Below are 72089 nucleotides of genomic sequence, written 5' to 3'. Positions count from 1 at the left end.
GGGAACCCTCTTGCACTGTTGGTGGGAATGCAAATTGGTGCAGCCGCTCTGGAAAGCAGTGTGGAGGTTCCTCAGAAAATTAAAAATAGACCTACCCTATGACCCAGCAATAGCACTGCTAGGAATTTATCCAAGGGATACAGGAGCACTGATGCATAGGGCCACTTGTACCCCAATGTTCATAGCAGCACTCTCAACAATAGCCAAATTATGGAAAGAGCCTAAATGTCCATCAACTGATGAATGGATAAAGAAATTGTGGTTTATATACACAATGGAATATTACGTGGCAATGAGAAAAAATGAAATATGGCCTTTCGTAGCAACGTGGATGGAACTGGAGAGTGTGATGCTAAGTGAAATAAGCCATACAGAGAAAGACAGATACCATATGGTCTCACTCTTATGTGGATCCTGAGAAACTTAACAGGAACCCATGGGGGAGGGGAAGGAAAAAAAAAAAAAAAGAGGTTAGAAAGGGAGAGAGCCAAAGCATAAGAGACTGTTAAAAACTGAGAACAAACTGAGGGTTGATGGGGGGTGGGAGGGAGGAGAGGGTGGGTGATGGGTATTGAGGAGGGCACCTTTTGGGATGAGCACTGGGTGTTGTATGGAAACCAATTTGTCAATAAATTTCAGAAAAAAAAAAAATAAAAATAAAAAAAATAAAAAAAATAAAAAATAAAAAAAAAATTAAAAAAAAAAAGAAAGAAACTGATGGTCTATAGTCCAGTATGGGATATGTATAAATACATATAAATAAAAATATACATAAGCATATATATGCAGGATCCTTTGTTAAAAAATTACTAATAAGACAATAGACCTTTAAGTGAAACATGTAGTCTTTCTAAGCATGGCCCTACTCAACTGCCCAGGTCATATATCCATGAAGTCTGCCCTGAATACAAAACAAACATTTGCTCATAATCCTGTATATTTTCATGGGTCAGATTAAAGTAATTATTTATCCAAATCTCATTTTCAATCTAGAACAACAGGGTGAGACAATACTTATTTCAGGGAGGAAGTCTCTGAGTGTTTATGACCAACAGCTAACAAGCTATAGCTAAGTAGTTTGGGCAGAAAAAAAAATAGTAAGAAATGTATTAGAAGAATTTCAGGCCTATTGGTATAAGTAGATCTCTTAAATAATATATAAGTAATAACATGAATTAAAATTAAATGTTACAAAATATTCTCTTAGCAAATTAATATATCAGAAGCTTTTTATCCCACAATAATTTTTTGAACACTATATTACCAATTTTGAATGGTCTTTTAGAGTCTTTTTTTAAAATGTTTTTATTTATTATTTTAGAGAGAGAGAGAGAGAGAGAGAGAGAGAGAGTGTGAGCAGGGGAGGGTCAGATAAAGAGGGAGACACAGAATCTGAAGCAGGCTCCAGCCTCTGAGCTGTCAGCAGAGCCCGATGCGGGGCTCGAATTCACAAACTATGAGATGGTGAACTGAGCTGAAGTCGGATGCTTAACCAACTGAGCCACCCAGGAGCCCCGTATAAATATATATTTTTAAAGATGCATATTTACATATGTAGATAGATAAACACATTACATACGTATGAATCCTTATGTACAGACAGAAGCATAGGCTGCAGGCTTCCAGAAACAGACTCCTGATGGCCAGAATGAATTCTTTTTTTTTTTAATTTGTTTTTTAATGTTTATTTATTTTTGAGACAGAGCACGTGAACAGGGGAGGGTCAGAGAGAAGGGAGACACAGAATCCGAAGCAGGCTCCGGGCTCTGAGCTGTCAGCACAGAGCCCAACAGGGGGCTCAAACTCACAAACTGCGAGATCATGACCTGAGCTGAAGTCAGATGCCTAACTGACTGAGCCACCCAGGTGTCACAATTTAGAGCCTTTTTACTTTTATTTATCTCATTCCAAAAATGTATTTATTTCTATAATATGTATTACTTAAAAAAAGAAATCAACAATTTAGGTCAGGTTTCAATCCCACATTTGACTTTGATCCTACAAAGACTTTGTACATTATTGAAGTCAGAGATGCTCTTTCTCACCCTTGAACTCCAAAAGTGCTTGCTGTCTTGCTACCCAACATATTCTTTCGCCTATAACAATTATTTTATTTTCTAGATTGTAAACTTCTGTGGCCACAAAACATGTCTTAAATGTCTTTATAAAAATCACAACACCTTCAAAAATGTCTTAAACATGGAAGGAGTTCAATATAGTAGCTCTATATGGCTCTATCTTAAGTAGATAAACGAAAGTGGTTTAAAATGCTGTGTACTACCTTCTATAAAGAAGATCAAGAAGGTCAAATATAATTGTCAGTATGTAGACAGTTTCTTGAGTATACTGCTGTGGTTAGGATATAATGAAAAGATTACTTTTTTCAAAAATATTGAGTTTAGTTTGGCTTTCTAGAAATGCCAAACTGCAAAAAATTAAAGTATTGCATTTCTCCCAATCTTTATATATATTCTTAAGTTTCCTTTTAAACTATTTCTGCAGAAGAAAACAACAATGTATTTTCTATAATTATAATAATTTATACCGAGAATTTGGTGAAGATAAAACCAACTCAAAAGTACCCATTTTTAATATTTACTTATATTTTTACATATATATCCTATTATTTAACGATATTGATGTTTTCCATTCAAATAAATGTCCAATGCACAAAAGCTTACTGAATACGTATTTTTGAAATTGATACAAGTTTATAGTTCTATGATTCTTTATTAATTTATTATTTCCATCTTTTCTTTGTTCTTTTCTTCCTTCTTCCCTGACTTCCTTTCTTCTTTTCAAATGTAATAATTTAATTTAAAAGCTATTAATCAAATTGGAACAAGGTAGACATCTAAAAAGGGAGAGAGCAGTAGCATAGGATGGAAGTCATACGAGAGGTGTTATTGGCAGCTTAGCATGAGATACCAGAGACTGAGAGAGGTTCAGATCACAACTGACTGGGGGTGAGAGTGTGGATAATAGAGTGGCAAGGATGCCAATGATAGCTTTGTTACATATAGCAAGGCTTGATCATATAAGCAAGTATATTGAGTCTCTCATTGCTGAAGAAAGAAGTTATAAATAAAAAAAAAGAGAGAGAACTATAAAATTTTATTGCTGGTATTGGACTAGAATTAGACACATTGTGAATTCATGGTCTTTGATGCATAAAGACAGAAGTAGTAATACAGCTATAGATTTGATATATTCATATTCATAGGTGTGTGTATATATTCATGTACTTCCCTAGTTCTAAGAAGTCTTGTTAGCTGCAACACTACAATAATAATGGGCACACCTCATGCCTATATCTTGGTTTCTAACTAGAGTAGTCCCCCTTATTGGCAGAGAATATATTTTTTAGACCCCAGTGGATGCCTGACACTGCAGATCATACTGAGCCCTATATAGTCTGTTTTTCTATACCTACGTATCCATGATAAAGTGTAATTATAAATTAGGGACAGGAAGAGATTAATAAATTATAAACAATAATAAAACATAACACTTAAAACAATATACTGTGTGAAAATGAGTAAAGGATACCTCATTTCAAATGGAGCCAAGAAACTATGAACAGAGAGTTTAATGTAGGTGCCACTCCTTGCAGCCTACGTAATCAGCAGGGAGAAGGAAAATAATAATTACTTTAACAAGAAAGGACCTTTTTCACATAGGAAGTTTATCCCTAGCTTTTAAGAAAAAGAAGGGAGATCCCTCCCTGCCCCAACAACAACATATTGACCACTGCTTGCAATCAATAGAAACCACCACAACTTTGAACTTGTTTTCTCCAGCGAAATTTTTCAACACAACCCTCCCCAGGGTGTTCCTAAAATCTTTAAAAGAAAATTTTTTTATTTAACATACAGTGTAATATTAATTTCAGGTGTACAATATAGTGATTCAACAGCCCAAGTGTCCATTGACTGATGAATGGATAAAGAAGATGTGGTATATATACACAGTGGAATATTACACAACCTAAAATCTAATAAAAGTTAATCTTCCCTTTGTCTCTTTGGACTTGCCTATTCTTCACCATAGCTTGCATGTGCCAAATTACAATTCCTCTGCTATTCCCAAACAAGCTTGTTTTGCTAGTAAAGTAACTGGCTATTTTATTTTTAAGGATGACACTGTAATAAAACTTACATGGTCTCTCTCTCTCTCTCCCTCTTTTTCTCCCTCTCTCAAAGTATCTTATTGTACTATACTCATCCTTCTTCTTGTGATGATGCGAGATAATAAAATGCCTAAGTGATGAGATGAAGTGAATTGAACGATGTAGGTATTGTGATGTAGCATTAGGTTACAACTGACCTTCTGACAATTTGTATATTTGTATGTTGAGGTATACTGATACCTCAGTAAATAGGAACTGTATATATTTAAGGTATACAACTTGATAATTTTAAATATATATATATATATAGTAAAATGATAACAGAAATTAAGCTAATTAACATATCCATAGTAGTAGATTATGTCATTAGAAACTGCATATATGTATGTATATATAATAACAGAAAATAATCTATAATCAAGACACTCTCTGCTATAAGCTACATCTGAAGGTAAGCTACATATGTGTTTCTGTGTATGTATGTGTTTTCTATAATACTCTTTGTAAAGTCAGTCTATAAACTTGCTTCAGTTGCACTAGGTGGACATCTCCATATCTCCACCATGCAATTCTTGATACATAAATATTGATTGAAGTTACAGCTTGTTCAGTCTCACATGGACACAGCAAAGTCTATTTTACAAGCTGATGATATCCTTTGCTAAAAAGTTCCCTACAATTATTTTAGCTACTATAAGAAGTTTCTAATCAAACCACCTTCCTCATATGTCAGGAGAATATTTTGAAGTGTCACTGACATTTGGAAATAATGAATAATGCATTATAACCAAAAATATTAAAAGCTCAATACAAAAAAAGGTTTTAGTCTTCTAATATTAGGGAGAATACATATTTTTCCTAATTTATCAAGAAAAGGCATTGGGTCAAGCGATTACAGTGAACATAAAACAATAATTGGTCTTACAAATTACAAACTATTATCAATAGCAATGTGCACATGGTTTTTATAGCGTGCATTTTCCAACTCCTGTGTAATTAGAACATGCCAGATTAAGACCTTCATAGCCTCTTACTTGAATCCTAATTGAAAGAAACAATCAAATCTTGTTTTTTTAGCCAGATCTGTCATTTGTGCTTCACATAAAAGAAGAGAGGGTGCTTAGAGGCCATCATCAAAATCACAACTGAGAATCCAGCACAGGAAGAGTCAATCAAAAGTATTCATCTCATTTACTGTAAAATATTTTACTCTTTAGAGCAATAATGATTGTAATATCTGAAGATTCATTGAAAAAAATAATTACCAAAAAAGGTAGTGAGAGTTCTGCTAAGTTTTATAAATATGGTGTGTTGTATTTTTATCTCTCTTCTTATCATACTATGTTTACATAACACTGAAGAGTCTAATAGTCCATAATACATTATTTTTTAATATGATAAAACTGTTCTCTCAAGACTGTAACCAGCCCTAAGAAACTATAATTTCCTTGAAACATCTTAGCTATTTTTCAGCTCAAGAGAATTAAAGAAGGTGATACTTCCCTGTGAAAAATGTTGCCCTTTAAAAATATTCCAATAGGGGCGTCTGGGTGGCTCAGTCAGTTATGTGGCCAACTCTTGATTTCAGCTCAAGTCATGATCTCACAGTTCAGGAGTTTGAGCCCTTCATCCGGCTCCTGTGCTGCTGACAGTGTGGAGTCAGCTTGGGGTTCAATCTCTCCCTCTCCCTCTGCCCCTCCACCACTCTCTCACAATAAGCTTTAAAAATATACATGCCAATAAATAAATAGATAGAAATATTCCAATCCTGTATATGAAAAAGCACAGCTTCTTTTGTACAGGATGCATCCTGGAGCCCTGTCTGCCCAGTTAGACTCATTTCTTTCCACTCATTGCTATACACTTCACACCACTGTTCCTCATCTCAGGCTTTTCTTTATCCAGATTCCTTTTTTTTGTCTTTCCTTAACCACCTCCTATTTATTTATACCCAACCTGCGAGTCCTTTGTGCTGTGAACCCTTCCCTCACCCCATCCCAGTGTTCCCACCTACAAGAGAGATTTGTTTCTGTATCTCCTCCCCACATTGCATCACACTGTCCCTCTCCACAAATGCAAATGGATTTCCCTCATTGAATTCATCATACCGAATTGAATTTATCTTGTTACTCTGTATTTCCCTTTAGTCTGTAAACTACTTGAAGTCAGGGCTTCTATACTGTTCATTTTTGCATCTCTCACACCATGAGCAGTAGAGTTTCTGTCGTTTAGTATGTTTTCTCTAAAAAAGTCCATTGAATTTAAATTACCTCAGGAAGATTGTTCATATGATAAATAAATGAGTTAGTTTGTAAACTATATCAAAGACCCATAAGCCAAATGTCGGTAAGATTATGTTTTAAAGTGTGACAAACAATATTTCTCTAAAAAGAGTATGCTGCTCTACATGAAATTTACAAAGGTATGAATCTTGGTAGTTGCTCTTTGAAGGACAGCTCCTATTCCATTGCAGTCTACATGGTTCAAATAGATCTGATCCAATCCTCTGGCTCAAGAGTTAGGTACAAGATCCAGGACTTTACAATCACAGTACTCTGTCCCCTCCTCCACCCCAGCCTCAATTACTCATTGATTCAGGAATGGGCAGTGACTCAAGGTTGTTCAATCAAACTCTCACTGAGATTTTAGCTGGTAATACAAGAAAAAAGGCTTTCTTTCAATAGTACTGCTAGCTGTAGGTTCTCTGGGGCTATAAGGATCATATAAACTCAGAGTTTTCAGGGACTGTTTCTGCTGCCACATACATACTGTAGACTGTAATTGGCCCAGAGGAAATCACAACCAAGGACAGAGACAGAATATTCTATATCACACAGCCCACACAACTCCCTGAATTTTGGTGATTAGACAAGAATAGGCATCTGTCCTAAAGACACTCAGCCTTGTGATGACCTAGGATGGAGAGGTTTTGGCCAAACAGCCTACCCAGTAATAGTCTCTTTTTAGGAATTTGAATTGCAAAATATACACAGATAAACGTAAATCACTACAGGAGTTAGGACTTCAAGAATGTACACATGGGTTCAGGAGACAAGAAGGGTTATGGAGAGGGCCAGGAGAGAAATTATGAATAAACAGAAGCTAAGCAGTAAATAGAAGCTACTCAGAGGAAAACATTAAGAGAAGCCATTTGCAGAGGAGAATAAAAGTGAGAAAAATCATAATTGCTAACAATTATAAAGTATTTAAATTACATCCCAGGCACTCTTCTAAGCATTGTAAGTGGCTTATCTCATTTAGTATGGCAGCCATATTGTAAACGTTCCTTCATACCGACTGCATTCATTGAGTTCCTACCATGTGCCAGGCACTAACAGGCACTAATCTGGGATTCAAGAGTATAGTTATTGAAGAAAAAAAAAAGTTATTTGAGAACTTGGCATTTATGCCACATCACTTAAATTCTAACACACTACCTGGAATAGTAAATTATTATGAATTATTGTGGACTACTGAATGAAGTCACAGGGAAGAAATAAATGGCTATTAAACATTTGACTATGCACCAGGAATCATGTTGATATCCTTGACTTAGCTTTTATCCTTTACACCATGCAGTTATTCTATGGGATAAGAATGAACTAAGACATGCAGGTTTTCTAATATGCCTTTTTATTCTAATTATGATTAGAACATAACTAGAATTCTCCCTCCCTTTTTTTTCTATTTTGATAAAACTGGCCCATGATAAATTGGGAGAAAAATGAAATGAGAGCTGAAAAGATTACTTCCACCATTGTACATTTTTAAGTAACTGAGATCTTTGAGGAAAGCCCTGGCATTGGCATCATTCATTAAAATTTTTCTTATTGTATAGTATATGGTAGAAAATAGCCAAGTGTTACTATTAGTTTTTAGATTTAGTGAGCTCTTTTTTTTTAATTTTTTTAATGTTTATTTTTGAGAGAGAAAGGGAGAGACAGAGTATGAGCAGGGGCGGAGGCAGGGCAGAGAGAGGGAGACACAGAACTCAGAGTGGACTCCAGGCTCTGCACTTGTCAGCACAGAGCCAGATGCAGGGCTTGAACCCAGGAACTGTGAGATCATGACCTGAGGTGAAGTTGGACGCTCAACAGACTGAGCCACCCAGCAGCCCCATATTTACTGAGCTCTTTAAACATACATTTCTTTCTCCAGAGTGTGAATATAATTTTACATCAGTAGAATCATAAAATTGATAGTTTTCTTTTAAGAAAAAATATTTAAATAACTTGCCAAAGAAATTAAAGATGGCAAGTGGTATACAAAAGTTCATAAGATTTAAAGGTAATATTAGAACAGTTTTTCATTTTGTCCAAATAATATCTTTTCCTCTGTATGCATTAACCATTCCTTCATCACGTTAATTTGTTTTTAACAACTTGTATGCACACTAGAAAGAAAAAAATGATGTTCACCAAACTTTCTATCAAAATAATTATTAAATTAGACATAGCATTTAAATTTTCACAGAACAAGACTACTGATTTTGCAAAAGAGTGTGAAATATGTATAGCTGTTTCTCTTGTACTCTGTTGGTGCTTTCTACATAGTTTTATTATATTCCATGGTTATGAAAAACTAGAAAAAATTAGCAACTATGGCAATTTAAGTCCATTTATTTTAATTCTGGGTCTATATTGTACAATTTGGGTTTCTTGCCATTGACTAGACATTTATTAAGATACAAAGGCATTCAGGAAAAACTGTAGGGTATCACTTTTGAAGGTACAATTTTCCTAAAACATATAAAGTATACTTTTCTTCTGAAGGAATTGTCTTTATCACTTTTTTCTGGAGATCATTTCCTTCTATGTTCTGAAATAGTTTCTAAAATTTAATATGCAAACATCATATGGAAAAATTATTTTTCCAGAATTATTTATTTATCAGTACTTCTTTAGGGTAAAAACTATTTCATAAAGAATTAATTTTTTTTTAATTTTTTTTTCAACGTTTATTTATTTTTGGGACAGAGAGAGATAGAGCATGAACGGGGGAGGGGCAGAGAGAGAGGGAGACACAGAATCAGAAACAGGCTCCAGGCTCTGAGCCATCAGCCCAGAGCCCGACGCGGGGCTCGAACTCCCGGACCGCGAGATCGTGACCTGGCTGAAGTCGGACGCTTAACCGACTGTGCCACCCAGGCGCCCCATAAAGAATTAATTTTGAATACTATTTTATTTCTAAACAATTGCATCAAATGGGACAGGGTAGATCCCAAGACCCACACCAGCTATCTAATTTTATCAATTTGCCTACTATTTGTTGATCTGCCTATTCAAATTTATTATTAATTTCCAGTATCAGCTTTCAAATATAAGTGAACACAGTCTCCAAGATGCCAGGCTCATTCAACCTTCATACAACTTCTCAGAATAGGCCTGCTTTTTGTGTAGCTAATGTCATATTAGCATTGAAAACCTGCTACTGTGTGAAGAGTAGAAGGGAATAATGGCTTTGAGGTAATTAATTTATTTTTTCCTATTCTTTTCTCAACAAAAAGCAGACTTTCACCTATAGTTGTTACCTCAAGGAAAGATCAGACATATTGTAAAGCACGAATAGTCCATGATCCCCTCTGTTGTGATCCAAATATCTAAACAAGCACCATCCAAAGCAATGTAATGCAAACTGTACATGTAATTTGAAAATGTATAGCAGCCACATTTAAACAACTACAAGCAAGTGGAATTAATTTTAATAAAGTATTTTATGTCATACAAATATATTTTGAAGGTACGATTTACAAATTAATGAGACAGTTTACATTTTTTAATATCAAGTCCTTGAAATCCAGTGTATATTTTACACTTAGAGCATATTTTAATTCATGTCAGCCACATTTCAAGACATCTATAGCCACACGTGGCTCCTTCTTTAGCGATGACAACAATGTAACAATTGTTGTATGGTCTATCCTATAAAGAATACCCTGATTTCAGAGCTGTTAAAATATGTTCTAAGAAAGTGAAATTTGGAGCTAATGGAAAAAGCTAGTCCATAATAGAGAGAGAGAGAGACACACACACACACACAAACATAAACACTCACACAACATATGTATGCTATATCATTAATGCAAAATTTATTTCTTCCTGTGGGTTCAAGTAAAAAATAAATAAATAAAGGCATCTCCTCTGACCCAAATTTCTCTTCCTTTAGAATGAGTTTTAACAAGTTGTTTCTTAGATATCCCCCATAAAATTTGGCACCTACAAATCTAGTCACACCTACACAGATAGCATGAGTGTGTAAATTTCAAAAAGAATATCTGTTCGAGCACCAAACTTTAATGCTATATGCATTTCCTAATTTGCCTTATCCATTTAACTTTGTTTTTCTACTTTCTCAAATGAGCATCCAAGTTAAGCACAGATAGGACATAAACTCTATTAAATAATTTGGAACATTGTAAAAATAAAATTGTTTCTCAGATTTTGTAAAAAAAAATCTGGTTAAAATATTGTATGCATGATTTAACCAAATATTTGGAATGCTGACCATTTCTTCTGAAAGTTTATTTTCTAAAAACTGTTTTGTGTATTTACCTTAAAATGATTACGAATAAATCATGATACATAAAAGGCATAGAAGAAATGATCTTGAAATAATATAGTCCTATAACTTCAATTGATAATGAAAAGTTGAGTTCAACCATGAGAAGTGCCTCACCAAGGACCACCACATTTATAAGTAGCTGTCATGACTAGAACACTGGGAACTTCTTAGTTTTATCCACTTAAGCTTCAAAATTCTGATACTTAAGTTAGAACAATTTCTTGTTTAGATTTTAGTTTTTAATATTGTTTTTAAAATAACAAAAATTTAAATAGCTAATCTATTATTTATACTAAACTACATAATAATCCTGTTTATTTTCTATGGTAATCTTCATATGGTTCGTTTTTGATATAATCATAAAATTAAAATGTTAATTAAAAGTTTCATATGATGCCTAATGCATCACAGTGTAAAGAAGAAATAAACTAAATTATTTACACATGAACTTTAGTCTCAAAATAGGATATGTGAGCTGGGAAATATCTGATTTATCTGCTCACTTCCTGACAGAACTTTCTTGTCTGAAATGTTACAGTGTGAAATTTTATATTTTTCATTAAAATGAGAATAAAACATCTTAATCTTCATATGTCTCTCACTTGCCATTTTATATTATTTTATATTTTAGTTTGAATAGAATTCCTATCATGATTTATTTGCTTTTTTCCCCTCTATTCCTGTTTTCACACATTGGGCTGAATTATTTCATTACAAAGTGCTGAATGGAATTATACAAATTTAGACATCTCAAAACATTTGCTACATGCAGCTGGACTTGGGTAGAACAGACTGGCTTTCCAGAACTCACACACACATGCACACATACAAACAGGTCACACTGAAATGAATGAAACTATTCATGAAAGTAGCGAGAGGGACGTGCGCAAACTTTGAAAGAACTGTTGTTCCATATATACATATTCTACCACATTTACCGTCTTTATTTGTGGAGAGCAAATGTTTCTGTCCTCAGGTTTACTCCATTTAGACTCTTATTCCTTATTCACCATTTCATATTCTTTTTTTTTCTGGGAAATGATAGTAGTTTGCATATTTAGCTTGTCCTTCACATGAAAATAAACAGCACAGTTAACACACTCCCAGTCAAGCTAAAAGCACCGATTGAGGGAGTTGAATTGACAGTTGAATTCATAAATTCATTTATTTGAATATATGTTTTTAAGACTTAAAATTGGACTGGGTTTTCTTTCTTGTAAGAATTCATTTCTTGTCAATATTTTGAGCTTTTGCCAAATGGGGAGGAATGTCACATGTCATAGTACATTAATTCCAGGAGATTCTAAAAACTTTTTCTTCTAAAAAACTGGAAAAATTCAGTTATCAAATGATTTAAAGACTTGAAGTAACATTTTTAAAAGGATTTCTTACTTAAATATATGTTGATGTTTCTCGAGTGGGTTTATAATAATTATTTTTTTAATGGAATGAGAATTTAGACGGGGGTCCGTTTCCTAAATTTAACTTTGTTTATCATTTTCTGTTTTTCTTTCCTCTTTTTGACCAACTGAATAATGAACCCTTCCTAAAGCAAGAAAATAATCCAGGTATGCTGGATTTAAAAATTTAGAGTTAATTACCTCCAGAGGGCCCATGGCTTTTCCCCACCTCACCACAGCAATTTTTTTTTAACCTTCCCAAAAATCCTGTATTAATGTCCAGCTATAATTGTTTCATCTACCAAATATTTATTGCTTATTATTATTGATCCTTGTGGATAGGTATCATATTTTTAACAAAGTTTATTTCAATAATTCAATTGATGAAAACATTTTTATTTACCAAATATTACTTTTTCTCAATATTTAGAACTGTGTCTTGAAATATAAAAAGTTTCTCTGTGAAGACAAGGGAAACATATGCAATGATACAAAGAAATAAAATATACTGGTTGTTTTATTTTTTTTTCAGATTTTTAAAGTTTACTTATTTTGAGAGAGAGAGAGAAAGAGAGAGAGAAAGCACGAGCAAGTGGGGGAGGGGCAGAGAGAGAAGGAGAGAGAGAATCCCAAGCAGGCTCCACCTGTCAGTGCAGAGCCTGACACAGGGCTCCAACTCACGAACCATGAGATGATGACCTGGGCTGAAATCAAGAGTTGGAGGCTTGACCAACTGAGCCACGCAGGTGCCCTGTACAGGGTGTTTTAAAACCATAAGTATTTTATATAATTAGTGTCCCTGGTGTATGTGAAAGTGGAATCTGGTTTCACAAACTATTTCCTTTCCCACACAGCTAAGAGACATTTTATCTCCTTTTTTTTCTGGAAGATAAATACAATACAATTAATTCTCCAGATAAGGCTTCTTATTGTAAGTAATTCATACTTACCCTAGATAATTTCTCTCTTCTTCTGGAACTCTACCTGCTCCTAATTTAGACCACCCGATATTGTGCCAGGCCATTGAGCCTTTACATTTTTTAAAGTCTATTCTTTCTGTTTTTATCAAGCTTTACTTTGGTCAGTTTCTACTGCATTCTCTTCAAAGTCACTGTTTTAGTTTAGTTTTTGTTTTTTGCTAAATTCAACAGGTGTTTAACCCATTCATGTTTTTAAATTTCAGATACTACTATTTTTCAGTTCCAGAATTTCCTTCTGTTTTTTTCCCATAAATTTCATTTCTTTACTGATATTCCTTATGTTTCCCCTCAGTATATCCATATTTCTTTTAAATCCATAAGCATATTTTAATAGCTGTTTTAAGGTCCTTCTCTGTTAATTCCAACATCTGTGTCATCACAATGTCTGGTACAGGATTCAGACAAACACATGGGACAGATTTTTGGAGGTTCTTCTTTTTGCAGGTCTCTCCTTTCAACCTCACAAATTCCAGCTGCTCAGAAGCTCTGTAATACAATCTGTGCCCCAGCAAGACCTCTGTGCTCTACATGGGCTCTACTTCTGTGTATTATAAATCTAAAAAACTGCTTCTAGACAGAAATCATATGTGCATAGCCTGTGTGGTTGCCCTTCCTCAACGGGATCGAAGTATTAGGGATCGAAGTTTGTTTTAGAATGTCTAAATAAGTAGTTGCTTAATATATATTGTCCAGTTTTTAGTTTATGGTTGGAGTCTAGTCCTGTACCAATTATTGTATCAGCTGAGAGTAGAAGTCCAATGAGTTTAATTTTGACAGTTATCACCAATTTACTTTCCCAAAGAACAAAGCAATTCAGATTCCATCAGCATGTAAGTACCAATTTTTCTAAAAATTATCCAGTTATAGGGGCGCCTGGGTGGCTCAGTCGGTTAAGCGTCCGACTTCACCCAGGTGACGATCTCCCCGTCTGTGAGTTCGAGCCCCGCGTCAGGCTCTGGGCTGATGGCTCAGAGCCTGGAGCCTGCTTCCGATTCTGTGTCTCCCTTTCTCTTTGCCCCTCCCCCATTCATGCTCTGTCTCTCTCTGTCTCAAGAATAAATAAACGATGGGGCGCCTGGGTGGCGCAGTCGGTTAAGCCTCCGACTTCAGCCAGGTCACGATCTCGCAGTCCGTGAGTTTGAGCCCCGCGTCAGGCTCTGGGCTGATGGCTCAGAGACTGGAGCCTGTTTCCCATTCTGTGTCTCCCTCTCTCTCTGCCCCTCCCCCGTTCATGCGCTCTCTCTCTCTCTCTGTGTCCCAAAAATTAAAAAATAAACGTTGAGGAAAAAAAATTTTTTAATAAATAAATAAATAAATAAGAATAAATAAACGTTAAAAATTTTTTTTTAATTATCCAGTTATAAAGATCACTTGTCCTTTTGATTTCAATGTTTACAAAATCAATACGCAAAAATATTGTGTTACTTTATTCTAATTTACACTTCCCTAACAACTGAAGCATGTTTTTGTTTGTTGGCCTTTTACTTTACTCTGTATAACGTATTCATATACTTGACCCATTTTCTACTGAGTTTATCTTTTTCTTATCCATTTATAAGATTCCAAATGCTAACAATTCATCCAATCTTATTTTGATTATTCCATTCTCTGCAAATTGTCAATATATATATTTGGTTTATAACACACAAATTTTGTTTAATTGTATTTATATGCATTTATTCACCAGATGAATTACAAATACCATACATTATAAAATTATGCATTACATTTAATTAATAAATATTAACCACTTAGCAATTTCTTCTGGTTTATATGCTACTCTTCTGCAAGTAAATGATAATGAGACCTTTTTGATGTCATTTTTTTTTAAATTTTTTTTTCAACGTTTATTTATTTTTGGGACAGAGAGAGACAGAGCATGAACGGGGGAGGGGCAGAGAAAGAGGGAGACACAGAATCGGAAACAGGCTCCAGGCTCTGAGCCATTAGCCCAGAGCCCCACGTGGGGCTTGAACTCAGGGACCGCGAGATGGTGACCTGGCTGAAGTCGGACGCTTAGCCGACTGCGCCACCCAGGCGCCCCTTGATATCATTTTTAAAAACTGCCACAGTAAATACCATTTGCTGTAGTGAAGTGATGATTTAGTATTAAGTCTACTACAGTTTCCAAAAGAATCTAATGACAGTCCCAAGAATTGGCTTAGACACTGGGAAAAACTGACTGTTCTATATAAACTACTGTATTTCTAGTAGGCAGTTTTAATAGCTTGTGATTCACTCAGCATAATATAACTGCAAGATTTCTTTCAAAAAATGTTTTTGGTTAAACTGGAATGTGAGAGAAGAGCCCAAATTAATTACTATAAAAGTTTGCCCAAATTCTGCCTTGTGATAGGTATGAGCTGAAGAGTAATGTCATGTTTCCATTATGTAGCTAAATATTTCTATTTTTAATATTTAACCTGATTTCAGAGTGATCTACAAAACCATTTACATCCAAAAGTTACTGAAGAGTAATGTTTCATATAAGACACATATCAAATCATTACTGTCAAGGTTTTGAAAATAATGAGCAGTTGAGATTTAAAAATATGAGTCCTCTTTAACAAAGATATTTGACAGATTGATGCAAGCTCAGATAGGTAAAATTATGATAAAATAATGTTAAAGGTAATCATATAATTCAATAAGTAAGTTAATTATAGAATCTCCAACCATATAGAAATATATGCCTGGAGAGACATATGTGAAAGCTAAGTATGGCATATCTGAAGCATTTTATTTCAAACAGACTATAGAAAAAATTGTCAATAATATATAGTCCTTCACAAAGGAAGCTTATAGCCTGATGAAAGAAACAGATGCATATATATCAGTAACAACAACATAATTATATTTTCCAAGAATACATCCATGCAGTTTCCATGTGTTGAGTAGTGTTTTGATTGGGTATAGAAATTTAATCAACTTCAGCACATTTGCTTGTAGTAACAAGTCTATGTGAAATTAATGTTTGATGTATAACCTCCCAAAAAGTCATGGCTCAAGGTATTCCAGGGAAGAAGAAAAATACAATGATAATATTACGTGAAACTTTTGAATACCTATTCTGTCTGCCATTTTTCCAACTGTACCATTATGCCAACAAAATTATTTTCATTAATTTATTTAATATTCACAAAAACTTTATAAGAAAATTAATTCTGAAATTGAGAAGAAAGCAGGGTTATGTTGATCTAGTGAATTATGCAAAATTGTCCAACTAATAACTGGTAAAACTGGGACTACACCTAAGACATGTCTGCCTCTAAGTTTGTTTACCCTGAAAGTAGAGCCTGAGAATAGGACATTCAAAGGAGAAGGAGAAATAAGGGAAGCAGGATCTGGGAGAGACAATAACAGCATCTACCAAAGTAACACAGACCCCCTTCCTTTCTGAGGGATCTGAGTCCCTGATTACTACACTCTTATCAGATCATGGTTGCTATATTCGTCTGTTAACAATTAAAAGTAGGAATAGATGCCAAGTGGATCTTGTGAGTTTCAAATGTATTCCTCTCTATCCCCATATTTTGTAGCAGCCCTACCTCCCTAGAATGATCAGTTTTAATTACTTCTAACAATAATAATTCCTTTTTGTTTCTTTTATTCTGCTGGCATCAGAAGATCAAAGTCAACAGTGGAAGTCATAGTTTTAAGTGCAGTGACACTCTGTGTCTCCTGGTAAAATGTCCCTCTTCTAGGAACTGAGCCTAAAACCATAAAGTTTATTATTACAGAGACGGGAGAAATGAATTGCCCCAAAATGCGTGACAATGGGATCCACTGGTTCAGATACATATTTTATTAAGCAGAGGTGTCAACAGTGTGGAGAGCTGAATCAACACTCATAGCACATTGAAGAAAGAGGCACTACCCTCAATAAAAAGATCTCAAAGGGCATTTTTAGCTCCACTACAGTCTTAGTTCTACTTATAATTTTAGCTTTATTTAACTCTTCTTTTAAATGGGAGTGAATTTTACCATCCCCCAAAACGGAAGACAGATAACTTGTCTCTTTAATTAGTAAGTCTTCAAAGTAAGAGAAGCTACGTCAAAGATCTTTTATTCACACCTGCATCTGCTTTAGATGATAAGATCTTGGATTAAATGACTGAACATCATAATTGGATGAGTCTTTGGGCATCTTGGGAGAGTTTATTTTGGTTCTGCATTGATTGTGAGTTATTGGGGCAAGAGGGTAAATTGTGAAAGACTATCACTTAGATGATCCTCAGTAAGTAAATAAATAGATAGATAGATAGATAGATAGATAGGTAAACCACGCCCCCTGACATTCATACCCTTATGAAGTCTCTTTCCTTTAAATCTGGACCTTTTGATTTTCAGTTGCTTTAACCAAAAGAATGTAGTGAAAATGACACTGTGCCAGTTTCAGGCCTAAACCCTAAGCACTGTAGGATCTGCTTTTGCACTTACCCTGAGGTTCTGCCACCCTTTTGGAGAGACACCGTGGATAATAGAAAGCCCATGTAGAAAGGGGAAGACCTTAAACCTACACAGAGATGAACCAACAGAGACCCTAGATCTAGTTGAACTTTCCCAATCAGCCCAATGTTTTCAAGCTTTCTTAACTGAAGTTAAGACCTATAACCAGAGAAGCCATCTTGGAACTTTTAACTTCAGCAATAGCATAGAACGAAGACAAGTTTTCTCTGCTGTGTCATGTCTCAATTCCTGACCCACAGAACTATACACAAATAAAATGGCTATTGTTTTAAGCCATTACATTTTGGGGCAGTTCGTTACACAGCAATAGATAACCAAGTAACTAGGAATTTTGCTCCTTTATGATGAGAATAAACCTGGTATGGTGTACTCAAGTACAATATAATAAAAGACTTCAATACTGAGTGCCTACACCATAGTATGTTGTCATATTGTTTTTCACACTAAACTTCAGGTGCTGCATTACAATTTCTGAGCCACTATTCTTTTTCTTTAACATATTTTTTTAAACAACTACAAAATTGATCAAATGCATAAGCGCATTGCATTTTATAACAGAAACATTGAGCTATAATGGATAGAAAGCTTATTTTTTAGAAATGTGTTTTCACTCAGGGATTGTAGATTTCATTTTGCAAAGCCTTGTGGGAATACTTCTTCCTGGTCTGCATTCCAGTAGCCTTTTTATTTCCTGTAGCTGTGTCAAGAGCAGTAATAGAAACTCAAAAGAATGAAACAGGTTACCTTATGATATGCATACCATATGGTTTCACAGTCTTATCCTTTCATTGGTTTAGAAATTAATGTATGTGATAACAGTAAATTGGCCAGCTAATTACTATCCCTTGTGTATAACTGTGTAACTTAATGGATATTAAATAATAAAAAAAAGTGACCTTTCTTCTCATATATTGTCTTTCAGGTTTTTCTGTTTGTGATATCTTAACTACATTTCTTAAAACCTTCTTTGTGGAAAGACATTAGCATTCCATCCCTAAGGTTGTAAGGAATAGCCTTAGCCAGGTCAAGAAACAGAAAGAAGGCCAAGAAAGCACTGGCAAAATAAATGAAGAGGAAAGTAGATTGAGTGTGAGGTAAAGAGAAGAATTAATGACAACTCCCAGATTGTTGGCTTAAACAACTGCTATTTACTCAAATGAGAAGAGCTGGGGGAAATGTATTATTGTCCAAAACATCTATATTAGTTGTGTTATTTACATATAACAGTTACATGAGGAACTGCTGTTCTACATGAAGTTGGAACACAAACAAGGAGCTCTACATTTAGCAAAGGAAATAATTACACCTCAATATAGAACTACCTAGAAAAATCCATGATAGAAATTAGCCAATGAGTTAGACATAGACTTGTCTATCCTCCTACTGCAGTTCTAAAAGAAAAAAACAAAAACAAAACAAAACAAAACCTTCTAGCACAAGGACACAGCAAGAGAGTCTAAAGTTACACTTACATTGAATAAATAGTAGAGCTTATTTTTGTGTACATATCTTTCTGTATATAAAAAAAAGCAAAGCCTTGTAAAAGTTTTTGTAGCAGAATAGAAAAGGAACATTATCCTAAACATTCCAAGTAAAGACATATTTCTGAAAATTGTAACCAATAGGATATAAAAATTATCCTAGAAGATATTTGGTCCATTTTAAGATATGCAAATACTATGCCTCTATGAAACAGATCCTATAATTGATAAGGGGAAATTAATTTTAACAAAGAATGAAAGTGGAATTAACAAAAAATAATGACAAGTTGAAAAGAAATTTTAAAATTAAATAGTTAAGATAAAATTCACATGGACACAAAAGAAACAGAATTGACACTAAAAAAAAAAAAACAAAACAAAACCCTGAATCACTGGTTTTCCAAATAGAATTTATAAAAGAATAAAATTATAAAAGAAAATTATATAATTATAATTATAATTATAAAATTATAAAAGAAAAGGTCCTATAGAAGACAGATTAGTTACCAAGCCTTAGAATTATGAGAATACCCTGGGCAAGAATTCTGAAAAACTGAGAGTAGGCAATAACTCAGTATTAAACAAGAAAAAACATTTCTGATTTTATTTGTGTCTTCACTCTTTTTTTCTTAGTTAATCTAACTAAAGGTTACAACTGATACCATAGAAATACAAAGGATCATAAGAAACTGCTATGAACAATTATATGTCAATAAATTGGATAACCTAAATGAAAGGGAAAAATTCCTAGAAACATATAATCTACTAATTCTGAACAATGAAGAAATAGAAAACTTGACCAATAACTAGTAATGAGATTGAATCAGTAATAAAAAATCTGCCCCCCCCACCCCACAAAAAACTCTCCCAAAAAAGAAAAGTCCAGGACCAGATGTCTTCACTGCAAACATCTACCAAACATCAAAAGACAAATTAATACTAATCCTTCTCAAACTCTTTCAAATAATTGAATAAGAGGAAACATTTCCAAACTTATTTTATGAGGCCAGCACTACCTTGATACCAAAGCCAAACAAGGACACTACCAGAAAAGAAAATTACAGGCCAATATTCTTGTTAAATATACATGCAAAAATACTCTACAAAATATTAGGAAACCTCATTCAACAGCACATTAAAAGGATTAAGTGATCCACGATCAAGTGGATGTATTCTTGGGATGCAAAAATGGTTCAAACATGCACAAATCAGTAAATGTGACACACTACATAACAAAATGAAGAATAAAAACCATATGACCATCTCAATAGATACAGAAAAAGCATTTGACAAAATTCAACATCCTTTCAGAATTAGAAAAATAACATCCCAATAAATTAGATACAAAAAAATATATACTTCAACCTAATAAAGGTCATATATGACAAACTCACAGCTAATATCATATTCAATGTTCCAAAGCTGAAAGCTTTTCCTATAAGATTAGTGTATACCTGTGCCACTTATAGTCAACATAATACTGTATAGATAGCCAGAGAAATTAAACAAAAATAAAAAAATAAAAGTTCTCAAATTTGAAATGAAGAAATAAAATTGTTTTCAGATAACATTATCTTATATACAGAAAACCTTAAAGACTATACCAAAAAACTGTTATAATAAACAAATTCATAAAGTTGCAGTATACAAAATCAACATACAACAATCAGTTGTGTTTCTATGTACTAACAATGAACTGCCTAAAAAAATAATCCCACTTAAAATAGCTCAAAAAGAATGAAATACTCAGAAATAAATTTAACCAAGGAAGTAAAAATCTATACGCTGAAAATTGTAAGACATTGATGAAAGAAACTGAAGAAGACAAAAATAAATGGAAATATAGCCCATGTTCATGGATTAGACAAATTAATATTATTAAAATGTCCATACTATCCAAAGTGATCTATAGGTTCAATGCAATCTCTATCAAAATTTCAATGGCATTTTTCATAGAAATGGAAAAAAAATACTAAAAATTGTATAGAACAACAAAAGACTCCAAATAACCAAAGCAATATGGAGCAAGAAGACCAAAGTCTGAGATATTACAATTTTGATTTCAAACTATATTTTTACAAAGCATTAGTAATCAAAACAGTGTGGTACTGGCATAAAAACAGACACACAGAAAATGGAACAAAATACAAAGCCAAGAAACAAACTCATATGTGTATATAATCAACTATTCATAAAAGGCATCAATAATACACAATGGAGAAAAACTGACTCTTGAATAAATGATGGTGGAAAGACTGAATATCCACATGCAAGAACAAAATTGGATCCTTTTCTTTAACTATATATGCAAATTAACTCAAAATGGATTAAAGACTTAAACATAAAATCTGAAACCATAAATCTTCTAGAAGAAAACATAGGGGGTAAGCCCTTTGACATCAGTCTTTTTTGATACGACACCAAAAGCACAGGTAACAAAAACAAAAATAAACCAGTAGGACTACATCAAACTACAAAGTTTCTGCAAAGCCAAGAAAGCCAACAACAAAATGAAAAGCCAACTAATGGAACAGGAGAAAATATTTGCAAACCATATATTCAATAAGGGTTTAATATCCAAAATATATAAAGAACTCCAATATATTAATAGCAAAAATACAAGTAACCCATTTAAAAAAATGGGCAAAGAACCTAATAACTATTTTCCCAAAGACATACAAATGGTCAACATGTTTGTAAAAAGATGTTCATCATCACTAATCATCAGGGAAATGAAAATTAAAAGCACAATCTGATATCAGATACCTCACACCTTTTAGAAGTCTATGATCAAAAAGACAAAAGATAATAAATGTCTGTAAGGTTCTGGTAAAAAAGGAATCGTGCGCACTGCAGGTGGAAATGTAAACTTTATAGTCACTATGAAAAACCGATGGAGATTAATCAAAAAATTAAAAATAGAACTACCATCTGATCCAGAAATCCCACTTCTCGTGTACACCCATAGGAAATGAAATTATCTCGAAGAGGTATCTACACTTTCACATTTATTCTAACATTATTCACTATATCATCATATTGAAACAAACAAAGTAACCATTGACAGATGAATGAAAAACAAAAATGTGATATGTCTATATCTGTATTTATCTATATTCATATCTACATCTATGTACATGGAATGTTATCCAGCCATAGAAAAGGAGGAGGTTCTGTCATATGTAACAACATAGATGAACTTGGAGGGCATTATGCTAAGTGAAATAAGCCAGACAGAGAAAGACAAATAGTGCATGGTATTACTTATATGTGGATTCTAAAAAAAAATGTTAAATTCATAGGAACAGTGAGTAAAAGAGCTGGTTGCCAGGGGTTGGGAGTTAAGAGGAAATGGAAATGGGAAATACTGGTCAAAGGGTACAAACTTTCAGTTATAGGATGAATAAGTTCTGGGGATCTAATGTACAGCATAGAACTACAGTAAATATTTCTATATTTTATACCTGAAATATGCTGAGAGTAGACCTGAGAGTTCTCAACAACAACAAAAAAGGTTAAAAAAATCTTTCTGAACTGAAATATCATTCAAGTCTATGAATAAAAGGACTAACTTCATGAACCCAAGAAAAGCAATGAAAAAATGACCCAAAATGAAGTATTAGCACTCAAGCAGAAACAAAAAGGTTACCCATGAAAGAACAAAAGTTGAACTGTCCTCAAATTTCTCTTATGCATAACTGAATGCCAGAGGACAACACAGAATTTTAATGGAAAAATTTTGTAAACTGAATATTCCACATCAACCAATTTATTGTTTTACTATGAAAGCAACAGAAGACATTCCTATGTTAAAAGAACTTGGAAAATATTGCAGCCAAGCCCTCTTCCTGAAAAAAAAAAAAGGAATGGATGATACAATTCAAGCGATAAAAGTACAAATAAAAATAAAAATACTGGTGATGAGCATTGACACTATTTAAAGACATTAGATTAACATAATTGAATACAAACCCAAATAACCTCAACAAAAATTTACTGAGAACCTACTATGTACAGAAACTCTCCTAAGTATAGGGGGGATAAGAATAAACAAGGTGGACTCTACCATGCTTTGCTGGTGCGACATCCTAAGGGATGAGAGAGACATTAAACACCCAGTGTCAGATAGTGATCAGCACTCTGAGAAAATAGAAGAAGGTCAGGATATAAGACATGGCTGCAATTTTTGATACATGGGCTCAAGAAAATCTTTCTAAGGAGCAGGAACCTGACTTAAATGAGAGAACAAGCCTTTAAAAATCTTAGGAAAGAGTTTTTGAAAAGTACCGAGCCCTGGAGTTAGGAGAGAGTTTGCTGTGTTCCAACAACAGCAGGGAGGCCACTGTGAGAGAAGTGCAGTGAGAGAGACTGTGATAGAAGTCTGTAGCAGTGGAATACTCAGGGATCACACAACACTGGGCAATTTGGTCATTTTGGACTTTGGATTTTATTCCAGGGCAGCTGGGAAACCAATGTAGAAACATACGTAGGAGAGTGACATGATCTAACTTAGCTTTGAAAAAGATAGAGAGTAGAATGGTGGTTGCCAGGGGGTATGGGAATTGGGGAGATGTTGGTCAAAGGATACAAACTTCCAGTTACAAGATGAGTAAGTTCTGGGGATCTAATGTACAGCATGGTGACAACAGTTAACAATACTGATTGTATTATATACTTGAAAGTAGCTAAGAGAGTAGATCTAAAATGTTCTCATCACCTAAAAGAAATGGTAATTATGTGAGGTAATGGAGATGTTAACTGACCCTCTTGTGGTAATCATTTGCCAATATATAAGCATATCAAATCTTCATGTGTGCACCTTAAAATTACACAACATTATATGTCAGTTATATCTCAATAAAGAAAAGGATCACTTTTCACTGCTGAAGATAATGGACTATAAAGTGTCAGAGACCAATGAGAAGGCCATTGACATAACTGTCTCAAGGTTCTCATTTTAATATAACACAGACTGAAGCACCTTGTAGGGAAGGTAAGACACAGGAATTTAAAATTCCATATTGCACCTGAGGAAGACTTAATTTAATGTATTTTGATAATTAGAGAAATATGTGTTCAAGTAGGCATTTGATAAGCTTGAAGATAAATCCTAGTTAAATTAAAACAGACTTCATAGCTTTCAAATAACTATTAAAGAGAAAAGTAAATAAAACATGAGTCCTATCTTCAAGTATCTACAGGGAGTAAGTCAATTGCAAAATGGTTTAAATCAAGCCACCATAGGCTAGTTAGGGAAGAGCACAGCTTATCTTGAACTGAGCAGTGCACTTGTCCCTCCTAAGCAGTAGAAATTACTCAGCTTTACGCCAGGTATTGCCAGATCTCACTATTTATGAAAAGGAGATGAAACTCTGAATTTTTAATGTAAAATTTCTAAATTCTTAAAGCATAACCTAAACCTGACCCCATCAACCTTCTCTAATTAATTTTAAAAAGGAATAGATTTGACTTATTGGCTGTCATATGGCAAAAGCAGTTATAGATAGTGAAATTCGAGAACACTAAGAACATTAAAAAGAAAAAAATCAGAATACATCAAATAAGGTTGTAGAAGTAAGCCTTAAGTCTTCTACTTAGCAGTCTTCTAATTTTAACATATACAAAGAATTAAATTCTCTATTTAAAAAAAACTCATATATTGAGGTTTTTAAAAATTTTGTCTTACACCCCGCTTACTTTTTAAAAATGAGGTAACTAAATACAAATAAATGATCACTACAAGATTCACTGAAAACCAATGCTAAAATGTTAAAAATAAAAATATGGATAAAATTAAATTCAGTGCTCACAGGGCCTTGAAATCCTACTACAAGGTGTACTTTTTTTTGTCAAGGTCAGTGAATATCAACAATAATTATTAATAAATCAACTAGCACCAGCAAAGAAAATAATCACAGATAATCAGCCAAACAAAAGACAAATTGGTGAACTAAGGACCACTATCAAGGAACGTTTTTCTGGTAGTCTTGACAATGTCTTTGTGCATGGAAAGAAAATTTGCAGTTAACTGAATTATTAATATAAAGTTCATTGAAGTTATAAATTCATAACTTTTTTCCTTCAGATATTTAAGGCTGTAATAGGTTAAATAACCACCCCTCCCCATCAAAAGATATCCACATCTTAATCTCCAAAAACTATGACTATTATGTTACATAGCAAATGGAACTTTGCAGATGTGATTAGATTGAGAATCTTCAAATGAAAAGAGAATCCTGTATTATCTGGTGGGCCCAATGTAATCACAGGATCCTTATAAGAGGGAGGCAGGAGTCAGAGAAGGAGATATGAGGACAGAAACAAGGATTGTAGTCAAAGAGGGAAGTTTGAAGATGCAGCTGCTGGTTTGAAGATAGAGCCATAGGGCAAGGAATGCAGGTGGTCTCTAGAAGCTAAAAACTCAGGGAAACGGATTATCCTTAGAGGTTCCAGAAAGAACACCACTTTGCTGACACCATGCTTTTACCTCAAATGCATTTTGGATTTCTGACTTTGAGAACAGAAAGATAATAAGTTAGTATTCTTTTAAGCCATCAGTGTGCAGTAATTTGTTACACTAGCAATAGAAAACTAATGCAAAGGCTAATTTAAAAACCGTATTAATCTGACAAGTTTTTTTCTTAAGTTTTTTTTTGGTTTTGGTTTTGGTTTTTTTTTTTTTTGAGAGAGAGACAGAGTGCAAGTGAGGGAGAGGCAGAGAGACAGGGAGACACAGAATCTGAAGCAGTTTTCAGGCTCTGAGCTGTCAGCACAGAGCCCGATGTGGGGCTCAAGCCCATGAACCACAAGACCGTGACCTGAGTCAAAGTCGGAGGCTCAACTGACTGAGCCAGCCAGGCGCCCCTAATATGAAAAGTTTTAAATATCACTTTCAAGAAAACATTTGATTAATCCAATGGAAACTTCTAAGTAAGCTATTTATAAAACTAGTTAATGAAACCACCATAAACAAGTGCAACCATATTTATAAATCCAAAGTATTCTATTAGCTATTCAAATTATTTAACAAATAAATACAATCTTGCTGGTAAAGATCAAAATATAATAAAATAAATTTAAAAGTATGGTTGATATTAAGCTTTCTCAAATATTACAATACTTTTTGAAACTTTGTCAAATTCTTTTATAATGCTAAATCCATAATCACACATCTAAAATCAAATACTTCATTACATATATTTAAAATAGACCCATTTGGCCAATCAGATATTCCAACTGCCAAGTTCTCTAAAGCATTACAAACACATGAAAATAGAAATCCTAAAGATTTTAATTACTTCATCCCCTATATACTTGTTTTTAATTTTCAGTGGTTACAGGTATTTATACATCAAAGAGTCAATTATTATTTTCTAAGAGATTTAGGGTTATAGTCCTAGCTGGGTAAAATGAAATTTTGGCCAAGAAAATTTGGTGAGAAAATGGGACTTAGTTCTTTTTTTTTTTAATGTTTATTTATTTTTGAAGGAGAGAGAGACAGAGCATGAGCGGGGGAAGAGCAGAGAGAGAGGGAAACACAGAATCTGAAGCAGGCTTCAGGCTCTGAGCTATCTGCACAGAGCCCGACTCGGGGCTTGAACTCACAAACTGTGAGATCATGACCCAAGCTGAAGTCGATGAAATCAGTCGCCCAACCAACTGAGCCACCCAGGTGCCCTGGGGATTTAATTCGTATTGATGAATTCCCCTGGCCTTTTTATAGCTAGTATTACAAGAACTTCATACTTTAGTGAGAGAAAGACTGATCTCACAGCTCACATCCCCTAGATTTAAGTTATAATTTAATCATTTCTTTTTTTTTAAAGAATGTTCTTTTTTTTTCCTTTTTACTGATTATTTTATTTATATTTTGAGAGAGAGAGAGAGAGCGTGAGCAAGTAAGGGAGGGGCAGAGAGAGAGGGAGACAGAGAATCCCAAGCAGGCTCTGCACTCAGTGCAGAGACGAACTGGGGCTCAAACCCATGAACCATGAAATCATGACCTGAGCTGAAATCAAGAGTCAGACATTTAACTGACTGGGCCACCCAGGCACCCCTAAAGTAATAATTTTATCTAATTTTAATCTTCAACCCTCAAGCCCCATCTCAAGGTCTTCATTGCTTGGCTGGATTTGTTACTTATTGCTTGGTTCTTGTCAAATTCCTTCCACCTGTCAGATCCAACATTTTCAGATATATTTAAATAACATTCAGGGTCGCCTGGGTGGCTCAACTGGTTAAGCATCTGACTTCAGCTCAGGTCATGATCTTGGGGTTTGTGGGTTCGAGCCCTTTGTCAGACTCTGTGCTGACAGCTCACAGCCTGGAGCCTGCTTCAGATTCTGTGTCTCCCTCTCTCTCTGCCCCTCCCCCACTCACACTCTTGTCTCTCTCTCTCTCTGTTTCAAAAATAAATAAATGTTTAAAAAACAATAAATAACATTCAATTGTATTCAGGCCCATTTCATGTCTATTTATGGCCCTAAGGTCATAGATTTTAAGGTCCTAGAAGTAATGCTGGAAAGGTCTCCTCTGATTCATTTTGGAAATTTTTTAATTTTGTTATCTTTTTTCATAGGCATAAAACCAATACCCACTTATCTGCCATAAAGTGGAAAAGAGCTCCTTAAGTAGAGTACCTGAATGTAGAGCTGAAAAGAATGACAATATAATCACTGAAAAGCAGATCAAGGGCATAACCAATGAGAGCCACTCAAGGTTGGGTATTTGCTTTCTGTCACCCATTCAACTTGGCAGCAAGTAGGCACACCAAGTTAACTCAAAATTGCTATGAGATTCAGTTCAAGGCAGTCAAGCAGCTTTACTGCTGACCCAAGAAATTAAGATAAGCATTCTAAAACCACTAAATAAGGGGCAGACTATCTGCCTAAGGAAATCAACACTGAGACTGAGCTACAGCCAATAAGAAGTAATAGGTTTAGCCATCAACCTACTTGAATTCTGAATTGTCATTATTTTTTTTTAATTTTTTTTTCAACGTTTTATTTTATTTTTGGGACAGAGAGAGACAGAGCATGAATGGGGGAGGGTCAGAGAGAGAGGGAGACACAGAATCGGAAACAGGCTCCAGGCTCCTAGCCATCAGCCCAGAGCCTGACGCGGGGCTCGAACTCACGGACAGAGAGATCGTCACCTGGCTGAAGTCGGACGCTTAACCGACTGCGCCACCCAGGCGCCCCTGAATTGTCATTATTAAGGTCACCCTACCTAAAGGTATTTGAACTAAAGTTGACTCTTCCCTGAGATGCCAAATCTGTTGGACCCTGTGTTGCATTTATCTTATTTTTTTCAGGTTAACAATTAAGCCTGTTGCTTTAAATTTAGAGACACTCACCTGAAAATGTGTTTGGAAATTAAATGTAAGCACATAGAGAAAAATGAAACTAAAAAACTGTTTAAAAATCAAACTAATTCTATTTCAAAACTTTTCAGACCAGGATATGTCTAGATAGAGTTAATTTATTAGCAGCTATTTTTATGAAATAACCCTACTTAAACTATTTAATGCTTTTTTTTTTTTTGGATTCCGCTAAATGAGATAGTAAGAGCACTACAGTTAATTTCTTCCTTATCTATGATAAGGATACAGATACTTCTGTCTTTATCCATATCTAACTACATGATACCTATTTAAGCAAATTCAAGCAAGAAAATCAGGACTAAAGAGATTAACATCTGATTTAATAGAAATCAAACCTAAAGCACTAAATAGAAAAATGTTTAATATTAATAAAAATTAGATATATATAAAAGCTATAAAAGTCTTGAATCCTCATGTTGTAAACACATAAAATATAGAATGAAAATTAACTTTTGCAGTAGATACTTTTTTAAATTCATTATCTGTCTTAAGCCAGTAATAATAATAAACTCATAGAAGATTTTTATTAATATGGTTAAAAAATGGATAGTCCTCACACTTCCTATCCTATCCTCTCCCCCAAAATCAAAAAGAAACTAAGAACTTTTCAAGTATTCATAGAACACATAAAAATTTATCACACAATATGCCACTGAAAAAACTTTTAAAAATTATAAAAGTGACATTATATAGTCTTCTTACACCTTAGGTAAAAACAAAACAAAACAAAACAAAACAAAGAAACCTAAGTAGCTAACAGAAAAAATTAAGAAGGCTCTAGAGATTAAAACTCACTCTTAAAAACTAAAGGAAAACAATACATAACTGCTTATTCCAATATCTATTAACAGGAAAATATTACCATATCAAAATCTGTGTTGCAAGGAAAGCTATACTCAGATGCAAAGAAATAGAATTAAATGAGCTAACTAGATACTCAACTCAGTCAGAAAAATCATTAAAGCATAAACTCCAAGGAAAGCAAGAATACCTGAAAAGAAGAATGAGAAAAAAGATTACACAAATTTTTAAATAAAAAGCAAAGCACAAATAAGAGCAATTTTTAAAATGGTATAGACACTCTGAAAGCATCTTGGTATTTTGCTTAAAAGTAACAGGAAAGTGAAAAGAATGATTATAACTAGGATCTGTGATGGTTTGGAGATGCACCATCCATATCCCCCTTCAAGGAAGGACTCTGCCTAGCTATTGAAAGCTATTGAAAGTCTGAAATTCCTCAGACTCCCCAAGGTCATGCCCTTCCTCCGAATCCAATGACCGATCAAGGCAAAAGTATAAATTCCCTATCCAACGTAGACTAACCTGAAGGACCATTTCATCTCAGGATCACTTTAGGTCAGCTGAGGCTCTCAGGCCAGTATCATAGCTTGGCATCTCCTGCCCAGGTCTGCCTTCTCCCCTTTCATTCCACAGCTATTGATCCCCAAAATCCCACTCCCTAATAAACATTTTGCACACTAACAACTATCTCCCAGAAAATCCAACCTGTTTCAGAATTCATAATATATTTGCATTAGCTTTTTAAACAAAGGAACATAATTGTTACTACTTTATGCTAATACATATGAAAATGCTGATTTTCAGGAAATATATAAATAATCAAATTGCTTCACATAGGAACAAAGAACTAATAAAGTTATGAAATCATTACCCATATAATCCCCAAGGCTTCCAGGACCAGTATTTCAGTGTATTTGGGGAAATATATAATTTGAAAATTACACAGCTCAATTTATGAAGCTAGTAACACATATAAATAACTACAAAAATATGGTAGAAAAAAAGAGACTGGGGCTTCCAACACAAATGCCTAATCAAGACCAGGAAGATACATAAATATCAGAATCAGACTAGTCATATTACAGTGGAACCGGTGAGCAACTAGAACATGTAAGCCCCACATAATAATAATGAAAATAATAGTAATGGTAATAGTAGGAAGAAAGAGGAGGAGAAATAACATTTATTGAGAGCTTACTATATGTGATACACTAAGCACTTCTAATAAATTAAGTAAAAAATGCTAATGATAATATTTTGAGGTACTATTACTTTTTTTTAAGTTTATTTATTTACTTTGAAGAAAGCAAGAGAGTGGGGGAAGGGCAGAGAGAGAGAATCTCAAGCAGGCTCCACACTGTCAGCACAGAGCCCACGTGGGGCTAGAACTCACGAACCATGAGATCATGACCTGAGTCAAAACTGAGAGCCAGACACTGAACCAACTGAGCCACCCAGGCGCCCCAGAGGTACTCTTACTTTCCTCTTTATTTTACAGATGGTAAGTGGAGAGAGGAAATTTAAATTACTTTTGTAAAATCATATAAACAGTGGTAATGTACTCAAACTTTGATCCCAGGCAGTCTGGCTCTAGAGCCTCCTGATCTTGTTTCTTAAACATCACTGAATAACTATTTCAATAAACATATACCATGCACTCATTCATACACACACACACACACACACACACACACACACACACACACACACCCTTTAAAGCAGATCTCCCTAACCATGCCCCCACTGAACAATCATACTTATGTATACAAAAATCTTAAAAATACAGGAACAATTTCAACCCCGTACAGTATTAACATAATTATCCTCCACTATATACAAAGATTTTTCCCCTGAGAATTAAGAGTTTTAAGTTTGTACTAATAATAGTAATAGTAAATCAGTTGATGTGATCATCAATAAGACAAATGAGAAAAACAGTGTTTAGAGCTACATTATATGGAAACCATCAAGTGGATAGGAAAAAGAACAAGTGAATAGAGTTTTAATCTTCCTCTCCCTCCTTTCCCTCTCCCTAGGATGGAAAAGACTTCTTAAGTAATATAACATCTCAGAATCTGTTCAAGAAAAATTGGTGTGATTCATTTATATAATAAACTAAAAATGTACATATAGTAAATATCACCACAAAAAAATTTAAAGATAAAAAATGGAATACAAATATTTGTACCATACACAGCAGAGTGAAAGTATAGAAAAATAAATAAATAGCTTATAATATATTAAATATAAAAAATATATAGTTTATATTATGCTACATGGATTATAATTCATATACATAATGAGTGCAAAACATAAATCCATAATGTAACACAAAGCTATAACAAAGCATCAAACAACTTATCTTAGACAAGTTATCCCAGAAAGCAAACCTGAAGCAAAATTTAAAAAAAAAAAAGTTCATGTGCCCCTAATTTATTAGGTAGTACAGGGAATTGGCTGTGAGAATAGTGTGGCTAGCATGTGTCCAAACTTCAAGGAAGCATCCCAATACAGTATTGTGACTAAGTCCAAGTATTGCCCAAACATTAAAGTCTGAATCACAGGCAAGTATCCCCAAATCAATAAAATCTTCTTTACCCACCCCCTCAACTCAGCCTCCTCAATTTCCTTTGTACATGTTTTCCCCTGGTCCTTGCTGGCATATATTAAACAGGTCTTTAAACACGTTTATGTATAGACTATTTCTCCTGGAGTAGGGACTATACTTTCCTACTCAGACTCTGCTGAGACCTAATCCTGGTTATCAGCCTGGAGGCTTTAAGGGTTGTGAGGTACAAGTATCATCTAACAAGTACTTGCTTCCAGGGAAAGTCACTACCTGACATCCAGGCAAGAAAGAGGCAGTTTTCTGGCAACCGGGAGGAAGACACCACTGCTGGCTTAGAATTTTCACAGGGCATGCATGCTCAATATTCTCAGGCTCACTCAAATGTTCCCATCCCAGGCTTAAGGTCTCTTTATTTTAACCAGCATCTGACTTTTACATAAGAAGTTTTTTGAAGCTGCATATTAGATCTGTTTTGCAGCTCTGAACTCTTACAATTAGATATTAAGGCTCATTTTCATCACAGTCTCTCTCTCTCTCTTAGCTTTTATTTTATTTATTTTTTAAAATGTTTATTTATTTATTTTGAGAGAGACAGAGTGGGGAGAGAGAGAGAGAGAGAGAGAGAGAGAGAGAGAGAGAGAGAGAGAGAGAGAGAATGAGCGGGCAGGAGCAGAGAGTGAGGGAGAGAGAGACAGAGAGAGAGAGAATCTCAACCAGGCTTCATACTGTCAGTGCTAAGCCAGATGACAGACCCCATGTCATAAACCGTAAGATCATGACCTGAGCTGAAATCCAGTCAGGTGCTTAACCTACTGAGCCACCCAGGCACCCCTAGTCAGCATTTTCCAGTGACAATACTATATAACAGAGAGAGAAAAATTAATTGTGTTGGTCAGGGGGCCATTTCTGCTATGGGTGTCCTTGTATTTTTTTAAAACTAAGTTCTTTATCTGGAAGAAAGGGGGAATGTCTTATTTGTCTTTTAATTATCCTCTAGTTACTTACTTTGAATAAAGCAGGAGCAGAAGTTTTAAATAAAAAAAATATATAGATTCACTTTTTTATTTACCTGAGGTCACCAGATATTAGGTAATGAATATCTGTATACGTACATGAACACATGATTTTTACTCTTGGCAACATTGCATATTAGATTATATGAAGTGATATATTCCATCAAGGAGACAGTCTGTGATAGTAGACAGGGAAAGGGCTTTGGAGCAAGAAAGACAAGGTGTGAAGCCCAACTTAAACACTAAGCAAGTGTAGGACACTTAACATCTGAGCCTGTTTCCTCAGTTTTTAAATATTAGAATAATACCCACATAGTAAATTTTTGGATTAGAAATAATATATAAAGTTTCTAAAAGTGTTTGACACATAATAGATATTCAGTAAGTGATAGTAATTATTGCCTTAGAATGTGATTTAAACCAGAAGCATAGGAAAATTACACTAAAATGAAGCACAGACACTTTCTAATTAAAATGTGTGCTTACTGAAGTGGAACTGTTTCAATAGCTTACTGTGGCTTTTTAAAAATTAAACCTAAGTGATAAATGGTCTGCTTCTTGAATAACCTGGGAAACCATAAAGTTTCCATCTAGTATTTCTAAGTATATATTTAAGAGAATTCTGCATTTGCCAAGTCTAAATGTCAAAGTTTTAAGATTGCCTTGCATTAGCCAAGTTTGACTAATAAGGTAGGAAGAAACTTTCTGCAGTCACCACAGAAAAGGTTATACGTAGCCTGGAAATATGTTTCTCTAAGCAAGGAGGATGTGCCTACATTTCTCCCTAAATTAAGAAAAAAAAAGAAATGAAAGAAAACGAAAGAAAGGGAAAGAAGGAAAGAAGAATGGAAGGAAGGAAGGAAGGAAGGAAGGAAGGAAGGAAGGAAGGAAGGAAAGGGAGAAGGAAAGAAGGAGAGAAGGGGGAAGGAGGGGAAAAAAAGAGAAAACAGGAAAAAGAAAATTATTGGAAGACTAGACCACTTTTGTAGCAAAGACAAATTTTTTACTAATTAAGTAGAGTTTTTCACACATACTCTACATCATTATTACATTCAATCATTAATGCAGTCAAATAAATTGATGGGATAAATTGCACAAATAAAGTTTTTAGTTTCACCATTTATTTTTTTTTGCAAAATATCAAACCTGTAGAATATTTGAAAAAACAGTGCAATGAACACTTATATACCCTTACTTAGATGCACCTTTTGGGTTTCTATTTAAATTCTAGTTCTCTTAAAAAAAATCCAGTTAGTTAACATACAGTGTAATATAGTTTCAGGTGTACAATATAGTGATTCAACACTTCCATAAACACCCGGGTTCATCATGACAAATGCACTCTTTTACCCCCATCATCTATTTAACACAGCTCCCCATACCCTCCTCTCTGGTAATCATCAGTTTGTTTTCTATAATTAAGAGTATGTTTCTTGGTTTGCCTCTCTCTCTCTCTCTCTCTCTCTCTCTCTCTCTCTCTCTCTCTTTCCCCTTTGCTCATTTGTTTTGTTTCTTAAATTCCACATATGAGTGAAATCATATGGTATTTGTCTTTCTCTGACTGGCTTACTTCACTTGGCATAATACTCTCTAGCTCCATCCATGTCATGACAAATGGCAAGATTTTGTTCTTTTTTATGGATAAAGATGTGGTATATATACACAATGAAATATTACTTAGCATAGAAAGAAACAGATGCTTCACCTTTTTTGATTCATTTAAAAGTAAGATACAGACACCATTCTTCACAAATATTTTACCATGTATCTGTTAAGAATAAGAATACTTTTCTATATACTAATAACACCATTATCACATCCAAGATATTAGCATTGATTCAGATATATTACCTAATACATACTTCACATTCAAATTTGTCCATTGTCCCAAAAATGTCTTTAAGGTGTCACTTAAACATTAATCTGGGATCCAATCATGACAAGTTATCATATTTCTTTAGTTTCCTTGTCTGTCTACTCTTTTTCTTTTCTTTTTTCTTCTTTCTTCTTTCTCTTCATCTTTCTCTTCCTTCTCCCTTCTCCTCCTTTTTTAAAATTCATAACATTGACTTTTTTTTTAGTCTACCCAAGTTGTTTAAAGATATTCTACAATCTAGAATTGTTTGTTGTTTTATTAATTATATACATATTAAAAAGCTTTGGTAAAAATATTTCATAATTGATACTCTATACTTTCCTGTGTCATATCAGGAGGTATAAATTGTTATTTTCTTATTATTGGTGATATTATGTTTGATCACTTCATCATGTCTATCAAGTTTCTCCATTGTAAAGGATCATTTTTCTTTTATAATTAACAAGTAATATCTGGAGTAAGACTTCGACCCAATTTAAGTATTCTGTACCAAATATCTTCCATCCAAACATCATTCATGAAAATGAATGATTTTAGTATTCATTGATAACCTTTGCCTGAATTGATTACCACAATGATGTGTGCAAATAGTGATTTTTCTATTTCTAGCCTTCCTTTGATATTTATTAGTTGACATTCTTCTATGAAGAACAGCTTTAGTTGTTTCCCTCTCCCCTTTTTAGTTGTAATGATAACAATTCTTAAACTTTTTTTAAATGTTTATTATTTACTTTTGAGAGAGAAACAGAGTACGACTGGGGGAGGGGCAGAGAGAAAGGGGGACACAGATTCCAAAGCAAGCTCCAGGCTCTGAGCTGTCAGCACAGAGCCCAAGGCACGGCTCAAACTCACAGACTGTAAGATCATGACCTGAGCTGAAGTCGGACACCCAACCAACTGAGCCATCCAGGCGCCTCTCATATTTTCTATAGTAAAATATACATAAAATAAAAATTATCATTTTAACCATTTTTAGTGCACAGTTCTGTGGCAATCAACACATCCACATTGCTGTGACTCACCATCACCACCATCCATCTCCAAAATTCTCTTATCTTGAAAAACTGAAACTATTCAGTTAAGAATAACAGTTAAATAATAACTCCCCATTCTTTGTCCTTCCAGTCCCTAGGGACCACCATTCTACTTTCTGTCTTTTAAATTTGATTATTCTTGGTACCCCACATAGAATTTGTGTTTGTGTGTGTGTGTGTGTGTGTGTGTGTGTGTGTGTGTGTGTGTGACTGGCTTAAAAACTCATAAGTTTAATTGCATATAAATTAAAATCATCAGTTCAGTGAATATGCTGTAAACAAAGTTAAAAAAGCAGCTACAGATGTCAGTGCTTACCACTAGGGTAACAATACAAACTAGTTTGTCCAATATAATTCTGGTTTTCTTCCATTACTTAGATGTAATTAAAAGTGCACCTTTCCATTCTTGAAAATGGTCTGGTTTAGGTAGTCACACTAACTAAAAGTTTCAAAAATGTTATATACAAATTTATACAAAACACTTACAAATCTACAAGAAAACAATTAGTGGAGAATGGTTGAAGGTTATTGAACAAGTAATTCATTGAAGAGAAAAACTATACAGTCAATCAACAATGAAAAGATTCTCAACCTCATGACTAATCAGGGAACACAAATAAAACAACTGCTAGACATCATTTCACATGTCAAACTGGAAAAAAAAAAAAGTCTGACAATACAAGCCATGATGAAGATGTGGAGACAAAAGCTTAACCTTACTTCTATGTGTATATACATCACTATTACCAACTTGGAGGATAATTGAGCAGCAGTTAATAAAGCTGAAATTGTGTATAAGCTTTGATTTAAAACTTCCATGTCTAGGTATATTAGAGAAACTATCACACAGATTCACGTGATGAGTGTACCAAAAATTAATTGCAATATATAAAACAGGAATATAATTCAAGACAACCTAAATTTTTATCAATAGGAGAATGAATATATGCATTTTAATATAATGTTAAATACTATATTATATAGCAATTAAAATTAATTACATAGTAAATATTAGCAGATGAATATCCTATCAACATAATTATGGCAATGGGAAAAAGCTAGTTAAGAATATATATTAAATTATGGCTTCACATATATAAAGTTTGTAATCATATAAAACAATATTATACAATGTATGTGGAGCCATCCATATATTCTTATGTATATGAATTCATGAGATTTTCAAACACCAAATTTAGGATAGTAGTCATCCGAAGGATGTGGTGAGAATGAAATGGGAGTAGTGGGTATTTTAAGAAGTTTACATTGTATCTGTAATATTTTATTTTTTAACAAGTTATGAGGAATAAATGTGGTGAAATTCCCAAGATCTGAGAAGATTTAATGTTGAATCTACAGGTATTTATTGTATTTATGTATTTTTCTGTATATTTGGAATATCATGCTAATTTTAAGATTAAAGCCTGCATGGAAAAAAGACAGTGTCTTCAGCAAATAGTGTAGGGAAAACTGGACAGCAACATGCAGAAGAATGAAACTGGACCACTTTCTTACACCATACACAAAAATAAACTCAAAATGGATGAAAGACCTAAACGTAGGACAGGAAGCCATCAAAATTCTTGAAGAGAAAACAGGCAACAACCTCTTTGACCTTGGCCACAGCAACTTCTTACTTGAAATGTCACTGAAGACAAAAGCAAAAATGAACTATTGGGGCCTCATCAAGATAAAAAGCTTCTACACAGTGAAGGAAAAAAAAACAGCAAAACTAAAAGGAAACAAACAGAATGGGAGAAAGTATTTGCAAATGACATATTAGATAAATGGTTAGTACCCAAAACCTATAAAGAACGTATCAAACTCAACACCCAAAAAATAATCCAGTGAAGAAATGGACAAAAGACATGAATAGATCATCATCAGGGAAATACAAATCAAAACCACCATGAGATACCACCTCACACCTGTAGGAATGGCTAAAATCAACAACTCAGGCAACAACAGATGTTGGCGAGGAACAGATGTTGGAGAAAGAGGAACATTTTTGCACTACTTGTGGGAATGAAAACTGGTGCAGCCACTCTAGAAAATAGTATGGAGGTTTCTCAGAAAATTAAAAATAGAACTACCCTATGACCCAACAATTGCACTACTAGGTATTTACCTAAAGGATACAGGAGTGCTGATTCAAAGGGGCACATGCACCCCAATGTTTATAACAGCACTATCAACAATAGCCAAAGTATGGAAAAAGCCCAAATTCCCATTGGCTGATGAACGGATAAAGAAGAAGAGGTGGGGCGCCTGAGTGGCTCAGTAGGTTAAGCGTCTGACTTCGGATCAGGTCATGATCTCATGGTTCATGAGTTCGAGCCCCACGTCCAGCTCTGGGCTGACAGCTCAGGGCCTGGAGCCCGCTTCATATTCTGTGTCTACTTCTGTCTGCCCCTCCACTGCTTGCACTGTTTCTTGCATTGTCTCAAAAATAAATAAACATTAAAAACAATTTTTTTAAAAAAGAAGAGGTATATATATACAATGGAATATTACTTGGTGATCAAAAAGGATGAAATCTTGACATTTGTAGTGATGTGGGTGGAACTAGAGTGTATTATGCTAATCAAAATAAATCAGAGAGGGACATATATATTATTTTGCTCATATGTGGAACTTAAGAAACAAAACAGATGAACATAAGGGAAGGGAAGGAAAAATAACATAAAAACAGAGAGGGAAACTAACCATAAGAGACTCTTAAATACAGATAACAAACTGAGGGTTTCTGGAGGGGAGACGGGTAGGGGGATGGGCTAAATAGGTGATGGGTACTAAGGAGGGCACTTTTTGGGGTGAGCACTGAGTTAGTTATATGTAAGTGATAAATAACTAAATTCTATTCCTGAAATCATTATTACACTATATGTTAACTAACTTGGATAAATTAAAAAAAAATTAAAGCTTGCATAAAAACATACCTTAATGCCTAACCTAAATTTCATGAGTCTTATTAAATTCATCTTGGTTTTATAGAAGGTATAAAAAGTAAAAAAGTAACAATTGCTTACTTCATCCCTACTAATTTTCCCTTTGTATGAGAACTTCTTGTCTATATTCCTGAAAATAGGCCTCTGGGTTCCAAAAACGTTTTCTAAATATTTATTAGACAGAATCTATGTGTCAGGCACTGTTCCAGGTGTTGAAGATACAGTAATGAACAGACAACAAAGCACCCCTTCTGGTGCAGCTTTCATTATAGTGTGCAGAAGATAATAAAAATAAATAAATTGGAAATCAGTTAGAAAATGATACTTCCTATAAAGAAAAGTTAATAAGATAAGGAATTCCAGAGAATGAGGTTGCAGTTTTAAATACAATTGATCCTTGGGGCACCTGGGTGCCTGAGCGTCTGACTTCAGCTTAGGTCACGATCTCACGGTTTGTGAGTTCAAGCCCCACATTGGGTCTGTGCTTTAGCTTGGAGCCTGGAGCCTACTTAGGAACCTGTGTCTCCCTCTGTCTCTGCCCCTCCCTCACTCATGCTCTGTCTCTCAATCTCTCTCTCTCCCCTCTCTCAAGAATAAATAAACATTTAAAAATATTTAAATACAATTGATCCTGAACAATATGAGGTTAGGGAGCACTGACCCCCAAGCAGTCGAAAATCCATGTATATACTTTGACTCTCTAAAACTTTAGTAATAGCCCCCTGTTGACCAGAAGCCTTATTGATAACATAGTTGATTAACATGTTTTATATGTTATATGTATTATACACCATATTCTTACAATAAAATAAGCTAGACACGATATTTTTAAGAAAAAAATCATAAGAAAACATATTTACAGCACCGTCTGTGTTTATCAAAAATATCTATATATAAGTGGACCCACACAGTTCAAACCACTGTTGTTCAAGGGTCAACTATAATTTGTTCACAGAATTGCTCATTGAAAAGGTATTATAAGAGTAATGTGACTGAGATGAGCGAACAAGCCATACCCACATCTAAGGGAAGCATTTTTCTGACAGAAGGAGCAGTCAGTGCAAATATTCTTAGGTGGAAGTGTGTCTGAAATGTTCAAAACCATTAAGGACGCCAGTGAGCCTAGAGCAGGTCAAGTGAAAGGAAAGAGGTAGGAGATGAAGACAGGTCCTCTGCAGAGCCCACAGACTAAGGATTTGGGCTTTTACTGAGAGTTAGATAAGAGTTCCTTTGAGAATTTTGAGACATAATCTGACAGATTTTAAAAGCTCATTCTGGTTGCTTCAGACTATAGGAGAGGAAGAATGGGAGCAGGAAGACAAGTTAGAAAGCTAATGCCATAATCCAGTGAGAGATGATGGTGCCCTACAGTACTGATTAAATTAGCTTTTGAAACTACTTCTGTACATTTTTTTTAAGTCCTTGGAATCATGAAATCTGTATTATTTTTTTGAACCAACACATGGGGTACGAAGTTAGAGTGAGCTACAGAAAGATACATAATGGCTGGTACTTTTCTGGAACAGTATGGTATGCATAGGTGTATGTTTATTATGGTTTGATCATTGAAAGACTAGGCAAAGAACAGGGAACAATCTTCTCTTTCTTTTATTATCCAAAATACTTTCAGAGAATCTGGAAGGCTGCACAGATGTGCCACAAAATGAAAACAAAATATGAAATGCTAAACTAAATGAGACCATCTTAAGGTGTGTGTGTTGGGTGTGTGTGTGTGCATGTGTGTATGTGTGTGTGTTTCTTCCATTGGATGTACTCATTTGTTTTTGACAAGATAATCAGCACTATTGTTGACTTTTATGAGGTGGTTTATGTTACTGGGAAAAATTCCTAGGGTCTCTATAAAACAGAGGAAAACTTTCCCTTGTTGGCTAAATGTCATTGTACTGACCAGTCTCACACCTTCTGAAAAGGCCTAAGAAAAGTTTTGTAAGTGTTTGGGAGTTGCTGTTTTTGAGCCAAATATCAAGTCGCTGTGCTTGCTTCCAGTTCTCTTTGTTCTCCACTGTGGCAGTAAAGAGCTCTAATGTCTACAGGATGAGTTGGGTTCTGTGAGCCCAGAAAATGCCAATTTATATGAACCCTAAGCCAGTTGCTGGCTGCCTTAGACCAAAGCACAGAAAAATCCCTATTTTGAAGGGTGTAAATACTAATTTGTCAAATTTAAGTGTATGTACTTCTCAGTGGCATTAAGTAATTGTTGCATGTAAAACTTTAATTAATAAACTACATCCATAATCTATGATTTATTACAAATGACACTATCAATCTGTTTTATTTATGTCATAACCATTTAGTTACAAAATAATTTCCAAATGAACCATTTAATCATTATGGCTTATTTACATCATTATAGAAGTTTTAAAATCTTATGTTCCAATGATCAATGAATATCTTTAAAATGATGTTTTAAGAAGAATGCAAATGGATGAGATTTTATTAAGTGACTATCATATCCAGATGATGGGCTATTATTTCCATTCTAATGCCTGTAGGGCTGCCAGTAAGGCTGCCAGTCATAAAGACTCCCACACAGCAGGCAGGCAAAGATCAGGCCTCCAGATGTATTTATGAACCCCATGCAGCCTACTGTCTACATGCTGTTCAAGGCTGACAAAGACAATCTGTCAGTTGTGGGTTACATTTCTATTTAAAGTTTTAAGTGCTATCTGAAAAGTACATATTTCAATGCTTGCATTATTTTCATTCTCTTTCAAATATTGTGCTAGCATTAAAATGCAACTTTCATATGCCCTAGTTTTTGAAATGATCAATATTTTTAAAATGTAAATGAAGGTTTATGAGGATATTTAGCCAGCCAATTTGAACCTCAGGAAAGTATGTTATTCCACTTAGATGCAAGTTTTTACACTATTTTCATTATATTTTATTATGAGGTCACTGTAATTAAATAAAACCTGGGTTTGAGAAACTCATATTTACATTTAAAATGCAATTTTAGTTACTTGCATTTAACCATCTAGTATTTTTGAAACAATTAAAAACTAATAATATATCCTATATCCTCAGTCTCAATCATTTATATGTGACATGATCATGTCTCTAGCATCCCGAAGTTTCATCCCCAAGAGAAGAATCAGCCAGCTGCAACATGTAAATAAATTATTCTGGTGTCTATTTGACATCTGGGCATATTCTCACCTCATGCCTATCGCTCTTGTTATCATCCAGCTGGTAAGCCTTCTGATTTTCTCTTTTACCCATATTTTCATCCTCATATTGTTGTAACTTCCTCTCTCTTTACCTATCCTCCTACTACTCCCTTGGTCCTTTATATTTTTTTCTTCTGGAATTGCACTCTACTCTAAACATTCTCCATTACATTTCCAAGTCTTTCACAGAAATCTACTTCATCTTATTCTTTTCCACCCACAAATGCAGAGAGAGAAGTCAGAACTCTCTGATTACAAATTACTATTTAAAATTTTATTCTGGGCGCCTGGGTGGCTCAGTTGGTTAAGCATTCGACTTCGGCTCAAGTCATGATCTCATGGTTCATGAATCTGAGCCCCACGTCAGGCTCTATGCAGACATCTCAGAGCCTGGAACCTACTTCAGATTCTCTCTCTCTCTCTCTCTCTCTCTCTCTCTCTCTCTCTCTTTCTGTCTCTCTCTCTCTCTCAAAAATAAACATTAAAAATTTTTAAATTTTATTTCTAATTTCCCTAGAGCATAACAATAAGGCTTCTTTTGTTCCAAGCTATCCAATGACATCATCTCTTGCAATCTTCATTATCATTTTTTATCTTTCTTCTTATGATCAATTCCTTATATTCATTGACAACTTTCACACCTGACTCTTATGTATTCTAAATCTGATAATCCCCATGTCCTTGAGCTACTTAACAGTGACAAAAGTAAAAATGATAACAACAGCAACAAAAGAATAATATAATAACATAACTCTTCCATGCTAGGCTTTTGCTAGGCTCTTTAATATATGCTTTTTCATTAATGTTTATAGTGGTACTTTAATTCTACTTATTAGGAAACTGAGGGACCTCAGAGTTAAGTAATTTTCCCAAGGTCGTGTAGCTTAAGAGATAGATATTAGAATCTGTGACCTTTTCCTCTATACTATGTGGCCTTTACCCTCAGTTTGTTGACCTCAGCATTTCAGTGACCTTTATTTGTACTACATTTCAATCGCTTACTCCAAAAACTTTATCTTTGAGATCCATACACCAATTTCTTACCATACTTCATTTCTCTGTGTGTCTATTATTTTCTAACTCTTTTTCTCCAATTTCACTGCTTCAGCTAGTCTTTCAATATACAACTGTACACTCATTTCAAAACTCCAAACCCTCTATCAGTATATGCCTATCCCAGTGCATAAACATCGCAACAGAAAAACTGTGCATCTATTATCTGTGCCATCAAAAAATGTCTTCAAACTGAGCTAGGACTGACTTGCTTACTCCTATTTTCATTGTAATCCAGTCCAAAATCCATTATTCTTAAATAGCACTACTCTCTTCCTTCCTTCAGCAAATGTGTACATTCCCATTTTGTAAAATAAAATAAGACCACTTAAGCAGAATTCCATCGATTTTCCCGATATTCCATTATGGGATTTAACTGCAGCCATCCCTTCTTTAAAAAAAAAATTAATGTTTATTTATTTTAGAGACAGAGAGACTGAGCACAAGAGGGGGAGAGGCAGAGAGAGAGGGAGACAGAATCTGAAGCAGGCTCCAGGATCTGAGCTGTCAGCACTGAGCCTGACACAGTGCTCAAACCCACAAACCATAAGATTATGACCTGAGTCAAGGTGGGACACTTAACTGACTGAGCCACCCAGGCACCCCGGCCATGCCTTCTTTTAACTCCATTGTCAAAGGAGATTTCCCTGCTCCTGTCCAATGTCTATCTTCCTTCCCAAGTCTCCAACATAACCTACTACCATCTTCATGTCATTAAGTCTGTTTTTCTCATCTAAATCCCTCCTTACAAATGTGCTCTCTCTCCCACATTAGCAAAAAACAAAACAAAACCAAATACAAACAAACAAAACCTGTTCTTTATTTCTGGTCTCCTTTACTCTCAACTTTCTTAAATCTGGTTGTAATCCACTGCTCTGGCTGTCTCTATGATCCACACCCCTAGCTGAGAAATCCAATGGGTGCTCTGCAGTCATTATATGATCTGTATGTGATATTTGACTTTTTAGCCCTTCCTTCCTTCCTTCCTTCCTTCCTTCCTTCCTTCCTTCCTCTTTTTTTTCCTCTAGCTTATGTAATATCACATATTTATTCACATATTTATTCATTCAACAAAATTTAATGGAGCAGTTATTATATATTATCTCTATACTGTCAGGAAAGACACATTAATTCTTGTCTTCATACTTAGAGTCCTGACAATTTTAATCTTACCCTTCATGTAGGATTCACCTCGCTCTTTAAGCCTCTGACTACCTCAGTCTTAGGTCATCTCTTCAGCTCTGAAATGCCAAAGGCTACAGTATGAATTAATTCTTTTAGTATTTACTTACAGTTACCTTGAATAGTTCATTATAGCCTCTGGTGGCTTAAATCCTGAAGGAATTTACAATTGGGTTGCAAGTGCCTTTAGGGCAGTGACCTTGTTTTATGCCTTCTCTCTTTTCTATTGTCTTTCTCAGTAATGAAAAAGGATTCAATAAAAATGTACTGATTTCTCTGAATCTCCACATGCAAGGTCTCAATTAAAAACTCACCTATCACTTCACCTATATAAACTTCCCTTTCTCTAAACATCCATCTGTAGAAATCAACAGTGCTATAGAAAAATCACATATCCATGATATTTGTTCCTCTTCAAACTTTAAGGTCTTCAGTCTGAGCTAAAACTGAGTCAATTTGTTCACTCCAATATTCTTTTATATTCCCATTATAAATTTGAAAGTATGGATGAAATTAGTAACTTTCTAGAAATTTCTAAAATTTCTAAAATTTTACAAAATAAATTCCAAGAGAAAGAAACATAAAATGATAAACATAAATGAAAAGATTTTCCTTATTCTTCCAAAAAGCAAAAGATCCAATCAGTTTCAAAATTTTAAAGACTAGATACTACTATGTTTTTAATTTCAAAATATTTTTATAATTCTAAGATATTTAAATGAGAAGCATAAAAATGATATCAACATTTAACAGAAATTTCAACAACAAAAAAATACACTATATCATGAACAGTATGCAATCATGATGCATGATGCAATACATCATCAACAGTAATGCAAAATTCCATACTAAAATACTCATAAAAAGAATCCAAACCACATTAAAATTATGATTCTATGGATTCATTCCAGGGATGTACAGGTGGATCAATATTAATCACAGTGATAACTCCAAGGAGTAAAATCATACTGTGATGTTAATGAGACATTTGACAAAAGTTAACAATCATTGTATTTTTAAAAATAAAATGAACAAAAATAAAATAAAATAAAATAAACAATAAATTAGTAATAGATTAATGACTCCTTAAAACGAAAACTGTGCATCTCTCACCAAATTCACCATCATCCTTAATGGAACAATACCAGAAGCACTGCAAATGAAGAGAAAAAAAAAAAATAGGGTAAGGGGCACCGGCGTGTCTCAGTCAGTTAAGTGCCCAACTTTAGCTCAAGTCATGATCTCAGGATTCGTAAGTTCTAGCCCTGCATCAGGCTTTGTGCTGACAGCTCTGAGTCGGCTTCAGAGTGTCTCCCTCTCTCTTTCTCTCTACTCCTCTTGTTCTCTCACTCAATCTCTCAAAAATAAAAAAAATAAACACTCTTAAAAAAGTAGTTTAAGATGTCAGTACCAGCACCATTAGTTAATGTTGCTGCTGTGCCATTGTGATCGTATGTATTCACAAATTTGTGTTTTGATTACAAATAGAAACCTTTAGCATAAGAAATTTCCCTTCCTCATGAACTTTAACACTTTGAAGCCTGAATTCCATGTTTGATAATAAGATCACAAGTCTTACTTTTTCTTTTATTGTTTTAAAATGTTTATTTAGGTATTTTGAGAGAAAGCACAGGAGTGAGGGAGGAGAGAGAAAATCCCAAGCAGGCTCCCTGCTGTCAGCCCAGAGCCTGATGCAGGGCTTGGACTTACCAACTGTGAGATCAGGACCTAAGACTGAATCAAGAGGAGGATGCTTAACCCACTCAGCCACCCAGGCGCCCCTCTTCCTTTTTCTTTAAACTTGTATTTTCCTGATTTATTCTTGTAGTCAATAAAATTACCTTGCTTAACTTACTATTTTTATCAGTCATAAACCAAACCCATTATTAGCATTACATGAGTAAGAAGTTTAATTTAGGAATTAGACTTTACACCAGTGTGGAAGAACTAGGGAAGTGAAGGTCTGGAAAGAGGGAATTGGAGGATCAGAGAAACAATCAGCAATCAAAATTGCCTCAAGTACTGGCCTAAGTAAAATAGTCTGAACACATGATAAAAGTCAAGAAGCCATGCAAATCTGTCTACAGACAGTGGAGATATTTATAGAGGTCAAAGGAAACTGCTGCCCCTGTGGTACTGCTGCCACTGTATGTGTACAGGCATAGCCCTGGTGGTGAGCCTTGGGCCAGCAGCAGTCAGGAGGCAAGGAAGTTAGAAAACACCATGACTCAGAGCACAGGAGGAGAACAAGAACAAGCTGAGGGCTACCACATATGGGCACTTGATCATCATTGATGAGGGAGCACAATACAAGCTAACACCCCACAAAACACCCCCACCCCAGGTGGGATATGTGTGATAAATCTCAGGCACTCCTGGCTGCCCAAAGACAGAGGAAAGAGAAAGAAAACCAGTGGTTAACTGATAGAGATCACAGTCTAGCAGGACTTGAGTCTCTATCAGTTTACAAATATCTTAGTACAAGATATTACAAGAAAAGGGCAATCTTATCAACAGCCTAATCTCCAGTAATTCCCTACTGTCTTAATGCTTTGCTAGAGGGAAAAACAACCTTAGCTTGACAATAGCTAGGCCTCCAGTATGAGTCTTTAGCCTATGAAAATCCCTTTAAGAAACTTCTTCTTTATCTCCCCCAAGTTCATAGTATATAACCAGTCACTCTTCACAACACCAGTGCAGCTCTTTTTGCCCACAGGCCCTGTCCTTGTGCTTTAATAAAATCACCTTTTTGCACCAAACACATCTTCAAGAATTCTTTCTTGGCCATCAGCTCTGAACTCCCATCACTCCAAAGCCCCATCAATTATCATGTCCGACCACCAGGGCCTAAATAAATGGTTTCTCCTTCCCAGCTGCACTCTAGACCTTCCAGGAAGTCCTGTTTTTGACCAATTTTAACCAGGTACCATAGAATGAAGAGGAATCTGGGAAACAATGTCCAAGTATAGACAGTAACAGTAATGGCATTTTGACAAGAAATCATCCAATATACATTTGTGTAACTCAATATGCTTATTTATTACTTAATTTTATAAACTAGAAATGATATTCTTTGATTCCCAGATACTTCAGATGTGGTAACAGACTTGTCCTACTTTTTATCTTCTTGCTCTTTAAGGGGTTAACATTTTCTCATTGAAGTATATAAAACATATCTAGCTTGTGTTGGTTCTAAATAAAATATATTTAAAAGTTCATGACTTTGTCATTCTTTTCCAGTCATCCTTTGTTTGAGGTTCACCTGCAAGGAGTTTCCTTAGCAAGAACGTTTGGGAAAACTAATCCCTGAGTGCTGTCTGTTCAAAACAATTTGTTGAATTTTCACTTGAAGTACAACTTGGCTGTACATATAATTTGTGAGTTACACTTCCTTGCCTATCATATAAATACTGCATATTGCCCCATTGTCTTCTGAAGCTGAATACTGCTAAGGAAAACATGAAATCTGGTTGATTTGTTTTTGCTCTTCTAAGTGACTTGGTATTTTGACTTAGCATTGCAAAGGATTTTTTCTTTAAGGGCCAATACTTTATCAAATGTATTTCATTATTGACCATTGTGGTTCAAACTGTCCTGGCATATAACATGTTTGTTTTTTGTTTTTTTTTTTCAAAAATGTAGATTCGAGACTTCTTAAATTTCAGGAATGTTTTCTTGAATTATATGTTTCTATATTCTGTTCCATTATTTTGGCTTTCTTCTTGGTAAACTCCAATTACACACATTTGATCTCCTTTGCCTTTCTTGTGTATCTAACTATTCCCTTTAATCCTTTTTAACTCCTCTGTATTTCTCTTTTATTTTGGTCGCTTTTCTCATTCTATACTCCAGATCTCCTCCTGTGTTATTCTCAATGTTTATGCTGCCTTGTGCTCCAATTTTGTCTTATGTTTCTGTGATTTTTTTATTATTCTTCCTACATTTTCCTGAGTTCTACTAGTGTACATTTCATTGTCTTCTATTTTCTCACCATATTGTCCCTAAAATCTTGTGTTTTTACTTTGAGATCTTCTTTTATAAAAGTGATTATTTCATTTTTCTCATTTTTTAGTTAGTGATAAAATATTTGGGCAGAACTTTCATCTGCTCTTTCTCATTTTGTGATGCATTTTTGGGTAAATCTTTTCCATTTTGTTTCTTCTATTAGCTGTGTGTCAATGCTAGGCCAGCTTGAATTTTACATCTTACTGTGAAATAAGCTACGTTTTCCTTGTCCAGCAGTTGCAGGTGTTTCCTTTAGGGAGTGTAGTTTTACTGGCATTTTTTAAGACATTTCATTACTTGTATGTTACTCTGCTCTATACATATTTCTTATGTACTTTGACCCATTTGTCTTTTCAGTTTCTGCTTTGTCTTTCCCAGATCCCACAGATTTTATTTCATTTAGTCCTTTTCTGATATCTGTTGCTTCTGGACTATCTTGCTATTCTCTTACCATGTGGTTTGTGCTGCCTTTCAATTCATTCAGTTTTGTGCCAATCTTAGTTGCTTTTAGTAGCATTTACACTTAAAAAAAAATCTATGGGATGTATATGTTTACTGGTTTCATGTAAAAATAAATTGAAGATTTGTTTGTTTTTAATTTCCCTTGTTGCTTTTATAAGATACATTTGAGGAAGACGGAAAACAGTTTAAGCCCCAATTTACTAGAAATAAAGAACTCCATTTTTTACTCTTGTCTTTATATTCAGTAGCCTGTGAAAATTCTTTTCTTGCATACCATGTGTTCTTTTCATCTTCAGAAACATTTTCTCCCAATTTCTTCTTGATACATATTTTAGAAATCATTCTGTTCCATCAGTTGGGTTCTTCCTTCAGAGACACTATACTTTACTGAAGTATACTTTACTGAAGCATCTTTTCTTTAATATCTTTATCTTTTTTATAAAATTTATGCATTGTTGTACTTAATAAAATGTATTTAATCAACTCTTTCCTTCATATCAGTATTATAACTTTCATGATATTGATACTATATATTGCTATTTTTATTTCATTTGTTTAGGTGATAATAACATTCTTTGTAACCTCCATTTAATTCCTAACACATATAATGAATTCTGGGATGTACCACCCAGACTGTGCCTTCATGAAAGAGGTGCTCAGTTGGCAGAAGTGTTGACTGATAATGACTTACAACTTAATTTCTCTCCGAGAATTGCTTAGACCAAAAAGGAACTCCTTAAACCAAAGTTACATGCTTGCCCATCCCAAAGATAGTCTGTTATCAAGTGATTGGCCTAATGGAGCCACACATAAACTTAACCTCCTTGCCTAAATTCAAATGGGCATTCCATCTCCAGAACCCCTCATGGAAATGGCTGAGGCCTCTGTTGTAACTGTATTTCAGTTTTTCCTCTCCCTTTGCCAATTCTACTTCCCCTGTTCCCTAATATGAGTTGTTCCTATAAATATTTGTGACAGATTGAAAATGGCTACAAATTCTTTGGTACTCTTTTCCCCATAGATAAAGTCTATATTTCTTCCTCTCAAAACTGGGCTGTTCTATGACCACTTTGATTAACAGACTATAGTGGAAGGGACACTATGACAGTTTATGCTTAGATCCTGGGAGTATATTACTAGAGAGAAGAGCCAACTAAGTATAGCCTTACAGTCATCTCTTCTAAGATATCAGGCATGCGAGTGACCTGCAGACCAGTCCAGCTAACCAAACAAATCTACTCCCAACTCACTACCGTAAACCCTACATGAAGCAGAAGAATCACTTAGCCAACCTCTGCCCACATTCCTGACTCACATAATTCGAGGTATAATAAAATGGTCATTTTTAAGACATTATATTTTTGTCATTGGGGTTGTATAACAATAAATAACTCACATCACACTCCAAAATATCTCACATTTAATATCTAATTCAGAGCCTGTATCCTGAGAAACAAAATGTAAGACAATTGATATGAAGAGTGATCCTAGGAAGTAGACTCTAAAATTTTATAACTAACAATGAAGACACTAGCAATGAAGACACTATCCCTTGAGGTAAGAGGAAAACTAATGGCTCCAGTTATGCCATCTCATTTTGCCAGGGATGAACTGGGATGGGATACCAAAGGAAGGGGATGCATTAGCAGTTTTAGTATTGTACATGTGTAAGAGGTACAGAATTAAGTATAAGGAGTATTGCTGAGTGACACTGAGGCATTAGTCAAAGACTTTTATTGTCTAAGGCTAAGGATTATTTAACCACCAGTTGAAGGTAAAGTGTGAAACGAAGGCCTTCTTAACATCACATAAAGAGTCTCTTATTTTCTGTCATAGGAATACAGAAAAATGCTGTGGATAAGGCCTAAACCTTAATTATTATAAGGGTAGCAGAGTTTAAGAGAAGTTTGCGTTGTCAAGTCCAGCCAATCTATTATACCAAGTCAGGTCTCTGATTGGAGAAACTGATGTCTAGCACTGAGATTTGTGTTGTATTCAATGTACTGTTGCAGTTGAATGCACTGAATTTCCAGATTCTTCTGAAACATCCTGCAGACTTCCCTCCACTTAAAGGCTAGCTAGCATCTTCCATGTTAAAGATGATACAGAAAACTTTGTCTTGCAAAACAACCTGTACCAACAGGGAACATCTGTTCCCACCTCTCCTTTTCCCATTGGATCGATAATATTGGTCAAGTCACCCAGCTGGGGAAGTATTGGGCTTGTTAAGGGAGGAAAGGAATAATAAGAAAATGTATGTAATGGATACTGAGGGTGCTGGATCAAGAACAATATAAAGTTGGACAAAACATAGCTTTTTGAAATGGCAGCAATTTCCAGAAATTCAGGATAAAACACCTGGGCAAGAACCCTGGGAGACTATGCTCCTGGAAGCTTAGAAAAAGTAATGGCCTACATTCAGCGATGTAGAAATGCTGGAACTACCATGGAAAATTGTGGAGGAAGGGACCAAAATTCTCAGAGAAGCAGGCATGCTAGAGTGGAAAAAATGCATGGGACAAGAAACTAACCAATCATCTATGTTCTGTGATAAAGCTCCATTATTGAAATGGTAAAAGGTAAAAAAGCAACAACATTGTTGAAAAGCTCAGTGACAGCTATCATTTATAGGCAGGTTTAGTAGAAAGGTCTGAGTGGAAATCAGAGGTTCATAGAGACGAGATAGATGAGCAACCAAAAAGGGTATTGCTCAGTTTTCACAATCAAAAGAAAATAAGCATAAATGATCATGAGCCTGTGGAAACTTCTCCAGTAGAATATCATCCCTGTCCAATTTCTGAATATGAACCATTTCTCAGATCCAGAATCCTGGAAATGCCAGGTAACTATGAGAAATTACCCTTAACTACCATGTAAATATATTCTAATGATTCCCCCGTTCATTCCCAAAGAGATCCTATGGCCATTTATTCAAGCAAATGATGCAGGAGGAGAAAAATTAATTCAAAAGAAGCAGGAAAGGACAGTAAAAGAAAGTTGGATAAAATAAAAAGGATAAAAGAAAATGGTAGAAATAAATTTTAAAATACTGGTGATTATAGCAAATTTAAAATGTACAAGAAATTACAATTAAAGGGGCGCCTGGGTGGCGCAGTCGGTTAAGCGTCCGACTTCAGCCAGGTCACGATCTCGCGGTACGTGAGTTCGAGCCCCGCGTCAGGCTCTGGGCTGATGGCTCGGAGCCTGGAGCCTGTTTCTGATTCTGTGCCTCCCTCTCTCTCTGCCCCTCCCCCGTTCATGCTCTGTCTCTCTCTGTCCCAAAAATAAATAAACATTGAAAAAAAAAATTAAAAAAAAAAAAAAGAAATTACAATTAAGTCAACATTCATCAAAATGGATTAAAAAGTTATAAAACTAAATCCAAATATAGGCTACTTAAGAAAGTTACATCTAAAACATAGGGTCACAGAATGTTTGAAAGTAAAGAACTGATAAAAAGATATGCCACGTTCATATGCCAGATACATAAACTTCCTGGCAAAAAGCATTGTTGTGGATGTGAAGAAAAACTCCATCATGACAAAAATTGCAATTCTCCAGGGTAAAGCAAAAATTACAAACTTGAATATACCAGATCATATATCCACAATATGTATGAAGACAAAATCTGATGAAACTATAATGAGAAACAGATTAATCCAATGTCACAGTAACAGATTTTAACATATCTCTTTTCATAATTTGTATATTCAACAGGAAAAAAAGAATAAAAAAACTCCAAAATTATAATAAACAAGTTTTAAATAGTGAATAAAAATCGTTCCCTGCAGGGGCGCCTTAATAGCTCAGTTGGTTAAGTGTCCAACTCCTGATTTTGGCTCAGGTCATGATCTCATGGTCTTAAGATCAAGCCCTGCATGGGGCTCAGCTCAGTGCTGAGTGTGGAGCCTGCTTGGGATTCCCTCTCACTCTCTCTCTCTGCCCCTCTCCTTGTCATGTTTTTTTTTTCTCTCTCTCTCTCAAAATAAATAAATGATTATTAATAAAAAGAAAAAGAAAAATAGATCCCTGAATCCAACAGTTGGAGAAAACACTATTTTTTAATACTCAAGGGACAGTTACAAAACTTGATGACAATCTGACAAGAAAGTTTAGACACATTAAAAGATGCATAATCTCTTTTCACAAGGTAGTTAAGTTTGAAGTTAATAATCAAAGGGGAAAAATCTACTGTATATGGAGACTGATAAGCATATTTCAAAAACTTGTGTATCAATGGAAAAATTAATAATAAATAGGCTACGTATAAAAACTTCATCAAGGTATGAGAGATGTTACAAATTAACACATTAAGAATGAGAGTGAGGACATAACCACAAATGGTATAAGAATTGAAAATATCAGGGTGCCTGGGTGGCTCAGTTGGTTAAGCGTCCGACTTCGGCTCAGGTCATGATCTCACAGTCCGTGAGTTCGAGCCCCGCGTTGGGCTCTGTGCTGACAGCTCAGAGCCCGGAGCCTGCTTCTGATTCTGTGTCTCCCTCTCTCTCTGCCCCTTCCCTGCTCATGCTCTGTCTCTCTCGGTCTCAAAAATAAATAAACATTAAAAAATTTTTTTTAAAAAAGAATTGAAAATATAATAAAAAATGTGAATGAAAAATATTATTTAAAAAATTTGAAACATTCATTTCTATAAAATGCTCAAAAAGAAAAAGGAACCCTGAACAGTTCTTTGATCAGTATGTACATTGAATCCATAGTAAATTTTCTCGCAAAGAAATGAGACATTTAGGGTTGTACCCTACCAAACATAAAAGGAACACACAAGGGGCGCCTGGGTGGCGCAGTCGGTTAAGCGTCCGACTTCAGCCAGGTCACGATCTCGCGGTCCGTGAGTTCGAGCCCCGCGTCAGGCTCTGGGCTGATGGCTCGGAGCCTGGAGCCTGTTTCCGATTCTGTGTCTCCCTCTCTCTCTGCCCCTTCCCCGTTCATGCTCTATCTCTCTCTGTCCCAAAAATAAATAAACGTTGAAAAAAAAAAAAAAGGAACACACAAGTACCATCTTTCACAAGCAATTCCAGACTCTACTGTTTTCTGTCTCTGCCTGGGCAAGTTACTTAACTGATTGTAGATCACTATTTTCATCTATACAATGAAATGATAATGCTACCCATTTCATAAAGTGATGATAAAGATTAAGTGAGTTAGTGCATATAAAGTATTTCCATGAGTCTGGAAGGAGCACTTTGAGGAGTCATGAGGAGCACTTTGTAAGGGTTTATCATGATAATCATTATTATTATAGAAAAATCAATACCAATAAATACCAATAAACAGTATGGGAAAGAAAAATCATAAGCTAATTGCATCAACAAACAGATGCAAAACTCTAAATGAAGTATAGGAAAAGTCTCTCATAACACCAATAAAACAGTCTGAAAATTTAACTTCATAAAATTGGAGGTTACATCATTACAAGGAAAAAAACCAGGGTGTGTCTGCTGGGAGTTCCTAAATTCTAACTATTCAAACCAGGTCTGTCCAGGTCCTGCCTGCAGTTTAATGCTGCCTGGTGAGAGTTGTCCGGTCTGGCCTAAATACCAGCGGGAATGGTTCTGGGTTCTGTGGCTTATATGGCAGAGATTTCCAGGACAGCAACAGCCTGAGTATTGTCTTGGACCAATATACTCAAATAGCCAATTAATTAGAAGATTCTAAAATGGTGACTTTATGCACATATAAAAAACAAGTCCAGGAATGTTAATGACCTTAAAAAAAGGCAAAATTATAAAACTTTTAAAAGATAATAAGAGAGAATATCTTCATAATATCAGGGTAGGGAAGAATTTCTTTTTTATTATTATTATCCTTTTTTTTTTTTACTATTTCAAGGTTATTTACTTATTTTGAGAGGGAGGGAGGGGCAGAGAGAGAGAGAGAGAGAGAGAGAGGGAGAGAGAGATTCCCAAGCAGGCTCCTGTGTTACTAATGCAGAGCCCTACTTGACCTAGGGCAGGGGCAGGGGAGGGGTGGTGTCAAACTCATGAAAAGTGACATCATGACCTGAGCCAAAACCATGACTGAGCTGCCCAGGTGCCCCAGGGAAGAATTTCTTAAATGAAATTAAAAGCACTAGCCTTAAAGCAAAAAGTTGATAAAGTTGATGACATTAGGAACATCTGCTTGAACTGTTGGTGGGAATGCAAACTGGTGCAGCCACTCTGGAAAATAGTAAGGAGGTTCCTCAAAAACTTAAAAATAAAACTACCCTACAACACAGCAACTGCACTACTAGGTATTTATCCAAAGGATACAAAAATGCTGATTTGAAGGGCCACATGCACTCCAATATTTATATTTATAGCAGCCCTATCAACACTAGCCAAATTATGGAAAGACCCCAAATGTCCATCCACTGATGAATGGATAAAGAAGATGTGGTTTATACATACAATGGAATACTACTCAGTGATAAAAAGAATGAAATCTTGCCACTTGCACCAATGAGGATGGAACTGGAGGGTATTATGTTACATGAAATAAGTCAGAGAAAGACAGGTATCATATGATTTCACTCATATGTGGGATTTGAGAAACTCAACAGATGAATATAGAAGAAGGAAAGGAAAATAAGGTAAAAACAGAGAGGGAGACAAACTGTAAGAGACTCTTAAATACAGAGAAAAAACTGAGGGTTGCTTGAGGGGGACAGGTATGGGGGTGGGTTAAATGGGTGACAGGCATTAAGGAGGGCACTTTTGGGGATGAGCACTGGGTGTCATATGTAAGAGATGAATCACTGGGTTCTACTCCTGAAGCCAAGACTACACTGTATGTTAACTAACTTGAAAATATTTTTTTTAAAAAAGGACATCTGCTTGACAAAAAAGGTTTAGAAAGTAAAAATATGACGAATAGAAAAGATTTGCAACATATATATTTAACAAAGAACTAGTCTCCAGAATATATAATGAATATTTATGATAAGTAAAAGCCAATAACCTGGAAATAAAGTGAAGAGATATAAAAGTAATAATACTTATTTTCTTTGGAAGTTTTTCTCTCACAGTCTGGTCTCCTTTTTCTTTTTCTCCCTTGTGTACACACACACACACACACACACACACACACACACACACACACATGAATTTTTCTGTATTATTTTATGAAAATAGAAATCAGAAAGGTATTATTGAAATATAGAGGCTCAGTTTATGGCTAGTCTCACAAGTAAATGACTTATCTTACACATTAGCACTATAGCTTTCACTAATTAATTAAATTAGAATTTGCTACAGGTAAATGATTTTTAGGACAAATTTGCTTAAAAATAAAATACATAAATCTAAAAATCCATGGATGCCAACTCTGTACCTTCTTTTTTCCACTCATTTCAAAATATGCTCTAAATTTACACCAAGATTCAGGAAACACAATATAATGGAGAAGCCAATGAACTAAGTACTGATCATGAAACAATATTTTCTCTCCCTCTGTGAATTTATAAAAAGCCTCAAGTCAATCAGATCTATTACTCTCATGTTGAAACCTGGGATATCTTAGAGATCACTGGCACCCCTAAAGGGCATTGCTATGGTATAACTAAACAATGCACTTCTTTCCTCATCACCTCTCAACACCTCGGTATGCACAGATTATCCATTGGGGTTCAAGATGCCCAATATCTACATAACTTAGCCATTGCTAATAGGATATATTGGACTAAAAACTGGCTATGGATTGGATTCCATCTGGGTGCTCTAAATCATATCCCATAGGTTCTGGACAATTCAGGCAGAAATCTTCTGTAAGCCTCCAATTAACTGTCTTTTCCTCCCAAAATTTTCCTGGTCTTCCCAGTCACAAGTAGATGCTCCATATCATTGCTGTTATATGATCTTGTACATAGTTATATTAACACTCAATTCACGGGACTATCTTTATTCATAAAAATGTGTGTGTCTCTCTCTTCATGGCTATGAACTCTTTGAAGGCAAGAACCATATAGTCTTTTTAAAAATATATCTTAGATTTGGGGCACTTGGATTGGCTCAGTTGGTTAAGCCTCTGACTCTTGGTTTTGGCTCAGGTCATGATTTCACAGTTTGTGAGTTTGAGTCCCACACCTAGCTCTGTGCTTACAGTGCAGAGCCTCCTTGGGATTCTCCCACTCCTTCACTCTGCCCCTTCCAGATTACTCTCTCTCTCTCAGAATAAATAAACTTTAAAAATTAAAAAAAAACTTAGATTTTAACATATTGCATAGCATATACCAGATGATCAATAAATGGAAATTAATTCAATCTCAGTTAGTTGTATTTTTTCCTAACCCTTGTCATGTATACCTCTTTAATGTTTGGATTTTCAGTTAAGAAAAATATTAGTTAGCATTAATAAAGTGATTATAATATGCTATGTTTAGTGTGCTAAACTTTTCAAATACAGTATCTCATCTAATCCTTATAGAAACCTTTTTTATCAGTATAAGTTAAATTAGAATTAGCAATTTGGAAAAATCTTTTAGGTATACATGCTTTACTTTTTTTTGTCTTTTCAAATTTTTATTAAAATTCTAGTTAGTTAACATACAGTGCAATATTGGTTTCAATAGTTTGGCTATTGTTGATATTGCTGCTACAAATATTGGGGTGCATATACACCTTTGAATCTGTATTTTTATATCTTTTGGGTAAATACATAGTAGTGCAATTGCTGGATCATGGGGTAGTTTTATTTTTAACTTTTTGAGGAACTTCCATACTGTTTTCCATAGCAGCTGCACCAGTTTCCATCCCCACCAACAGCTTAAGAGGGTTCCCCCTTTCCCTGCATGTTTGCCAGCATCTGTTGTTTCCTGTGGTGTTAATTTTAGCCCTTCTGACAGGTGTAAGGTGGTATCTCATTGTGGTTTTGATTGGTAGGTAAATATACTTTAAATTCTGAGGGAAGAACAAAGATGGTAGAACAGCATAGAAGTTTTTTGTGTGTCTCACGTCCATGAAGTATAGCCAGACCAACACTAAACCATCCTGCACACCTAGAAAACTGACTGGAGGATTAACACAACAATCTGCACAACCTCAACCACAGAATTCAGCAGGTACGCAGTGCGGAGAGGTAAACTTGGGGAGAGAGAAGCTGCGAAAGGCAGGGAACCACTTTTGCGGGAGGAGAGAGAACAGAGACGGGGCAGGGGAGAATATGGGAAAATCACCTCTCCCTAGAAGCAGCTGGAGAGAAAGTGGAAAATTGGAAACAGCCGCAGGGACTAAACTAAAAAGGGAGAAAGGAGAAAGGAGAGGATTTAAATTCCATTAAGACTGTAAACAAGGGGCACACAGAGTCTGCAACTCAGGCTCAATACCTGGTGGTGCTCTGGTGGGAAGGGCGAATCCCCAGGAACACAGTGGGGTCCGGGAGGTTCTTGGGCCACATGGGGAAAAGCGGTTCCACTGCTGGAAGGACATTTGGTAGAGACTGTTGAAGCCACCTGGTCCCAGCAGACCCCAGAAAACAGCCACATTCGGTGGTGCTAGAACAAGGTCGTTAAGGCTGAAGCCTGGTGCCAGATGTGTGTTGTGATTTTCCATAGTCCCTGAAACGCTGTTGCTACACTATTTCGCGAACTTTTTCTGGGGCGGGCTGGCACCTAGCCGCAGTCTTGGGGCACTGGAAGCAGCAGGGTCCAGCAAGCATTCCTGGGTACAGCCGACATTCAGCCATTGCTTGGTGAAACCCACACGCAGAGGGGTGGAACAGGTCAAAGCCGCAGTCCTTCAGAAGTAGGGGGCCAGGGAAAGTGGCTGCATCTGAGACAGGCCTCAGGAGGGGGGGTGCTGCCTGGGGCTTGGTCACGGACAGTGAAAAAGCAGGGAGTGGACGAAAGCTGAAGACAGAGGATGGGTGCATGATTGCTGATCAGGAAGAGCAGAGTTCCAATATGGGAGACTGGGTGACGCCATTTTTACCGCTCCAGCACATGCGCACTTGTGAGCGCCACAATTCACCCCAGTGGGCTTGCAGCGCCATCTAGTGGAGAACAGAGCCATTGCACTGAGCCCCACCCAACTGGGCCAACCTCCCTTTTCAAGATCACAGGTCTCACCACCTGCTTAGTTTATGGAATACAGAGCACTTCTTGGTCTGACTCCTAGGGGAAAGTGAAGTAGTTTCAGTTCTATTTCAGTCTGTTGGCAGGTCCATCTATTCAAATTTATATCTTTTTTTTTCTCTTTTTCACTTCTTTCCTTTTTCTTGAATACAGAAAGAGAAAAAATTCATTTTTATTTTCAATTTTTATTAAAAATACTTTTCTGTAATTTTTATTACATTTTTTACTTTTGTGTAATTCTTTTCAAATTCTATTTTACTTCCATCATTTTATTTTAGTCTACTTCAGTATATTCATTTTTTCAAATTTTCAAATGATTTCCTTTTTTTCCTTTTTCTTTTTTCTCTTTTTCATTTCTTATCTTTTTCTTAAATACAGAAAGAGAAAAACTTAATTTTTACTTTCATTTTCTATTAAAAACATTTTTCTTTAATATTTTTACTATATTTTTACTTTTATGTAAATTTTTTCAAATTCTATTTTACTTCCATCATTTTATTTTAGTCTACTACAGTATATTCATTTTTTCAAATTTTCAAATTATTTCCTTTTTTTCTTTTTTTTTGTTTCTTTTCTTTTTCTTATATACAGAAAGAGAAAAAATTCATTTTTATTTTTAATTTTTATTAAACTATTTTTCTGTAATTTTTGTCCACTACAGTCTTTACTTTTGTCTAATTTTTTCAAATGCTATTTTACTCCCATCATTTCACTTTAGTCTACTTCAGTGTATTCATTTTTTCAAATTCTCCAACAATTTCTCCCCCCTCCCTTTTTTTCTCTAATCAAACCACTTTCAACACCCAGAACAAAACACACCTAGGATCTAACATCATTTATTGGATTTTTGTGTGTGGGTTTTAATATTTTAGAGTTAATATTTTTTAATTCTTTTAATTTTTCTACCTCATTAATTCCTTTTCTCCCTTCAAAATGACAAAATGAAGGAATTCACCCCAAAACAAAGAGTATGAAGAAACGACACCTAGGGATTTAACCAAAACAGATATAAGCAAGATGTCTGAACCAGAATTTAGAATGATGATAATGAGAATACTAGCTGGAATTGAAAATAGATTAGGATCCCTTTCTGCAGAGATACAAGAAGTAAAACACAGAATGAAATTAAAAATGCTATAACCAAGGTGCAATCACGGATGGATGCAGTGGCGGCAAGGATGGACATGGCAGAACAGAGAATCAGCGATTTAGAGGACAAACTTATAGAGAATAACGAAGCAGAGAAAAAGAGGGAGATTAAGGCAAAAGAGCACGATTTAAGAATTGGAGAAATCAGTGACTCATTAACAAGGAACAACATCAGAATCATAGAGGTCCCAGAGGAGGAAGAGAGAGAAAAAGTGGCAGAAGAATTACGTGAGCAAATCATAGCAGAAAAGTTTCCTAACCTGGGGAAAGACACAGACATCAAAATCCAGGAAGCACAGAGGACCCCCATTAGATTTAACAAAAACCAACCATCAACAAGGCATATCATAGTCTAATTCACAAAACACTCAGGCAAGGAGAGAGTCATGAAAGCAGCAAGGGAAAAAAAGTCCCTAACCTACAAGGGAAGACACATCAAGTTTGCAGCAGACCTATCCACAGAAACTTGGCAGGCCAGAAAGGAGTGGCAGGATATATTCATTGTGCTGAATCAGAAAAATATGCAGCCAAGAACTCTTTATCCAGAAAGGCTGTCATTCAAAATAGAAGGAGAGACTAAAAGTTTCCCAGACAAACAAAAATTAAAGGACTTTGTGACCACTAAACCAACCCTGAAAGAAATTTTAAGGGGGACTCTCTGAGGGGAGAAAAGATGAAGAAAGAAAGAAAGAAAGAAAGAAAGAAAGAAAGAAAGAAAGGGAGAGAAAGATAAAAAGCAACAAAGATTAGAAAGGACCAGAGAACACCACCAGAAACTCCAACTCTACAAGCATCATAATGGCAAGAAATTCATATCTTTCAGTACTCACTCTAAATGTCAATGGACTCAATGCTCCAATCAAAAGACATGGGGTAACAGAATGGATAAGAAAACAAGATCCATCTATATGCTGTTTACAAGAGACCCATTTTAGACCTAAAGACACCTTCAGATTGAAAATAAGGGGATGGGGAACCATCCATCATGCTAATGGTCAACAAAAGAAAGCTGGAGTAGCCATACTTATATCAGAAAATCTACACTTTAAAATAAAGACTGTATCAAGAGATCCAGAAGGGCATTATATCATAATCAAGAGGTCTATCCACCAAGAAGACCTAACAATTGTAAACATTTATGCTCCAAATGTGAGAGCACCCAAATATATAAATCAATTAGTAACAAACATAAACTCATTGATAGTAATACCATAATAGTAGGAGACTTCGACACCCCACTCACAGCAATGGACAGATCATCTAATCAAAAATTCAACAAAGAAACAATGGCTTTGGATGACGCACTGGACCAGATGGACTTAACAGATATATTCAGAACATTTCATCCTAAAGCAGCAGAATATACATTCTTCTCCAGTGCACATGGAACGTTCTCCAGAACAGACCATATACTGGGACACAAATCAGCCCTAAATAAGTATAAAAAGATTGAGATCATACCATACGTATTTTCATACCACAATGCTATGGAACTCGATATCAACCACAAGAAAAAAATTGGAAAGGTAACAAATACTCGGGAGACTGAAGAACATTACTAAAGAATGAATGGGCTAACCAAGAAGTTAAAGAGGAAATTAAAAAGTATATGGAAGTCAATGAAAATGATAACACCATAACCCAAAACCTCTGGGACGCAGTAAAGACGGTCATAAGAGGAAAGTATATAGCAATCCAGGCCTTCCTAAAGAAGGAAGAAAGTCCTCAGATACACAACCTAACCTTACGCCTTAAGGAGCTGGAAAAAGAACAGCAAGTAAAACCTAAAACCAGCAGAAGATAGGAAATAATATAGATTAGAGCAGAAATAATGCTATTGAAACCAAAAAGACAGTAGAACAGATCAATGAAACCAGAAGCTGGTTCTTTGAAAGAATTAACAAAATTGATAAGCCACTAGCCAGTTTGATCAAAAAGAAAAAGGGAAGGACCCAAATAAATAAAATCCAGAATGAAAGAGGAAAGATCACAACCAACACAGCAGAAATACAAACAATAATAAGAGACTATTATGAGCAATTATATGCCAATAAAATGGGAAATCTGGAAGAAATGGACAAATTCCTAGAAACATATACACTACCAAAACTGAAACAGGAAGAAACAGAAAATTTGAACAGACCCAAGACCAGTAAGGAAATCTAATTAGTAATCAAAAAACTCCCAAAAAACAAGAACCCAGGGCCAGATGCCTTTCCAGGGGAATTCTACCAAACATTTAAGGAATAATTAAAACCTATTCTCTTGAATTGTTCCAAAAAATGGAAATGGAAGGCAAACTTCCAAACTCTTTCTATGAAGCCAGCATTACCTTGATTCCAAAACCAGACAGAGACCCCACTAAAAAGGAGAACTATAGACCAATTTCCCTGATGAACATGGATGCAAAAGTCCTCACCAAGATATTAGCCAACCGGCTCCAACAATACATTAAAAAAATTATTCACCACGACCAAGTGGGATTTATACCTGGGATGCAGGGCTGGTTCAATATCCACAAAACAATTAATGTGATTCATCACATCAATAAAAGATAGGACAAGAACCATATGATCCTCTCAATAGATGCACAGAAAGCATTTGACAAAACACAGCATCCTTTCTTGATAAAAACCCTCAAGAAAGGAGGGATAGAGGCACCTGGGTGGCTTTGTTGGTTAAGCGTTTGACTTCGGCTCAGGTCATGATCTCACGGTCCTTGAGTTCGAGCCCCGCGTCGGGCTCTGTGCTGACAGCTCAGAACATGGAGCCTGTTTCAGATTCTGTGTCTCCCTCTCTTTCTGCCCCTCCCCTGTTCATGCTCTGTCTCTCTCTGTCTCAAAAATAAGTAAACGTTAAAAAAAAAGAAAAAAAAAGAAAGGAGGGATAGAAGGAGCATACCTTGAGATCATAAAAGCCATATATGAACGACCCAATGCTAATATCATCCTCAAAGGGGAAAAACTGACAGCTTTCCCCCTAAGGTCAGGAACAAGACAGGGATGCTTGCACTCTCTCTCTCAAAAATAAATAAACATTAAAAAAAAGTTTGTACCATTAGGTGATTACTAATACCCCTTTACTTTTAAATTCTGTAATTTAAGACATTAAAAGATAGTATGTAGCATTTCCTAGTTTCTTGCTCTTTTAAGTATTTTCTACTTTTGTCTAGGTATTTTCTAAGTTTGACCTGCTTCACTCCATACCTTCCAAAATTAAAATTAAAATAATATCTACATGTGTAGTAGAAAATTAACTTTACCCAAAGAAAGATCGAGTCTTTATGTCTGACTACTGGAAGGTAATTTCTAGGATCCTGGAATGTTCTGCTCTTTGACTGTCTGAGAGCTCTGGCCATAAGAGAGTCTAAAAGCATGATTTATAAGGGGACTTTGGTCTATGCAGGATAAAGTCCAACCACTGGAAGAAGTGGAGACTGAAGATATAAGCTTGACCTCCAAGAGGAACCAGAAACTAAAGTACAGCTATGTAGACAATATGTGATTGAGCCCCATTAAAAATTCTGGCTGTCAAAAGACTCAGGCAGACTTCCTTGGTTGATATTACTCTGCATATTTTCACACATTGTGGCCAGAAGGAGTTAATGTCATTCATGACTCCACACAGAGAAGGAAGCTCTATGTTTAGACACCTCCCAAACTTTGTCCTATGCATCTCTTCCTTTGGCTGATTTTCGGTATCTTTTCTTTGTAATAAATGAATTTTCTTTGCAACCATGAATAAAATAGATTTTAGTGAGTTCTTTGGGTCTTTTAAGCAAATTATCAAAACTTAGGATAGTTTTGAAAAACATATTGCATTTGATATCAGAAATCAAACGTCATGCAGACTCTGAAGTTTGATTAATTTTGGATCCTGTGATAGTATATTGCTCTGCTCTGTATCTACATCCTTGTTAAATTAATTTACTACTAAATAAAAAGAAATGGGAGGGGCACCTGGGTGGCTCAGTCAGTTAAGCGTCACACTTCAGTTCAGGTCATGATCTCGTGGTTCATGAGTTCAAGCCCCACGTCAGGCTTTGTGCTGACAGCTCAGAGCCTGGAGCCTGACTGGATTCTGTGTCCCTCTCTCTTTCTGCCCCTCCCCCCACTCATTCTCTCTCTCTCTCTCGAAAATAAATACAACATTTTATTTTATTTATTTATTTTTTTAACATTTATTTATTTTTGAGACAGAGAGAGACAGAGCATGAATGGGGGAGGGTCAGAGAGAGAGGGAGACACAGAATCCGAAACAGGCTCCAGGCTCTGAGCGGTAAGCACAGAGCCTGACGCGGGGCTCGAACTCACGGACCGCAAGATCATGACCTGAGCTGAAGTCCGACGCTTAACCGACTGAGCCACCCAGGCGCCCCAAAACATTTTAAAAAATAAAAAAAAAAGAAATAGAAAAAAGATACAGTATTTTAATCTATCAGAATTAAAAACCAGGTATTCCTAAAGTATTGTATCTTATGTTATTAAAAATTTCCTTCCATATTACTTATTTCTGTAAATTTAGATAAGATATTGTACGGGCTTCATGATTAGCAATTAGGTGGGGTTTTTTTCCTATCATTTTTGAAGTTAATTAATTGGCTTGAAAGCTGCTTTCAGTATGATAAAAGTGAAAAACAAGGTGGGAAATGAATACTATCACTCACCAACCGATGTATAATTGTTACTTTTTAATGAACATCATCTTGCTTTTATATACAGAAGTATGAGTAAAAAACTTTGAAAAAGATGTGATCTAATAGATAAATCATAATGATTCTACATTCTAATTACTTATCAAGAACACATTCTAATTTATGAATTCAAAAAAAAAATCTGTTACTCTACGATGCTAAGTAAATAATCAATGCCTCTATAAACACTGTGATAAACTTAACAGTTGACCTTTCCAGGTTGGAATTCTTAATAGGATGTAGAATTCTCTGTGTTTTAGTTCAGACCAACAGGCTGCAGTGTAAACTTTTATGAATAAGAACATTTGAAGTTCTTCTCACAGAATGGAAAGAAAACTATGAGTGTTGACTCTGGCAGCTAATAGCATATGCTTACCCACTGATCCTTCAGTGAAGAGATGGACAGAATCACAACTGAACATGCTGTATAATCAAAACCAACCCAATGTTCTTCATAGCTCTCTACATTTAGAACCCTTCACCAGGAGGATCATTTTCTAGAGAATGAAAAAAGTAATTGCTGTCTAGGTTTCAAGCTGCATAATGGCTCTCTTCACAAATGACAACCTATACTTCTTTAAAATAAGAAACTACAAGGAAAAAAACAACATAAATTTAGTGTCTCAGAAGATTAAGTGAAAAAGGCAATCATTTAACTATTACCTGTTGTTAAGCGAAAAGATAATACCTTTTACTCTACCAAATGACTCAGGCAGGTAAGAGCACATTGTGAGATCTCATCACTGGGGTAATTGATGTATGCCACAAGAACCAATACAGCACAAAACTGCAAAAATCCTTTGAGTCATATGTTGTCAGAGGCTAAGGTTCAACAAAAAAACAAGTTCATCTTAAGTTTTCAACAAAATATATCCTGTGAAGATCTAATAAACAAACAAAAGATGTCCTCAAATGGCTCTGAATGTTAAAAAATGGAAATGGTTAGAGACATTATCGTCAACTGGCTGAAGCAGGCGCCTGATTTACTCCAAGACTAGGTCAGATAAGGTGATGCTTCCTTTGAGGAGCAGTGTTACTATGCACCCTACTGCTGTCATTTAAACAATCTTCAGTCAGTGACTTTCCCTGGAGTATGCTATGAAGGGTTCAAAAGGGGATTCAGGCTTCGTGTGGTCCCCTCCCACAGATTTAGTTGTTTGTGTAAAATAATTGCCTTGCCAAAGACCTCCCTCCCAAAGATTCTGATTTCCATTTATAAACAGGTTATTCAATTTTTTCAAGAATAAAATATTCATAATATTAGGAAAAATATTTTTAATCAAAGCAGTACATAGTTCAAGTAAAAATAAGCATTTAAAATTATACCTACTACCATGCACTATAACCATTAATTAGCAATAATGATGTCTTATCTCACTACTATAAAAATATTCCAAAGAGTAGAATATTGAAGAGTTGTTAGAAAAATAATTATGGAAGCAGAAAAATGTTGAATGAATAAATTAATTCAAAACTTAATCTCTGCATGTATAATTAATTTATGGTTATATTATAAACAGGAATCAGACATTACTTGAATAGTCATTTACTTCAGGCTAGATGAAAGCTACAGGAAGCATAGAAAAAGGAGCACATGTCTTAGTCTATAGTTCATCATTCTCAAAGAACATAGATGCTGATAAAAAGAATTTGAACACTTGTATCTTTAAATTACATGGTGTACGCATCTAATAATTTAATCAAAAAATAAATATATCATCTATAAAACAGTTTTATTTAAATGTATTGTAATTTTGCAGCTATGTTGAATATCACTCTCATACCTTTAGATCTTACAGAAGAAATAACTCGCACGGTAATATTAACAAATATAATAGAGAAGTTCACTTAACTATATCAGAACTAAATATGTAGATACTACAAAAATATAGCTTTACCAAGAATGGAGGTGATTCCATCAAATTAACCCCTCACTTAATTAGTAAACTTTCATTTTCAGCCCTTTTTAATGAAACATGATTCAACTAAACTAACATTTACTTGTTCTATTGGGACTCCAGAAAAAAGTAAAAATCATCAACTTTGTTCTCAATAAGTTTTCAGTGCAGTTATGAAAAACAGAATATATGAAGAACTATGGAGTAACTGCAGTTATGATCATTAGAAGTATACAAAACAGAATCATAATATTTAATAATGCTTTGCATATCATGGACTTCAGGATAAAGCAAACATTGTATTCCTAGAAAATAGCAGAGTATCTCACAAGTGTAGTGAAATGTGTTAGGGAATACTGTTGTCTCTTCATTCATTCATTCATTCATTCATTCATTTATTCAACAGTACATTTATTGTGCATCTATTTTGAGCCAGATACTCTTCCAAGAACTAAATATACAGCAGTAAATAAAAAAATGAAAATAAAGTTTTACACTTATGCAAGTTTCATTCCAGACAAGATACAAGTTTTCTCTCTTTTTTTGTATCTAAGTCTTCAACATCTCCCTCTACCACTGCTTCTCTGAATTTGGCAAATAACCCAGTCTGGACTCATCAGAGTACCAGATACTTCTAGCAACATAAATTTGTTCAGCATGAAGCACATGATCCAAGTATAAAGTAAGAATTTTTCCCTGGAATTGACATTTCTGTTCAATTTAGTTGAAGTTTCTGTCAATTCAGTTTGAGAAATTCTAAATTCTGACAAACAAAACATACCATAAATTATCATTAAGTGGATAAATTCATTATCCTAAGAAAATTTAAGGTAAAGATAAATCACCATAGTTTGTAGCTCAGAGAAAAGCATAGAAAGAATAAGTCATAAATAAACTTTTAAAAATATAACATTTAATTTAGTAAATGAATCATTTCCTACCAAAGAAACAATAGAACTCTAATAATCAAAGAATTGTTACATAGGACTTATTCCTCAAGGTAAGTAGGAAAAAAGGGATTGATTATAATTTTTAGTAAATTATAAGAAGGAGTAAATGGTGAAGGACTGTACATTAACTTCCATGGTCCACATTGTTCTCAGTAACTCTTGGGCAAAGGTAAAAAGTATTGTATGCTGTTTCATATGCTACTGTTTTGGTTTTTTTTTTTTGATTTGGGAATTAAAATTAAAATTGTACACTCCATAAGGACACAAATCTATCTTACATAAACTGCTAAATAATATTTCTTTTTCATAGCCGTCATTTGGGAAGTAAATTACTACAAATAAGATATTCTCAGAGGCTATGAAGTAATATTTTTATTTTTTTTAAGTTCATTTATTTATTTGGAGAGAAAGAGAGTGGCATCCACAGGAGGGCAAGGGGCAAATAAAGAGAGAGAGATAGAGAATCTCAAGCAGGCTCCATGCTGCCAGCCCAGAGCCCAATGTGAGGCTCAAACTCATAACCCTGAGATCATGACCTGAGCCAAAAGCAAGAGTCCGATGCTTAACTGACAGAGCCACCCAGGCACCCCTCAAGTGATCTTTTTAAAACATCAAATTTACTAACAGTACTAATTAAGATGTAAATTGTAGGCCTTAGTTAACCTATATAATAAGCTAAAACCTTCACAGTCATAGTAATTCAAATTCATGTTAAGCTCTTTCTATATAATATGTCACATAACTTTTAAAAATCATTATTTGTAATGCTATAGATATCGTTATCTTTAGTAAAAGTGTCCCATTAGTGTATCTTGTGTCTGTTCACGGGGAGTCAAAGTAGACGTAAGAAAGGCATGTAAGTCACCATGCTCCCTTTCTAGAACCACTATTTATAGATGTTATTTACTTCTATAACAGAGATACATTGGGCATGTTTTTTGGTGAATTATTGAATACCTGAAGATTAAAATCAGCATTCAGCCAGAGTCAATGTTTCAAAGACAAAAATCATCATCACAGAATGAACTTATAGAATATAAGAATAAATATGAAATTAAATCAAGTAATTTAATTTTATTAGAAATTTATTATTAAAATATAATAGTCAAATTTTAAAAGTTTGACATCATTGTGTAACAACAGACTGCTCCTGTGGTCACTAACTTGGACATTTGCCACACTAAATAGAAACTCACTTCAGCTGAGGTCAGTAAGGAGTACCTTGTTGGGCTGGTTCCACCAAAAAGTATGTGTGTTTGTATATTAGCTTTATAAAATGATGCCAACGTTAACAAGCTATTAAGTGTTTCTTCCTCTCTAACATTAACTGATTAATGTAAAGAGTTATATACTCTACTCTGTAAGTCTTAGAGTAAAGATTTTGGTTAATGGTGATGAAGCAGTTTCAGGATGCAATCACACAAACTAAAGTTTTATAAGAGATAGCTTTTTCAGTATTTTTAGATGCAGACTTAAAACTGATTTTTTAAAACCTATAGGTACTAATAACTAGTATTTTTTAGGAACTTTCTTGTGAGAAAGTATCTAGGGCCAATTTTGTATTCTTCTAATTCATCTTCAAGATAAAAAGAATTCCCAAGTAAGATATCTGTTTTGAAAATCCTATGGCCAAGACAGAATTAAATAATTAACAATTAAATATGTCTTAAAAATTATTTTATTAGTGGGAACAGTGGATGTACCAAATAATTCTAGAAAAAATTAGAATTTTAAATGATGTTCTAGAGAACATCAGTACAGCTGAAAATCCTTTTCACTCTGGTTATTGTCATTGATGAACAGGAATGGGCTACTGTGGTCACAGTTCTGTCAGATGACCAACTCACAGTGGCCATCAACAGCAGAGCAAACTGGAGAAAATTAGTATTGCTAGTCTAGATTCTGCATCTAAGAACTTGGAATTTTGAGTTGAAAGGCAGAAAGAGACTTTGTTGGGATGGGCCTTGTTAAAACGTTAGTTGTAAAAGAAGTCCCACCATCTCTGCTGCTATGGTTTTTGGAGCTATCCTGGTTTGAACCCTTCCTAAGAGTTGAGTCCTCTTGAGCCAGGGGTCATTCTTTTGAAATTTAGTCCTAAAACATTTAAGGTTTAATTAATTTTGTTTTGTTTCCAAGTTACAGCCCCTGCATTTTGTACAATTCTCCCCATACCGCTTCCCGTTGATGATGTGCCCTTCGTAACTCCTGTTCAGGTGACTTTGGCAAGGGATGGCTCTTGGCTCCCCTAGGGATCATGTCCTGATCCCAGCTTGAATGCTTTAGTGGCCCGGGGTGGAACACCTGCAAGTTTTAGCCTCGCTGGTGTCAAGGTAGAGTAATTAGCCCAAGAAATACTATATTAATTTTTCCGGATATGCCACAAAAGAATCCATGACAGAAACAAGCCTACGAAATAGAAAAATATTTACAACCCAATAACTACATGAAATCTAAGTGTCAGGTTGTTATCCAAGAACTGTATAAGTCTTGTGCTCAATACCTCAAGGAAATTCCTCTTGTATTGCCAAATTCAATATTGTAAATATTCACTCTTTCAAAATGAACACATAAATTAATATAATCCAATAAAAAGGCCAACATACACTTCACTGTTCTTGTTCCGTTTTATGTTTTTCAAAACTTAAAATAAACCTAAAGTTAATTTAGAAAAATCAACATATAAAATAACAAAAAAAATTAAATTGCATGTGTGATGATGAAAAACTCTTGCAATAACATAGTAAAATATATTATAAAATTACAGTAATTAATGCAATTTAAACACTGGTACAGATAGATAAATCAATGGAGTAGAATAGATGGTCGTTAGAGAATAGGACCTTCTAATATGCCATAGTGCATATGGCAATTAAGTATATGAAGTTGGTCTATATAATTCAGAATATTTAGGGTTACAAGTAAAAGAAACACAATTCAAACTGATTTAGGTAAAAGGGGAACTTAACTGACTAATAGAATCATACCATGGAAATGCAAACTTTATAGCTAAGTGAATGGAAATCAGGGATTCTTCTTTCTTTCTATGAAAGTCCCTAGTGATTGTCACAGTGCCTGGCACGGAGAAGACAGGCAATTAATATTTGTTGACTGAATGAACAAATTAAGAAGCCTGGGATTCAATGTCAAGAATTTGGATGGGTTATGCAGTGGTAGATGAAGTAAAAATTTGATTCTCAGTCTCAATCATGAGGCTAGAAGTAAAATTGTGTCCAAGAATTTTAATGCCTCAGAGAAAACACAAAACTGGGACCAGAGAAGAGAAAATACTAGAAAAGCCCTAGGTCACAGAATTTGGGGGTCAGGAATGAGGGGGAGAATGAAGTCTAAAGATGCATAGGTTCAAAACTAGTTTACTAAGTGGCAGGATCAATGTACAATTTGGAGAGAAAATCACATCTATAAAAGCAAATAAAAAATACTTACAAAAATAACTTAAAAATCAAATGCATGCTACCCAGAGAGGAAATAGCTCATGTTCTCAATTAAACTTAGGTTTTAAGTTCCATATTCCAGAGAACTTGCTAAGAAATCAACAGCAACAAAATCAGGTTGGCAATGCCATCATCCCCATTTTACATGTGAGGAACTAAAATTCAGAGAGGTAAGCAAGTTGATCAAGATCACATAGTTAATGTGGTAGAGCCAAGATCCAAGCCCTAGATCTCTGACTCCAGAGCCCACACAGATAAACTCTACGCTGAACCTAACGTGTATGAATATATTTGAAATAAGAACTAAACACATTAGAAAAATAAATTTATTTTAATGCATATGTTACTTGTATATGTATTTGTGTGCATTTCACCCCACAACACTAAGGTTTACCAACTTTCATATTCTATTACTGCTTTAAGTCATGTTTAGTCTGCTTTGTCCTTCTACCCACCTGGTTGGCAAGAAATTCAATTTTTGTCCTTTTGGGTTCTCCTCAATAGCTCCATGGATTCACATAAAATTTCTAGCTTTCTATGGTGACAGAAAACCAGGGAAAGTACCCAAACCATAATTCCATGAATGTTACCATCTTTACTATTGTTATTTTGGCTGCATTGTTGCTAGTTCAGAATCTGAAAACTGTTATCTATCTGGTGGGCCCTGAGGCTTCAGACTGCCAGAGTTGGCTCTTAAACTCTTGTCCATTCATCTCAAGCTCAGCCTTAGAAAGTTTTTCTACTCTCTTAAGATTTTAGTATTCACACATGTTAAGATCAGTCTGCATGAAATGTCCAGCTTCCTTACCAACAAAGCAAATGTCCCTTACATTTCTTTGAAATCTTAGACTGCTATCTTGAAATGTTTTTCTTCATGTCTGTAGTTGAGCAGTACCCTTTATAGTCTTGACTTAGGTTCAGGCTACTTCTCAGAATCTTCAATTCTGTACTATAGCCCAGGCTACCCCAAAATGGTGGAAAAAGGGGTTGTCCAGATATCAAAGTATTGGGACCACAAGGGGTCTGTGGAAGCACACATACAGGTGGCTTAATAGAAGAGAAAGCAACATTGAGTCTTTAGTCACATATTTTTAAGTCCCATGTGTCCTAGCTGGCAGAGTACGAATTCGGGTTACTAAAATCATCTCTTATATCTGATTCTCTTCTGGAATGAACCACCACTCCCCCCTCCTTCCCTTCTCCAATGAACTTTCAAAATTGAAAACAGTTTTAGGGAGGAGTTCAATTTCCACCAGGTGGAGCTCAGAGTGGACAGTTTTCTCAGAGTAGCCTCTCCTTATGCCTGTTCATGCTGGGCCTGAGCCACACTTCCTGGAA

Source organism: Prionailurus viverrinus, chromosome C1 (genome assembly GCF_022837055.1).
Source record: "Prionailurus viverrinus isolate Anna chromosome C1, UM_Priviv_1.0, whole genome shotgun sequence".
NCBI lineage: Eukaryota > Metazoa > Chordata > Mammalia > Carnivora > Felidae > Prionailurus > Prionailurus viverrinus.
The sequence above is the reverse complement of the archived record's forward strand: the minus strand, read 5'-3'. Positions refer to the sequence as shown.